The sequence below is a fragment of the Talpa europaea genome (assembly GCF_964194135.1).
Source record: "Talpa europaea genome assembly, chromosome: 1".
NCBI classification, from domain to species: Eukaryota; Metazoa; Chordata; class Mammalia; order Eulipotyphla; family Talpidae; genus Talpa; species Talpa europaea.
In genome coordinates, this window is record NC_140073.1 from 25,335,958 (window position 1) to 25,408,046 (window position 72,089).

Consider the following 72,089-nt stretch of genomic DNA (forward strand, 5'->3'; position numbering starts at 1 on the left):
ATGAACTGGACATAAGACCTGAAACAATAAAATATATAGAAGAAAATATAGGTAAAACAATATAAGACATATCTCTCAGAAACATCTTTAAAGACTCATCACCCAAAGCTGTGATAATGAAGGCAAAGATAAACATCTGGGATTACATCAAACTGAAAAGCTTCTGCACAGCAAAAGAGACATTAACCAAAACAGAGAGACACCCCACTGATTGGGAAAAAATCTTTGCACTCCTTTCAACTGATAAGGGACTGATCACAAAGATATACAAAGAACTCACATGGCTCAACAAAAACAAAATAAACAATCCAGTCAAGAAATGGACAGAAGAACTCAAAAGACATTTCTCCAAAGAGGAAATGCAAATGGCCAACAGGCATATGAAAAAATGTTCAACATCCCTTATAATCAGGGAAATGCAAATCAAAACCACACTGAGATACCACCTTACACCAGTAAGAATGGCATGTATCAAAAAAACAAGTAACAGCAAATGTTGGCGAGGATGCAGTGAAAAAGGAACTGTCCTACATTGCTGGTGGGAGTGCAAACTGGTCCAACCATTGTGGAAAGCTGTCTAGAGGTTCCTCAGTCTACTAAAAATGGAGCTACCATACTATCCAGCAATTCCACTCCTAGGGATCTACCCAAAGGACACAAACACAGTGAATCAAAAGAGCACCTGTATACCTATGTTTATTGCAGCACTATTGACAATAGGTAAAACCTGGAAACAACCCAAATGCCCAAAAAATAGATGATTGGATCAAGAAGATGTGGTATATATACACAATAGAATATTATTCAGCAATCAAAAAAGATAAACTCATGCCATTCGCAGCAACATGGATGGAGCTAGAAGGAATTATGCTCAATGAAATAAGCCAGAAGGAAAAAAGATAAATATCGGATGGTTTCACTTATAACAGGAATATAGAGGGACCAAATAAGACATCAGTGTAAAAAAAATAATAATAACAGTACAAAACACAAGAAAGCAAAAACAGACAATTATAAACCAGAGACATCCTGCAGGGGAGGAAGAGGGAGAGGGATCAGAGGGAGGGAGGGAGAAGCACAGGGGACTATAGTGATGGTGCACGGGTGCCTTGGGGAAGGAAATTCTATGGGGACTCAATCTGAGGGGGTGGGGTGAAGCAAATATTGTCTAAAAAAATGTAAAAAATGATAAATGTTAAAATAAAAAAAACAGTTTAAAAAGAAGTACTGTACCAAATATAAATAAATCAGAAAATGCCTTCAATATTTTTTCTAAGTGTACAAGTCAGTAAAGTATATTTCCTATCTTCCCAGTTATTCTAACAATTTTACTAATTTCATCACTACATAGTGTAGGTTAACATTTATCCAGATTCCTCTTGTTGCTTCCTCATCACTGACTTCCTGGTCCCCAAACTCAAACCACAAATTTTAAGTGTTTAGTAACTCCATTTTTAGGTACCAATTTTTGTATCAGTTAATTACTGGCTCAAAAAAATACATAATAAACTATTCTAAATGTTGGTGGCTTAAAGAGTAATTTTGGGAATTTTAGTTTTGCTTTAGATCAACTGATCTAAACTAGGCTCAGTGGGGATGGTTCTGAAATTACTTCACATGATTTTCATCTTCCTTCTAGGACCAGAAGACTAATCCATACATACAAATATCAGGGACATGGGTTTCCAAACAGAACTTTATAACATTTTCTTTTCTGCCACATCATACTCTTAATGTCACATTAGCCAAAGAAAGTCACATGGACAAGCTCAAAGACAAAGGGCAGGGAAATACATTCCTCCTTAATACTGAAAACTGCAAAGTCACATGGCAAAGAGTATAGACACAGAGTGGGTGAAGAATTAGTACCACTAATGCAATCTAACATAATAATTTCAGCAACAGAAATAAATTGAGTAATAATCACTGCAGATTGCAAGAGGTTGAAGAATAAATGGGTGGGAATTGGAGACAAGGAATTTCAATAACAAGCTTCATAGAATCATAGATTAGTAGAGTTAGAAGGAAATGTTTGTCATTTAGTAAACCATTTTTAAGATTTATTTCTTTTTATAAGAGCCTGTGTTACTTCTTGACTGGCTGAATTGACCAGAAACTTGCCACCATTCCTACTGATTAACCTTCATATTCTGAGAAACCTTTATTCCTTATGTATCTTTTGAAATTCATTATGAAACAAGTTAGGGGGCCTCCCCGGTGGCGCAGCGGTTGAGCGCTGGGTTGCGAAGCTGCCCACAGCTTCTGCAGCGCTGGTTCAATCCCTGGCTGCTCCCTGGCCACCAGAGGAGGGTCCCATGTGGCGCGCAGACCTCTCCTGCCGCCCGCTGCTCCCCTCAGCAGTGTACTTCCGTCCTTCTGCCTGCTCTGCTCCCCGCTCTGCTCTGTTGAATTCTCTCACCCTCCCGCGCTTCTGACTGTACCCAGTGCTTGTGTAAATAAATAAATAAATCTTAAAAAAAAAAAAAAAAACAAGTTAAGGGACAATGAAATATTTCTACTGGTATGTGTTTGTCACTACCTGGCATTAGTTCTTCCTTTTATAACAATGTAAAATAAGACCATTGCCTTATTTGTAGGATACCACTCCAAATGTTTGCTGTCAATCAAAAATCTTTCTACTCCCCACCAAGTTCTGTTGGTTATTTCTCAAATAACATAATATTGAATATATTTATCTATGTGGTTTGTTCATGGGGTACTACCATGACTAATATAATAGCAAAGTTAATTATCTAGTTTCATGAAAGATATTTTTTGCTTATTGGAACATGCTACTATTATAATAATTGTCACATTAGCAAGATGATCAGTTCATGAGCAATCTGTTGAAGATTGGTTAATTTGTTTTTGATGGTAAATCTGATAATAAATGAATGATTTTGCAAATAAATTATGAATCTTATTTGAAAGGAACTACTATTAGAACACATATTATCATTGCTAGTGATCTCAAAAAAGCATAAAGGTGCAATCATACATCCTGTAGTTGACATTAAATTAAGCATGGTTGCCTTTAGCACAGTATTACAGAAAGATATTTCAATTAACATTTAATTAACTTGAGAAATAGCTTATCAGAGAAAGAATAAATTTCCTAGGTGCAATTGTTAGCATTTGTACTAAGGAGCCAAAGCCATCAGAGGAAGAAAAGTCAAAAAGACAGATTAAACATAAGTACAGCATATAAATAGAACAATTTTTTTTTGAAATTTATATGGAAACACAAAAGACCCTGAATAGTCAAAGCAATCCTAACAAAAAAGAAGGGAGTTATCATACTTCCAGACTTCAAACTATACTACAAAGCCATTATAATTAAAACAACATGTATTGGGGAGAAGGGGACGGAGCAACATGGCGGGGAGGAGACGCTGCGAGTAAGATCTCCCATTAAAAAAAGTTAATAGGGAGGAAAAGCGGCAGGTCCCAGTGAGAACTGGGACACGGAAGATAAACGGGTGACTCCAGCAAACTACCCGAAGAAGAAAGTGGCCATAAAAGAGGACTAGAAGGGAGGGAAGTGCAGAACCCTGCTCCCCTCCCCCGCCCACAGAGGCGGCACTCTCTGACCAGCAGAGAGGAGGAAAACAACAAACCAAAACGGCCAACAAGAACAAAGGACGCAGCAAGCGGGACTGTGAGTGGAAAGGAACTATTGCAGCCACCACACCCCTGAACGGGAGCTGAGGCGAACCCTGCAGGATTCGCCGCAGGGGTGAGCGAAAGCCTCCGGGCGCCATTAGAGAAGAACAAAGACCCCGGGAGACGCGCACACAACCCGGGCTGCCGGTAAGCTTGCACGGAAAAGCGGCGCACTGGGCGCGCTTGAAAAGCAAATGCAGACCTGGATCGCGGCTGCCCAGGTCCCCGCGCCTGCGACCTAGGCTTGCGGGGAGACGCGCGGAGGTCCTCACTGAGGTGAAGATCCCTCCCTGAGTAAGCAGGAACCAGGCGCCCAGGCACGGGAGCGGTGCAAAAGGCGCCATTCCCGCGCCACTGAACTGGGCTACAGCCCGCGTCCTGGAACTGAGGGCTTTGAACTGAGACCTGGGGCACGAAAATTCGGGGTGTGGGTTCTCCACGACGGTGGGGCACAAGGCAGACACAGCACCCCAAAGCTGTTGAGGTGTACCCTACCATTCCCGCTCTGTTCCCTGTCCCACGGGATGGGGGGAGGCGAAAAACAGCCCCCCAAGGACTATAGGAGAGATCTCTGGCGCCACCTAGCGACCAGGAAAAAAAAGTCACTAACACCCCATAGAACAGGAAATTTCTTAAGACTGCCTGAAAAGGGCAAAAGGCTTCTGGAGGACCCAGTGGCCAGCCGGGAAGTTAGCCCACACCAGGCCCCTTCCGACCAGCAGTCTGAGCCCACAGAGGGAGCAGGCACCCACGTCCGGGGCAGACCGGGCGCGCAGAACAGTGTGCCTGAAACCGGAGGCGCAGGGACTGCATCCCGCTTCGCCATGTTAGAACAGGGACATTTCTTCAGTAAAAACTGCCTAAAACCAGCAGAAAGCTCCCCCAGAAGACAGAGATGGCTCCTGGAAGAGCCAGAGGGGAGCGGAGAAGTTCACCCAAGATGCCAGTCAGCCCGAGCAACACAGTGTCCCAACGCATACGACAAATTAGAAAACAGACAGTAGGGAGTAGAAGAACCACACGCAACCTAACAACTCCTCAGGAAAGAAGCACACCACAAAAAGAAAACCACTCCCCAGATTGCAATGACAGCAACTTGGAAGAACTTCTGAGCCTTCCAGAAAGAGAATTTAAAATTGCCATGATCAAAAAAGTGATAGATCAGAAGAAGGAAATTGAATCCCTAAAGAGGGAAGTAAAAGAAATGCAGGAGATCAAAGAATTAATGGAGGAACTAAAGAACTCTGGGAAAAGCAATGAAAGTAGAACAGGTGAAATGGAAGAGCGAATAAGTACTCTTGAAGACACAGAAATAAAAAGAACCAAAACAGAAAAGGAAAGAGAAGTACGAAGGAAAAAGAACGAAGAAAGACTTCGGGAACTATCTGACTCCATGAGGAAAGGAAATATAAGAGTTATAGGAATTCCAGAAGGAGAGGAGAGAGATGTAGGAACAGAGAAAATATTCATGGATATAATTGAAGAGAACTTCCCAAATGCGAAGAAGGAGCTGAAAATTGATATACAAGAAGCAAGAAGAACACCAAACTTCCACGACGAAAGGAAAAACACAGCAAGACACATAATAGTAAAGCTCCCAAGAATCCAGGACAAGGAAAAAATAATGAAGCTGACAAGAGGGAAGAAACAGATAACATTCAAAGGAAAACCAATCAGGCTGACATCAGACTTCTCTGAAGAAACACTACGGGCAAGGAGAGAGTGGAGGGACATAGTCAACAGACTCCAAGAAAACAGATGCCAACCAAGAATACTCTATCCCGCAAAGCTCTCTTTCCTACATGAAGAAAGAATATGGACCTTCCCAGACAAAGAGAAACTCCGGAATTTCATTACGACTAAACCCCCACTCCAAAAAATACTACAAGGAATCCTAAAGCCAGAACCTCAGAGGGACGAATAACAACGAAAAAAAAAAAAGTTATTAAAAGAATAAATAAATAAAATCAAAGGAAAGACAAACATAATGGCAAATACAGATGCTAACATATCAATATTAACTCTAAATGTAAATGGACTAAACTCTTCAATAAAAAGACACAGAGTTGCAGCCTGGATTAAGAAACAAAACCCAACCTTTTGCTGTCTCCAGAAAACACATTTAGCTACAAAAGATAAAAATAGGCTCAAAGTCAAAGGATGGAAAACAATCCTACAAGCAAATGGGCCAAAAAAGAAAGCAGGAACAGCTATACTTATATCAGATAAAACAGACTTCAAACTCAAAAAAATAAAAAGAGACCCCAATGGTCACTACATTATGATTAAGGGGACAATACTTCAAGAAGAAATAACACTCATTAACATATACTCACCAAACGAAAGAGCACCAAAATATATCAGACAACTGTTGTCCTCTCTGAAAACAGACATCAGAGAAAACACATACGTAGTGGGAGACTTCAACACACCACTATCAACAATGGATAGATCAACAAGACAAAAAATAAGTAAAGAAACTAAAGCTCTAAATAAGGACCTAGAGCATTTGGGCTTAACAGACATCTATAGAACACTAAACCCAAAAAAAACGGAACACATTTTTCTCAAGCGCACACAGATCATTCTCCAGGATCGATCACATACTGGGGCACAAGACAAACATCAACAGATACACCAAGATTGAAATCATACCAACCATCTTTTCTGACCACGAAGGCATCAAACTAGAAATAAATCATAAAAAGAAGGCAAGGAACTATCCTACCTCATGGAGATTAAAAGCCACACTACTAGAAGACCACTGGACTAACGAGGAGATCAAAGAAGAAATTAAAAAATTCTTTGAATTGAATGACAAGGAGGACACTAATATCCTAAATGTATGGGATGCAGCAAAAGCAGTAATAAGAGGAAAATATATAGCAATAGAAGCTCACATCAAAAAACAAGAAAGAACTCAAAGAAACAACCTAATCTCGAAGCTCAAAGATCTAGAAAAAGAACAACAAAAAAAACCCAAAACCAGTAGAAGAAAAGAAATAATAAAAACCAAAGCAGAAATAAATGAAATTGAAACTAAAAAAACAATCCAAAAGATCAATGAAACCGAGAGCTGGTTCTTTGAATAAATAAATAAAATAGACAAACCCCTAGCCAGGCTCACAAAAGAAAAAAGGGATAAAGCACAAATACACAGGATCATAAATGAAAGAGGAGAAATCACAACGGACACAGCAGAAATCAAAAGAATAATCGGTAACTACTATGAACAGTTATATGGAAACAAGTTCAACAATCTAGAGGAGATGGACAAATTCCTACAACTCTACAATCACCCAAAGCTATATAAAGAAGAAATAGAACACCTAAACAGACCAATTACACGCAGCAAAATTGAAATGGTAATCAAAAACCTCCCCAAAAACAAAAGCCCAGGACCTGATGGATTTACAAATGAATTCTACCAAACATTCAGAGACGAATTAGTGCCTATCCTTCACAAACTCTTCCAAAAAATTGAGAAGGAAGGGACAATACCAAACACGTTCTATGAAGCCAATATTACACTAATACCAAAACCGAATAAGGACAACACAAAAAAGGAAAACTATAGGCCAATCTCCCTAATGAACAGTGATGCAAAAATCCTCAATAAAATTTTAGCTATCAGAATCCAACAACGTATCCATAAGATAATTCACCACGACCAAGTTGGATTCATTCCAGGGGCACAAGGATGGTTTAACATCCGAAAATCAATCAACGTTATCCAACACATCAACAAAAAGAAATATAAAAACCATATGATAATATCAATAGATGATGAGAAAGCTTTCGACAAAGTGCAACACCCATTCATGATAAAAGCCCTTGAAATTCTTGGGATACAAGGAACATACCTCAACATCATAAAGGCCATCTATGACAAGCCAACAGCCAGTATCATTCTCAATGGTGAAAAGCTGAAAGCAATTCCATTAAGATCTGGAACAAGACAAGGATGTCCACTCTCACCACTGCTTTTCAATATAATACTGGAAGTCCTAGCCAGAGCAATAAGACAAGAGAAAGACATCCAAGGAATCCAAATAGGAAAAGAAGAAGTCAAACTATCACTATTTGCAGACGATATGATATTATACATAGAGAACACCAAAATCTCCACAGAAAGACTAATTCAACTCATCAATCAGTTCAGTAAAGTGGCAGGATACAAAATCAACACGCAAAAGTCAGTAGCCTTCCTATACACAAACAATAAATCTGAAGAAGAAGAAATAAAAAAAACCACCCTTTTTATTATCGAAACAAAAAAAATCAAATATTTGGGAATAAATCTAACAAAAGAGGTAAAGGACCTATACAAAGAAAACTATAAAACACTGTTAAAAGAAATAGAAGAAGACACAAAGAAATGGAAAGACATCCCCTGCTCATGGATTGGAAGAATAAACATTATTAAAATGGCCATCCTACCAAAAGCAATATACAGATTCAATGCTATTCCAATCAAAATCTCAATGTCATTCTTCAAAGAAATAGAACAATTATTGATGAAATTCATATGTAATCACCAAAAACCCCGAATAGCCAAAGCTCTACTGAAAAAAACAGAAGGAAATGGAGGCATCACACTCCCAGACTTCAAACTATACTACAAAGCCATAATCATCAAAACTGCATGGTATTGGAACAAGAACAGACATACAGACCAATGGAATCGAACAGAAAATCCAGAAATAAACCCACAGATTTATGGTCAACTAATCTTTGACAAAGGAGCAAAGACTATGCATTGGAGCAAAGAAAGTTTGTTCAATAAATGGTGCTGGGAAAACTGGGTCGCTACATGCAAAAGAATGAAGCTTGACCACTACCTCACACCATACACAAAAATCAACTCAAAATGGATTAAAGAACTAGACATAAGACCTGAAACCATAAAATACATAGGCAAAACACTACGTGATTTGCACATCAAAGACATCTTTACAGACACATCACCCAAAGCAGTGATAGTGAAGACAAAGATAAACAGCTGGGACTACATCAAATTAAAGAGCTTCTGCACAGCAAAAGAGACAATAACAAAAACAAAGAGAAACCCCACCAACTGGGAGAACATTTTTGCACCCAACACTAATGATAAAGGACTGATCACAAAAATCTGCAAAGAGCTGATGAGACTCAACAACAACAAAGAAAATAATCCAGTCAAAAAATGGGCAGAAGAGCTAAAAAGAAACTTCTCTGAAGAGGAAATGCAAATGGCCAACAGACATATGAAAAAATGTTCAACATCACTTGTAATCAGGGAAATGCAAATCAAAACTACCATGAGATACCATCTCACACCAGTGAGAATGGCACATATTAAAAAAAACTAGCAACAACAAATGTTGGCGAGGGTGTGGAGAAAAAGGAACTCTTCTGCACTGTTGGTGGGAGTGCAAACTGGTCCAACCACTATGGAGAGCTGTGTGGAGATTTCTGGACCTACTAAACATAGAGCTTCCATATGATCCAGCAATTCCACTCCTAGGTATTTACCCAAAGGACACACAAACATCAATTCCAAAGAGCACCTGCACCCCTATGTTTATAGCAGCACTGTTTACAATAGCTAAGCTTTGGAAACAACCCAAATGCCCAAAAATAGATGACTGGATCAAGAAGATGTGGTACATATATACCAGGGAATATTACTCAGCATTCAAAAAAGATAAACACATGCAATTTGCAGCAACATGGATGGCGCTGGAAGGGATCATGCTCAGCGAAATAAGCCAAAAAGAAAAAGAAAAATACCGGATGGTCTCACTCATAGCAGGAATCTAGAAAACTTAAATAAGGGACCAGGAAAATGAATATAAGAAAGTGAAAATCAAAATCAACAAAAAACTATGAACCAGAGACACTTTTTGGGGGGCGGGAGGGGAATGATTGGGGTCAGAATGGGGCGTTTGCAATTGTATGGGGGAATATAAAAATAAAATTTATTATTTAAAAAAAAATAAAAAAATAAACAATAAAAAAAAACATGTATTGGAATAAAAACAGACATATAGATCAATGGAATAGAACTCAGAGTCCAGAATTGAGCCTACATTTAAAGAGTCAAATAAAAGAAGTCAAGAGTGTATCATGGGGAAAGGAAAGTCCCATCAGCAATCCTGGACAATCATATGAAAATAATAAAATTAGGTTACTCTCTCACAACAGGTACAAACATTAATGCAAATTAGATTAAAAACTTGAATGTAAAACCTGAAACTATAAAATACATAGAAGAAAACATTGGCAAAGCACTCCACAGCATTGGCTTTAGTGATATCTTTGGGCACTCAACTACAGCATGAAGGGAAACAAAAGCAAATAAATAAATGAGACTGCATCAATCTAATAAAAGCTCTATTCATTGAAAGAAATTACCATTAAAATTTTAAAAATACCCTATTAAATGGGACAAAATATTTGCTTAGCATACAAGGTAATAATAACCATGATCTATAAAGAACTCTTACAACTCAACAACAATAAAACAAAACTATCAAAATGGGCAGATGAGCTAAATAGACATTTCTACAGGAAGACATTAAAGTGGCCAACAGGAACATGGAAAATACACATCATCACTTATGAGGAAGATGCAAGTCAAAACCACAATAAGATACTATCTCATACCTGTGAGAAAGATCTATATGAAAAAAGAACAGAAACAAGTGTTGACAACAACACTTGTGCAACAAAAGCAGCTCTCATATACTATTGATTTGAACATAAACTGATCTAGTACCTATGGAAAACTGCATAGAGGTTTCTCAAAATATTGAAAATAAATCTACCATACAAGCCAAAATTTCCTTTCCTAGGCATCTGAGAATACTAAAACAACAATTTGAAGAATTATATGCACTCCTATGTTCATTGCAGCACTATTTACAATAGCCAACTAATGGAAACAACCTAAGTACCCAAGGATGAGTAGATTAATAAAATATAGTGCACATACACAATGGAACATTACTCAGTTATTTAAAAAAATTAGAGGAAATTTTGCCATTTGTGACAGCATGGAGGCACTAGAAGAGATTATACTAAGCAAAATAAGCCATAAGGAGAAAAAACAAATACTGGTTTTCAGTCATAATTGGAATATAGAAAAATAAAACAAAGTAACAGACAAAAATAAACCAAAACAAACCCTAGAGTTCTGACTCCAGAATTGAGGCTACTAGAGATTAGGGTTGGGAAGCAGACAGGGGAGGGGACCCAATAAACTATAGTGGAAGATTATGGGTGCCTTATTGGTGGGGCTGGTACCTTACACCTGAAGAGGTGCTCTGTATCTCTGAATCATATGTAGTGTGGTAAACCAGCATTACTTACCTCAATAAAAATACAATACAGTGGAAATAAATAACTTTTTAAAGTATGGGGATATCAAAGCAAATCACAAACTGAAAATGAACCAGGGCTGTTTGACTGCTTCCTTATTATTCTTAATTATTAATTATTGTGATGGATAATTAATGATAATGAGTAATAATATTGATGAAATAAATACAAGAGGAACTTCAAATAAGGCTGATTTATAGGTTAGCAGGGATTAGAGATGAAGTTGGCGGGCAATACATTGTGCTCAGATTTGATGTTGACACTTGCTTTTATCTATATTATGGCTACCTATCTAGTTGGATATAAATATAAAAATCCAGCTGGGATTTACATTCAAAGAATATAGTATGGATATATAGAGGAGAAAGAGATGAAAACCAGATCCATTTTTTTTAAATATTATAAAAGAAAAAACTCACTCAAGAATGCTTACCAAAAAGCAAGCCTCTTTTCAGATTCCCATTAGTGTCTGCATGGGATTCAGCCAATGGAATATTTAATATTAATTTTACTTCTTAAGAGGTCTATGGATTTTTTTTCATAAGGAAATAGTACAAGTGTGAATACATTGGCTGCATTTGATACTTTTTTTTCCCTGCAGGAAGGTATCTAGTGCCAGTAAATGGCTTACATGAGTTGCCTTCATTTCTGAGAAACAGGGAAGATGCCTTAGCCCAGTGCCTTCATATTCTGGTGCTGCTTCATCTAGTGTCAAATCCAAATGACGCCTTATTATTAACACTGATCACGTTTGGGTTGCACTATTTATGCAAATTTATTCCATGGTCTGCTATTTGTCATCTTTTCAAAATAGATTATTTCTAGTGGACTGATAAGGTTAGAAAAGCAAAAGAAGAAAAAGTCAGTTATCACATATGTCTCAGGTCACATACAGAGAGGGTGAGGGATAGCTAGTACCCAGCAGTACAACACAGTGAATCCTCAGCATGAGTACACTTAGCATTTTATGAGTTTACTTTTCCTAAGTAACCTCAGAGATCCCTAACAAGGTATCTGTGATAATTTTTCCAGACATGTAAATTTAAAACATGGGTTGTATGAAGGTGATGAGAAATAAAGGAAGTCATTTATAATAGGGCCACCATGCTACTGCTTAGTATATGCTCTAGAGTGTATGTTTTATGGGACAAAGCAATGTGTTTGTGTATTTTAAACATGGACCACATAAATGTATGAAGATTTATTAATAGATTCATCTAGATACTATTTAAGTACTTATAATGGGTTTACTGGTTTGTTTAACTACCATGTATAAAAGTCACATGATCAGTGTTCATAATGACTGCTATCTAATGAATGTTTACTGCTCTAAATATATTTTATTCATAATAATTTATTTTATCATAATAGCCACTCAATATGGCAAGTGCTCATTATTCCCTCTATTTCAAGAATGAGGAAACTGAGACCCAGAAAAAATTTTCCCCAAATCACTCACCTAGAAAAATGCAAACCTGAGATTTGAATGAAGATTTATTGGTCTAGAAAACTGAAATCCAAAGGTCATCCTACTCCTTTTGGATCCTAATTCAAAAACTGCAAGTTTAGGTCACATGTGGTTTTTAACTCTGATTTGTCACTAGAGATAAAATTCCATACCACTGCTAATTTTGTTACCATCTGATGAGTGAACATATATTATTATGTGTCAGGTAATGTGCCAGACATTAAAAATTATCCCTAATCCTCTAATAAACAAACAAAAAGTGGGTATTTTAATGCTATTTTATAGAATATAATAGAATATAATGCAAGAAACTTGAAGTAAAGTAACAATCTAGGTCTGTCCAAAACACCCCATTCTGTGTATATCCCAGAAATTCTTAAAAATAATTTACTTGTCTAACGTAACTTGATGCAATATAATGGTTTTCTATCTTACTGATAGAAAACATCAGTGATTGATTCCATCATAAGCAATGGAGATATGAGTGTGAAAAAAATAAATAAAACCCAGACCCCTGTGGAGTTTATGTTGTAGGGGGAAGACAGATAACACCTAAATTATATAATATTCTAGAGATGACAAATATTATGGAAAAAGATAAAGAAGGGTAAAAAGAATTCTAGGATTGTGAGGGTATATTGCAATATTAATGGGATGGTCATAAAAGACTGCATTGAGAAGGAAGGGGGTAAACCATGTAGCAATGTTTCTGATTGAAAGAATGTCTGGTATGTTCAGGAGCAAAGAAGCTAGCAAATCTAGAATGAGATATAGGAATGAGGGTCTAGGTAAAAGATAAATTCAAAGAACTATGCTATAGACCAGATAAAGAGATGTAAAAAACATTCAAGATTTTGGATTTAAGGCCTCTCTGGTAGCCTAGAGGTTAAGTCTCAGCACTATCACTGTTACTGCCTGAGTTTGATACCCAGCCAGAGAGGTGACCCAAATGGTGCAGGAGACCTCTCCTGTCTCACCTGCTGCTCCCCTCAGCTGTGTATTTGAGTAGATCCACCTATTCTGCTCCCCTTTCTATCTCTGGTGAATCCTCTCACCCCCACACCCCTGAGCTAGACCCCAGTTCTCTGCAGAAAAAAAAAAGACTTTGGTTTTCAACATCTTTATATGGTGTACTTTATTTTTAAAAGACCATCATTTTAGCTACTGCGTTGACCTTGATGAACAGAAGCAAGAATGGGAAAAAAATCTATTGGAGAAACTAAACTAGCAATGAAACTAGAATGAGCTATGAGTAAAACCAGTGACACTGATAAGACATGGTCAGATTTAGGGCATATTTTGAAGATAAGCACAAATAATTTAACATATTAGATGCAGTATTTCAAACAAGGAGAGGTAGCAAGAATCACTCCAAGTAGATGGACTACTAACTAGGAGAGAAATAAACTAAGAGCTTGGTTTTTGATATAAGGTTGACAGGTCTGTTGTTCATCTGAATGGATGAATTGCAGTTTTGATTTATCAGTCCAGCAATCATGGGAGAAGTTGAGGAATAGGGATAGAAGTTTTGGAATCACCTGGTGACACTTACTAGGGAAGTACAGTTAGCTATAAAAGAGAAAGAGCCCAAAGACTGATACAAAAAAGTCCACATTAAGAAATATGGTAGGTAAATAGGTAACACAAGAGAGGGCCAGTGGCATGGGACAGAAACGAAGAGGAAAAAAACTGTTTTTCAGTGTATACGTAAGGCTTTGTTGGTAAGAAGGTTAAGTAATGAAATTATTCCAGGAAATTGGAGGTGGGGAGGAAAGGAATTTATTGTTGGGCATAGCAATTAGCTGCAAAAAAAAGTTTGAGTTAACTAGGTCTCAGGAAAGATAGAGAACTAGTCATCTCCAGAGAATCCACTAGGGTTTTCATTCTAAAACTCAACCTGTACAACTCCATTCCCAACTTTTCTTCAGATATTAAACTTCCAAAATCCTAAAATATAGTTGGCTCAATTTTATCAAGTATCTCTCACTTCGCCAGGGCTCACGGCCATATTGTACAGGGGTGGTTATAAGGAAAATGTGTCAGTTCCCAGAGAAGAGGACTGTACTTTTAGTGAAAGTTAACTGTAAAACCACTTGAAAGTATTATGTATTTTTGGATATCCAGATATGTGGTTTAGATACTTATATTAGTAAATTTTTTATGGTTCTTTGTATAGTAAGCTTTCCCATTACTGGTCCAAGGATAAATAACAAGCGCTCTGAAATAATGAGATTTCATTTTAATGCTTGCCTTTTGACAATTTTCATAGTGACAGGATAGGAACACATTAGAGAATTTTAGTGGCTTAAATACATTATTTTAATTAAGACATATAGCTTCTTAGGCCCCTCTTTCACTTATTTCTACCATTAAATATATTAATTCCATAGTTTGTTCAACTTCAACACAAAACTTCCTTGAGTACTCAAGGTCCATTGAAAATGAATAGGCAGTGTAAAATGGTGGAACATACTAGTTATAGAATCTAAAGCTTGAGTTTAATTCTCAGGTCTGCCACAACCATCAGTGAGGCTCTTCTGAAAATATTTAACATTTTCTCATTTCTACAAACAATATCAGATTTCCGAAATGGTAAATTGCTCCATCTTTATGCCAACTCCAGTTGAGTTGTGTTGAGAAGAGCTCTGCGGTCATATATAAGATCTGCTGGAAAGGAAACATTACCTCGATCAGTTAATGAGATCTGCTGTGCATGTTGGAAGGGAAAGACCTGGCAAAATCCTTTGCCAGTTACTTGCCATTAAGAAACTAGCTAGATGTTCATTCATTTAAAATGCATTTATTAAGTATGTGCCAGTACTTGGCAAATCACTGGGTAAGAAGATAGATAAAAACAGATTTATAAGGTGTGATCCCTTATTCTGATGACACTCATATTCTGTCAATATCAAATGTAGGGAGATTTGGAAGAGACTGATTCTAAATTTAATTAAGCTCCAAAATGGTCTGATTCCCTGATTTCTCTGGTGATATAAAATCTATATGTTTCAAAGAAATTCCTTAGCCCTGGACTTATATTCCGTTATCTTCCATTTAAGTATATATGGAGAGAAACCATGACAGTCTCAGCACTCTGTAGGCAGAAATGCCATGCACTATCACATGCAAAACTAACCAAGAGAAAATGGTTCTGTCGCTTCTGCCTTGTGGCTGCAAAGTGTCAGCTCTCAATGTCCACAGCACTGATGCCCAACACCAGACAATAATCCTGAAAATGCTGCCTTTCTACCCTGATGATGCCTGACCCCAAAGCTGACACTCTACAATGGATTTTGTACAACTTATCCTCCTATACCACTGGTTTCTTACAGTTTGAGCTGGCATTGTCTAAAGGATGGGGGAAGGCTCACAGATAAAGTCCCTGTGCATTAGCTATTTAAGAATAGTATCTTCAACATCCATGATGGACTTTCCTTACCTGGGAGAACCCCAAAATTTCCCTATCCTGTCCTCCCACTCAAACCATATTATCAGGTGCTCTAGCTCCATTTTTCTTCAATGAAAGTGTCATTTGTTCATATATCAATTTCATGTGAAATTACTAAGCACGAGTTAGGGCACCCAAATCCAACATTTCTTAGATACAAAAGAAAAGTGTGTAAATATATAATGTCTAAACTTTGATGTATAGCAACTTCATCAAGAAACAATATTACCTTAGGAATTCTCCTGAAAATCATCTAATTGGACTTCTAATAATGCTGATATATATAAACCAATACTAGAGAATGTTTTTTTTTTCAGACTTCAAAAATAAACAGCTGACAGAGTTGAAAGAAACTGGCTAGAGCTATTGACATACTTGTTATCTTACCAATTGGGAAGGAGTAAAAGCTATACAGGAAACTACTGATACCTTTGCCTACCAAAAATTTTACCTGTGAGGAGCTCCCTGGTGGCAAAAGGGTTTATGCACAACCTATGAAGCTGTCTGCAGTCACTGCAGCACAAGTTCGATTTCCAGCTAGCCAGGGAACAACCCACATGGCGCAGCAGACCTCTCCTGACTCACCCCACTGCTCCCCTCAGCAGTGTACTTCAGACAATCTGCCTGTTCTGTTCCTCACTCTGTCTCTGGTGAATCCTCTCACCCCTTCACACCTCTGGCCTGTACCCCAGCTCTTTTATGCATAAATTAATAAACCTTTAAAAAAAATTTACCTGTGAACTGAGCGGTATTTTATTTCCTCCTAAATAGCCTGGCATGGTTTCCCCTGTGAAGTCTTTCTTTCACTTTTCTACTCCATGAGCCCAATATTTCTTTTCTCTGCCTTCTATTTAGTTGGCAGGTAATTTCCAAACTTATCTTTCTAAAGCACAGCTCCAACACCAATCTTCTACACTGAATGAAGGAGTACCTGTGGCACCAAAAGAATTAAGTGCTAGCTTCCCAGACTGGTATATAATATCTTATATAATCTGTCCCTGAGCATCACCCCTACTCTTCATCCAGCCACTCCTCACCACTCTTCTCTCTTAATTGGAATGCCCTCTATATTACTTCCATTTATCTTCAGTCACCCCACATCCTATATGAAACGTCAACAGACTTCTGATATCCTCAACTGGATTTACTTTCTTCCACTTTCAAATCTTCATAGACATATATGCTTTAAAAATTATCATAATTAATATACATAATGTGTATGGATTTAGGTGTTCAGATTAATGAGTTTTGACTGACTCAATGGTTCTCTTGAACCACTATAATAATGTTTTAGATTGTCTTATTTTCTCTCTATTGCAATCTCCGCAAAAAGAAGAAAATGAGAAGAAAGGCATTTATCTCATTCCTGAAATATTCTCAGCCCCATGTTCACTGCCTCCTTTAATCCTCACCATAACTGCATAGGGAAGACACTGTCCTGTTATACCAATAAAAATTTAAAAAAAATTGGGACTCCATGCCATTATGTACCCTGCTTTGGGATACATATTACGTAGGGAAAGTAGAATTTTCACTTGGATACTCTTGGATCCAAAGTACATATATTTCTGTGTCATGCTATGTATCCCATGGAGATCCTACACTTCTTAGTAGGTCACTATTTTTTTAATTGAGGGATATTGTCTGCATTTTGAAAAATGTATTTAAGAATATCCAGTAAGATGCTTTGTGTTAGGTACTAAATGACAAGACAAAATATAGAGCAATCATATGTGATAGAGTTTTCACTGTCACTATCGGGTTGGATGGCAGGCAACAAGGTGGTGATCATTGGCTTTCCCAGAAAAGTAGTTGCTACCTGTTCTTCACCTGATAGCCTTGCATACTATTATTGGTTCTACTGTTTGTTACAGCTAGTTATCAGATTCCACTTATTGCATTTTCTATAATTCCAAATATTTCTTCAGTGCCATCTTTTCTAGACATTTCTGTCTAACATATTAGAGATAATATGAACTAGGTTATGGACATATCTATGTACAGTTTTCACTTGATTCTATATACTACCTCTGGGAGCTCAGATAAATCCCTGAACCCCTCTAAACCCATTTTCCTTATATCTAAAAGGAATATTACAAAATTTACTTTTTTATATTGTTGGAAGAATTCGTCCAAATCTGTGTGAGTTTTGTACCTAGCACAATGCTTGGCACATGATCAATAAATACTTCCTATGACTAATACTGTGATTCAGCAAAGCCAACTGTCTTATTCTGACGACCACTGCCTTAAAAATAGCATCTTTCCTTTTCAGTTAACAAAGAAAATCAGCTTACAGTGAAATACAGAAAAGAATTTAAACATACAATTGAGGACATACCAGCCTAGAGCTGGAAAGGGTCTTTCCAGAAGGAAGGATACTGCTAGAGAGAATTTTGGAGTAGTAAAGTATATGGGCTGTTGAGTCGCCATATGTTAGAATTTTGTTTTTAAAATTTCCAGTTGTAAGGTCAGGGCCAAGTCATTAACCTCTCTATGTTGAAGATCCTAATTTTCAAAATAAGGTTGATAATAATGGAGCCTACTCATAGGGTTACTTGAAAATAATGTGAAACCATATATATCACATGTATAGCCTATTGCCTGGCATACTGTGAATTCTCAATCATTGATTTCAATTTTTATAATGATAATGACCATTGTTTTAGTACAATTGGGGTTATGAGTAAAGGGTCTGCTTGAGCCAACAATTTAAATGACAACTGGGAAAGCATCTGTTTGGTTTCCCCTGGAGGACCTGCTTTCATGTTTCGGCCTCAGGAGCTAATCTTTCCTGCCAGAAATGCACAGAGCAAATGAATTACCAATCCCGTTAACAGGGAAAGTGGTTGTTTTCCACGGGGAGATAGTTGATCTCCCACTTGGAAAACCACAGTGGCTGGACAGCGCCACAGTTGAAGAAATAAAAAGCAGTATACTCCTCAAGTATTAGGGGTGACAAACAAGGACAGTACTGTGACCAGGCACTGAATAAATGCACATGAGGTCTAAGTGTGCTTACAATTAGCAAGAACCTCCAAAGAACTCACAAAGGGGCATCAGCAATAGAAATAGAGCCAAGCTTGGCTCACTGTTTCTGGAGTCTTGACTGCACCTGTCACATGAAACATGAAATTTAATGTTCAATAGATGAGAAAATAAACAAGATGATCTTGCACAAAATTAGAAGCAAAATAAAAAGAATGACATGATTCATATTGACAATGAGCAGAGCACCATCAGAAGAGCTGGTTGAGGAAAGCCTAGTAAAGGGATGATCTTCAAGTTGGAAACTAAATGACAAGCAATGACAGCTACGTGATGATCCAGAGAGTGGGTGCTCCAGGAAAAGAGTTAAGTAAGTCCCGGGACCTTAAGGTGAAAATGAAATTCCATATCCAAGAAAAAAAGATAGGACAATATGCCTGAAAAAGACTAAATGTAGTATGCTTTGAAAAGGAGTTCACAATTTTTTTATTGGGAAATGGGAAGTTATTGGAGCATTTCAGAAGGGAAGTAAAATCTTTTAATTTGCAAAAAAAAAATAGCATTATTAAGGATTAGGTTGCAATGGATTTTAATGAGGCAAGAGTGGAAATAAGAAGACTCGTTGGGAGGTTCTTCCAGGACTCTAGGCAAATAAGATAGCATCTTGGACAAAAGTTGTAAAAAGGCAGAGAAGCACTCTGTTTGGAGTTATATTTTGGAAACACAGAATTTATTGACATTTACTTGTAGGTATGGTAAGAAGGAAATCATAAAAGTATTTTGTTCAGGGTTTGAATGAGCAGATATTACCTTTTGCTAAAATTGAGAAGACTGGAGGAGAAAGAGGTATAAGTAGAGAGGAAAAGGAATAGTTTGGGCAATCCCAATGGAGATAAAAAGTAAATGGTTAAATATACTTATTTGTATTTAAGTAGACAGGCTAAAATAGAACATTTTTAAATTGAGAAGTCAACAGCCCACAGAGTGATCATTAAAACCACAAGGACAGATGAGATCATGTAGGAAAGAGTGTAAGTAGGCAAAAGCAGAAGAACTGATTGCTGAGCCAAAAGGAAAACCAATAGTTAAGGCTGAATAGAAGACGAGATGTCAAAGGTTTAGAGGGAAGATACCTCCAGAACCTGCTAGTAATGGCATCACAGTAACCAGAAAAATCATGCTTGCAGTAAAATGGCACAGTCACTCCTTGAAAACATGCTGAGAGGTCTTGTAAAGCAGCAGAAAAATGCCTTTGGATTTTGTGAAGTGGATTGACAGTTTTTCAAAGATGACTCAGTAAGGAGTGGGAAATGAAGAGGTGGAGAATGAAGCCCAACCAGAGAGCACTGTGGCAAATAACATGAGGAAGTAGAGCTATAAATAATCTACATATTTTGATGTGAAGAACAGAGAAATGGAGTAAGATCTCAAAGGAGACCTTTCAAAAGAGTTTTTTTTTAGTTTGACTGTGTGTTCAGATGGGAGATACATATACATACTGTTAGTGTTTGCTATTTATTTTGTGGTTACCTGTGCAAGGTGTTCTTCTAAATGCATTCCCTCATTTTATTTATAAATATTCACAAAAGCCCTATGAGGTAAGTACTATTATAATCTTCGTGTTATCAGTGAGAAGCCATGTGTTTCACCTGGTAGATCCCAGAACCAGTGTTTAAGTCAAGGCAGCCTGACGCCAGAGTTCACAAAGTTAATCTTGACTATGAATTTTCCTTCATCACGCCAGTCTGCTCCACCACAGATATTGTTATGCTGGTGAAAATCAGAAAATAGAGAATAATTGATATGAACATAGATAGATAAAGAGTAACATTGAAAAAACAGAGTATTTAATAAGGCAAGATGGAATGAGGGCTAGAGCAAAATGGAATAGATGAGGAACAGTTTAGGTCTCTAACCAAAGCGAAAGGAGAGAGTATGAGTAAGGATGCAGATAGTTCTACAGATTTGGTGGTAGAGATGGAGGCATTATCACATGCATATTTCTTTTTCAGCAATTTTGAAGTGAGATCTTCTAGATCTTTCTCAATAAAGTGAAGAGAAAGGAATGCTGGTGTTCTGATAACAGAGGAGAAAAACAAATGGCAGAGAAAAATGACTGTGCACAAAGTGAAACATAGTAGAATAAAGTGGCAGGGTTCAATGCCATTTTGAGATTGAGGACCATGAATTTGAAGTGAATCCTTGCCATTGTATGTTCTTCTCCAGACTTAGCAATCTGCTTGGGGACAAGCAAAAACTGTTGGATTTATCTGGGTGAGACTTAATGATGCTCAGAGGATGGAGGGGCATAAGAATAAGGAAGTTAGTAGTGTCACAAATTAAGTTCTCCTGAGGCAGATATTTATGGTGAGAGAGGTTTACTAGGAATCAACACCTGTGAAAGGAAGAGAAGCAATGTCAAGGTTTGGCAGAGAGGAGAGTTAGTCTGAAATGCAGTGAAAACAAAAGGTTGCTCAACTTCGTGGAAAGCATCAGAACAAACATTTGACATCAGTTTTCCCAGCATGACAACATCAGGTAGAAATGACTGGGTACCTTTGATATTCCTACTTTGCTCAGCGTGTACCTGTGGGATGCTCTGCAAAGGGTAGGACTTCAGGTGAGATAATTCTGCAGTTGGGGTAACTGAAGGTGCTGAGTGCTATATCCTGAGTGCTAGGCGATAAGTGCTGAGACTACCTAATGACAGTACTCACTCCACTGGGCAGCAAGACCTTCCATGAAGGAGTGTATGGACTACAGACATACAGTCCATCTCTGTATCTAGTGGAGAGCACATGGGTGGAAGTGTAATTATGATGATAGAGTAAGGCAAGTAAGGAGGGAAGCACGGCTTGGAAAGAATGAGTCCTTGTTATGTGGAATTTGGTGTGGAAGAAAAAGTATAAAGGTTTGATTTGGGCTGAGCAATCCCAATTTATATAATTTATGCCCATCCTCAACATTAGTTTGGAAACCATCCCAAAGATTGCAAAATCCAGAAAGAGTCTTAGATCCTCAGGCACACCTTTTCCTATTACAATCTTCCTTCATACACCCACTTGGTCTGTTATCCAAGCCCCACCATTATGTTTTAATGATTAGAATGCTCCCTATGTAAATATTTGGACTCTCCTCTGTTAAAAGATGTGAGAGTTATTTAAGTTTAAGTATGCCTAGCCTGGGATGATGAAAATGTGATCCCACAAAAAATTTAGGGGACAAATTAGATAACATCTTAAACCATCTTCCTTCCTGCTTATGTTTGTGATTATACTTTCATTGTTTTTAATGTGCCCAAGTTCAAGGGAATAGGAGAAAACATTATGTTTGAAGATGACTTACTTGAGAATTTGGACTCATATTTAGAGGACAGCACAAGTCCAAAAACAATTTTAAGAAAGCCTTATACTTCCTGACACATTATAATGGTGGGTGATAGAATAGGCACCATGCCATGTCTTCCTCTCCACCCCACAAAGGTATCACTCCCCCAGGAAATAAATGCAAAAATTCTTCGTTATAGACAAAGGATCTGTCACTTAATATGATTTCGGCCAACTCTACCCTCATCATCCTTTTAACTGGAAACGTTTGCATAACATATTGTGACTATTAATAAGAGATAAAATATGCTGTGCTGCCCTCTTTATTTTCTGGAAATTACATGGCTAAAAGCAATAGCTTTGGTTGCTAACAAAAGCCTGTTTCATCTTACTCTGCGATAGTTTTGCACACAGGAAAAAAAAATTATTGCAATGACAAATTTAACAGCCCAAGCTATTAGCGGCTAAGTTTAGACTAAGTCTTTACCCTAGTTACTATGTTTAGACTTGAAAATGAAAATATTATTTCAAGATGGAATGGAAATGCACACCCTGATTCTCACATGGGAAAGAAACAGTTGCTGAAAAGAGTTCGAATTTGTTATGAATACGCTGCAATTATTCTATTGAAAACATTGGCTGGAGGAGTACTTTTCTAAAGATAGGAACCAAAGAGGCTGAAATGACTTCAGTGAGATTCCTTCTCCCCCCATGCAGACTCCAACTACCCCTAACACACAAGAAACCAAATAGAAGACTATGAACTAAAGAAGTCACTTCTTCCTCTTGGAATTTGTTCCTTACTTTACACTGAGATGCTCTCTGGGTAAATGAAAGTTCCTTTCAGATCTGAAATACTACAATATTATTCCTATTTCACAAGTAGCAAGAGCCCAAACTCCTAATTCAATGTGCTTCTTTTCTCTGAGTAGCAATCTGGTGCACAGTGATAAATACTTGACAGTGATTGATTGATTGATTAAGAATATCAAATTTCTTCTATTTGGTTTCCTGTTACAATATTATTCCTATTTCAATAAAACTACCATCTCTAATATTTCTGTAACTCTAAAAGTAATACTCGCTATGCAGAATGAGCAAAGACTCTACCAGGCAAGAGGGATGGAAGTCCAGAGAGCATAAAACCAACATTTCAGAATTTTCCTTTGTGTCAGACATGATCCAAGGCACTTTGCAAACCCTTGATCTCCTATTATCCTCTCAAAAATCCCATGACATTGTATTCACTATCAGATTGTCAGAACACTGAACACAGAATTTACTAGAGCATTCAAACCCTGGCCAGTGTTATACTGATTTTATGATTCAAAACTTCCCTAAATGTTCTTTGTCACACACAACAAACTTTCTCCAACTTGCAGAGTCAATTAAGCCATGAGACCTTCATGGGAGAAATTCCTTTCTTTCTGTTTAAGTCTTCCCAGATATTTCCTTTTGAAATGAGACATTTCAAAATTTTAAATGCAGCTTATACTTCAGAGTCAGCCTGAGATGGAATTTCAATGTTGTAATATTTCTTTTAAATAATTGCACTTTCGTGTCCTGTCTCTAAAATGAAGAGAACAATATCGCCTGTAAGAATTTAATGAGCTCATCTGTGTCAAGTGTTTTCTCCCCTTCTCTATTTTCCTTTAGGACCAACATATTAAATGTCTAGCATGAATTCATTATTTGTGCAAAATATGTGTGCAAGGACAAGCTTCCTGTCCGTGAGGAGGTAAAATGATAGTTAGAGGAAACAGCTATGTAAACTAGAACACTAACTTGTTACAGGCTATGAGAAAGGCATGCTCACACAGTGCCCCCTGGGTGTTCCTTTCACTCCTGGCCTCCTTATAGTTAGGTTGATGTCATGTCTTACCTTCTCCTAACTTGTTGACCCTAGAGTTGAGCCGATTCTGGCCAATAGGCTGAAAACAGAAGTTGTCAGGGTGGCCCCCAGGAAAAGGAGAGAGTCCAGGCTTCCTGCCCCACCCAAGAAAGTGCAGAGCTGAGCAGGGAGAGAAGCAGCAGGAGAGGAGACCAGAGAAGGATGGAAGAAGGATGGAGAGCAAGAAAGAGAGCTGGAGGAGTTCCCTGGAGCAGAGAAACATAGGAAGAAGCTACAATTGCTTTTTGGTCGTGAGCTGTTGAAACAGATGCAGGTGAGAGACCCATGAGGAGGTTAACAATGGCAGCTTTTTTCTTGATTTTGGTCCCTTTGTCCCAGATGTGGTGTGCCACTTCTGCCTCTTTCCCATGGGTACCCAGCAGGAGGTGCCTTAGACTTACACCAGGCTTTCAGGCCTCAGTGGCCCTGCTTTGAGCCAACCCTGTCTGACTGGGCATTTACCACAAGGGGACGGGTAACTTTGGTGCTTGATTTAGAAACTTAATTCTTTGCCTCACACTAATTGTATTAAGGTTCCTTTCCATTAAAGGGTTTACACACTAGAGTGTGTTTTGTCTTGATGCAACAGATGGCAGAACCTACTTAGAGCAGGCAGGTTTGGGTGTTCTGGGGCACCCCTCACTCTGTCCTGTAACCATATGACTTTGTCAGTTTGATCAAAGGCATTTAGAAGTAGGTGTGAGTTTTCAACACCTCCTTATCTAGATCACCCTGAAAATCAGTTGTACATATGACACCATCATAAAACTGTAGGGTCCCTGAGTGACATAGTGGAGGAGTGCCCCCCAACAACTGCATTAGACATGCAAGAAAAAGAAATAAGCTTAGCTCTGTTCAGTTGCTGAGATTTAGGGTTATATGCCTAAATTCAGGTTTCATCAGGCAGTATCCTAACTAATCCCTTGATACTACCATAGAAACAGGCACAGGATACTTGGGGGGGGGGCAGAGATGAGGGTGTTTTACCAAGAGCATCTGCCTGGAGGATGCTTCTACTTCAGTGTTATCAGAAAAATAGTTTTGTTCACCAGGAAGCCCTAGAAGGTTGAGGAGTTAGGGCATATCATTCTAAGCAAAGGTAACAGCAGGAAGAAAAGCATTATCATGAATATGCATAAAAGAGAATTGCAAGTACTTATGTCCACAACAGGTAAGTCTGCATCCTGGTATTGTGACAGAAGAACCCCCAGTAACAATGGACTTCTCAGATGTTCGCACATCCATTTTTCCTGGGAGTGGGAAGTGGGAAGCAAAGAATTGATAGACATGGAATCCCAATGAAGACACTCTTCTACTTTATAGTTTTGTCTCAGTTTTATCCTAATTAATATCTATATGGAAAAATTCAGTTTCATCATAGGTATTTATTTATCTGTGCTGATTGCTATGTAAACTTTCAGCACCCCTTAGCCCCACTTCAAGTGGTTGTCAAGTTAAAGCTGCCAATTATCCCAAATGGTTTCCTAGTACGCCATGTCCATATTCCACTTGGGGCTCTCTTATTCCATAGAACTCTTTTAATATATGAGCTGAATTACATGAAGATAGATCAAGGACCTCAGAGGTGAAAGGCTAACCAGGGCATTAAATCCTGAACCACTTAACAGCTGCCCCATCACTTGGCAGAACTATATTTTAAAATAGTGTTTGAAATATATTTAAACTGAAATAAATAAAACATATTTTCCCGTAAATGATGCCAAGTCTTGCCAATTAAACTCAGATCTATCTAAAAAAAAAATCTTTAGCTCTCAACAAATGCTGGCTGCTTTTTCCCACTAAAAGCAATTCTGAGCATTCATGCTCGCACTTTTTCCCTGTATCATTATGCCGTGTTCCTCTTGTTAATATTTAAAGCTTCTGAAACTGTTTTACCCATATGCTTTTGGACTAGAATGCAGTACTTAAGTTTTCCATTTTTATGAATCCTTGTAAAAAATAATCTTATGTGATTCTTATTAAAGGAAGATATTACTAATACCCACAGGCATGAAATCTTCACTAAATAACAAGACTTTTGGAAAGTCATTTATCTTTATCATAATGTACTATGCACCGTTAAACTTGATTAATAATAATGATATAGCAATAATCACAAATTTTTAATGTGATATGCCAGGTGCTTTCCTCAAGACTTTACATGTACCACTTTCTTATATACTCACAACTACTTTACAACTAATTTTTACATGAGTGTAAGTTATCAAAGAAGCTTGCCCAAGATTTCAGAATTATTAAGCATGTGAGCTAAAATTTGTACCCACATCTGTCTAACATCAGTTGAAATCACTCTTATTCTGCCTTTAAGTTTTATAGTTGGTTTTCTTAACCACATATATTTGAAACCACAAACATAAACACATACACACACAAATTGTGTCTGTATGTGTGTGTAAACAATTAGGAATGCCCCATTATTTCATAATTGAATAAAAAGATGACTATTACATGAATCATAGATCCTATAACTTACGGAGTAAAATAATAAAGTAATAAAATCAGAAGAACTATCATCTCTGACAAGGGAGACAGATATATTGACATAAGAGATTTTAGGGACACTGAACCCAATACACTGAAGAAGATACATTTTCTCTATCTTGATAGAGTTGGTGTGGGTGGTGAGGAATCCAACTGGAATTTAATGTGTAGGGCTCAGAAATGATTGTGCATCTTTGTAAATTCTGGGACAGATCTAACCAAAGGAAATTTTCATGAGATGCTTTCACAAAAGCAGGCATAAAAAAGGTAGGCCCAATGAGAAATCCACAAGAGTCCCAGGAGAGAAACAAATCAGACTATAACACAGCTTCTTATCAAACAGTTTTTTGGATTTATCTCCAAACATGCCACCTTCTTAGACTCACTGCTCCAACATATTGAGAATGTGGATGAAAGTGGAGAAGGGGATATGGGTTCAGTGTCTAACAGTGTCTTGTTTCACTGCAAATTAGCACTATCTCTTTAATCATCCCTTTACAGCAACTCACAACTGAAATAAGCTTAATAAGAACACATACCTTACTCTCTCCCCTAGTCTGTCATTCTTCACTCTTGGAATAAAGATGTCAACCTTTAACAAGCATGTTCTGACTCCTAGAGACTTCTCTGGCTTCAGGATGTACCATTGTCTCTCTTACACTTTGTATTTTAGCACCTTGGATTTTGTCAAATCCTGAGAAGCTCCAAGCTCCAACTGCCTCAATTCTTTGAATAGTTCCTTTTACTGTGATACTCTACTCTTCATTCCCATACTACCCATTTCTACTTTACTTAGTTAACTTTTATTGATCCTTTGCCTCCTCGAGTAGCCTCTTCATTTCTTTAGAATCCTTTCCTTGATTGAAGTTTTATGATTATGCGCAAGCTCATGGGACTATATTTGAGCTGGTCCTCCACTACAGTGACTGCTTTTGTTCACTATTTTATACTCAACACGAAGATCATGCATAGAATGAATCGACATCTCAAAAGTATCTTGGTACCCAAGGAGCACTGCTTTAGGACTCTAGCCTGATACAGAGAATGGGAGACATTCCTGCCTTTTTCACAAGAGAAAGTCATGTAACCTTGTGATCACTCTCAGAAGCATGATCTTTGTCAGAGTTGTCAATGCCCTGCATCTCACACTGTAGAATTCTGCCAAGAGGTTCCTAAGAACATATGACCAGTGTAGAAACAGACAGTGATGGGGACCTAGGGAGGAGACAAGTGGGAATTAACAGTAGCACCACAAGCTAACCTATCATAGTTATGACTGAGAACTCCCAAAACATAGCTCTCTATGATTTGGGGAGACCTAAATTTCTAAAGTTGGAAGATTGAGGTTCATCTATTTAAAATTTCAAATGGAGGAGCACGTCAAATTCCCCACTAATCCAGACTACGCACATGGCCCTTTAAAGTAAGAAAGTCAGTCATTGATGATTCATGGCTAGAGATTAGAGTGTAGGTGCTGTCACTTTGCTCATAAATCACATTATTCTGGAAAACTAGATGATAAATGTTGCTTTGGGACTTCTACATTTAGCATTTGGTTTGATCTTTGCTTTACTATGTCTTAATTACTATTCTATATTTGTAGAAGTGTTTCATAATTTACCGAGTCTCAATATTTAGAATTATGTATTGCTGTTTATTTGGTTTATAGTCATAATTCTAATTCTTTCTATCTATTACTTGAAAACCTCATACTTAATATATTACCTTCATTTGCTTCCTAGGATAATTTTTACAATCAACAATTTCAAGTGTCTTTGGCTGTTGTTTGCTACCAAGGGGCAGAAAGTGGTGCTGGACCACCAGCATTCTCTTTGCTGAGCTAATGCAATGGGAAATCAAAATTTTTTTTCACTTCTTTGAGATCCTAAGCATTGCATTCCATTTCCTTTTCTCTTAAATTATTACCAACTCCTGTTCATTTTTCAAAAGTGTTTTTATGGGCTCTTCACTCCGTGCTGATCTTTCTCTCCATGTCCTTAATCCCAGCAACATCTGTTGGTCCTGAAAATCTTGCTGGCTAATATATCCAGAATGTTAATATAGTTCTAACATTCAGATACTGGGTGACTCATGACCAATCAATTTACTTTCAGCTCTTGTTCCTTTAGTTTGAAACTGACAAATTAAAAATGCATTACATGTGAATTCTGGAGACAGGGACAGCCTTCTGTTAGGTGCAGTGACATTTTCTTTAGTCTTATTTTTAGTGATGTTCTCAACCTTTCCTTCTTCCAGCCCACTCCCATTATACCCCATTTTTTGCCAAAGACCTTTGCATTTTCTCCTCATTCTTCTAAGTTATCTAATTAATACCATGATGTAGCTCTGAAATCTGTATTTTTTTTTTTGGTAGCTCTCACTCAGGAATACAGTATCTATAGGTTCCATACTGGGCATCCCTATCTGATGTTTCACAGCAATTCTGTCCACACCTTTAAAGTATATCTATTGGGCCTCCCTGGTGGCGCAGCAGTTGAGAGCTGGGTTGCGAAGCTGCCCGCAGCCTCTACAGCACCAGTTCAATCCCTGGCCACCAGGCGAGGGTCCCACATGGCACGCAGACATCTCCTGCCGCCCGCTGCTCCCCTCAGCAGTGTGTTTCATCAGTCTGCCTGTTCTGCTCCCCGCCCTGGCTCTGGTGAATTCTCTCACCCTCCTGTGCTTCTGACTGTACCCAGTGCTTGTATAAATAAATAAATAAATTTTAAATAAATAAATAAAGCTATATCTATCATTGGATGGCACCGTCAGCTCTGTCCCCACAGTCATTTCCTCCAGCCTATCTCCATCTCTCCCTTCTGTGACTCCAGTCTTTCATCCCCTCACTCTGAAATTTTTACCAAGTACTCAAAAGATTTCTTCCTATAACAGGCCTGGCCACCCCTTTTTCAATCCATTCTTACCAATGCTTCTGGGGAAAAAAATGCTAACATGGAATACATAGTTATACCATTTCTCTGCTTAAAATTCCTTAATAGTTCTATATCACATTTAGGAAATGAACATATTTTATAGTACTCAGGGCCTTTCCAAATCTCACCCTAATCTACTTTTCTAGGTTTACATCTTTCTAATTCTCTCCACTTAAGAAAACCCCCCACTGTTCTACAACTTTTACTTTTCTGAAAACTGTATATACTCACATTCCTTCTACATACATTTCCTTTTCCTGAAAAGTATCTTTCTATTAAAGTGAAAATAAAAAATAAATGAAGTAATCAACTAATACAGGCACTGCATAAATAAAAAACAAATAAGTGAAGACTCTTACCCTGATTTAATGTTATGCAGTTCTAAAATAATGCTGCACAATAACCCAACACAAATTAATAGCACAAAGAGGACTTCATATATTTCAATATGTGCTGAAATAAAAGAAACCTTTAGGTCCTCTTTAAATGATGCTACCTGAGAACAATTTTTTAACACTCTAATAAAGTTCAATCTGTTTGGGGTCACTTTGGTTCAGGACAATTTCATTCATGTGATAAAATCATCTTTTATTCTCCCTTTTGATACATTTATTAAAAGATAAGAATATCAGATTTATGATACATAGTTTCTCTAACACATTTTTGGTTTGAAAGGGATTTTACTTTTGTCCTCCGTATTACTGTGACCCTATAGTAAATATTTAAAGTTGTAAAGACTTTTACTTGTCTTTGGGAATAACAAATTTTGAAATGCTAATCATGTCCATTTCTGATGATCCTAAGATTTCTCATAGGGAGAGAGAAAACCTAAAACTGGCATTATTTTATTGTTCAAAATATTAAACCACCAATAAACACTGAACATACCAAAAACAAAATAGTTGTGATTTTAGAAATAGTATCTCAGTAACTTCTATTTTCAAGCATGCTTTCTTTGTCTACAATGAAAGGAAACTATTCTGTCATAGGATAAAAACGTAATCAATTAATGAGCTAATAACTTCCCAAACCACCTAGTTTTTCTGATGATATTGTATTGCCAATATGGATCAAAATCCCTTCCAAAGACTATGTCACCATACATCTTACATAGCAGTATATTCATAATCAAAAAACAGAATATGTAACAATTTTCTATAATTCACTTTCAATAAAATGAAATTGGATGGATATAAAAGAAGGTATCCCATAGTGGATTTGGAAGTGAAGAAAAATGGATTTGAATCAGAATTTTGTTCATTATTAGCTTTAAAACTTAATAAATTACTGACCTTCCCTGATTTCCATCTATGAAATTAAGATAATACTACATAAGCCACCCTTAAAATGTTTTCTATCTTTAAGGATTATTTGAAACTTTGTATATAAGGGACATAGAATAACACCTGGTATGCACCAAATGGTGGCAGCAATTTCAAAATGAAAATTATTCATTCATGCATTCATTCATTCATTCATTCATTCATTTATATATATGATTTTTAATTGAGGTAGTATTTGTACACCCTCATCAGGTACTACCACTATATTGCACACACCAAGAATTCACTCAAAGTCCACAACCATAATCAGAGAGAGAATTTTTTCAGGCATCAGCTGTGTTGGAATGTTACTATCATCCATTTTACTATTATAACATTCCTTTATAAATTATCACAGGGACAGTAATAAAATAGCCAAGGGCATAAGTCATTTCTAAAATGAAAAATGTTCTGTCCAAATAAACCCAGAAAACACAAAATAACTAGAAATTTATAATTTCAAAGTCATTCATTTTTCCCTACCTCTAAGAACTTAGCCAAGGGGGGAATATTAACTTTATTTGTACCACATTTGCTCAAATAATGATACTATCCTATCTCAACTTTTAGGTTGCACATTAAGAGGAGTAGATTACATATAAATCTGAATTAAAGCCAAGGGCTTTTTTTTTTTTTTATGCCTCCAGTGATTTTTCTGTGTACCCAGAAAGTATAATTTCATTAAGGATGGAAATGAAGTTTCTTGATGCCCCTGCTTCAAAAATGTTTTTTCAGAGCACAAATAATGAAAAGCAAGGGAGAAATAAGTATGAACATAAGAAGAAGAAAAGAGCAAGGTAGGCCAGAGAGAGAAATAATGTCTTCTACTCTCAATAGTTTCTTCTACTCTATGACCAGAAGAATTGTCACTTGTGTAAAATAACAAGGAAGTTTAGAGTCATCACACAGAGGGGATAAAAGCTGAGTTTGGAACTGTCCTCTACTTTAAACATTATCACATTTCTCAACTAGATGAATGTTAACACTGAATGCCTGTAATGGAAATGCATTTTACAAACAAACTAAATTCTACTTAAAATAAATAAATAAATAACAGTGCATCAATGCTAGGTTCAGTTATTTGAAACTTATACTGAACGTTTTCAGGGGGTTTGGGAAAGCTGCTTTAGACACAGGGAGGGGGAAATGACCTAGCAAAAAAAATCAACTTTTGGTCTGTAAATATCTTAACCAGCTTGTGAGTAATTCATGGTAAAGTAGTATCTCCTAGTTTTGCCAGCCATGTAAGTGAGTGACATTGACTGTCACCTATTCTCGATGTGATGTGTAATCACCTAAGATGTTTTTCACTCCCAATAGCCCTGTGGTATTTCCTGTTACAGTGTTTGAAATTCCACTATTTGGAGAGTTGTTTTTAGCAGAGAGAGATTATATGTCCTCAAATCTATCCTTAACAAATTTTTAATGTTACTTTTCTTCACCATACACAAAAATCAACTCATTATGGACTAAAGATTTAAAAACCTGAAATGATAAAACTCCTTAAAAAATTAGGTAATTTTCTTGATATTGGTCTTGGCAATAATATCAAAGTCAAATTAAAAAATTGGTAGAGGGCTTGAATAGATATTGTTCATGAAAGAAGACACACAAATAGCCAACAGAAAAGGGACTCTATATCACTAATTATCAGGGAAATGCAAATCAAAATCACAATGGTAGATTGACTATCATCAAAAAGAAAAGAGATAGGGCCTCCCCAGTGGCGCAGCAGTTGAGCACTGGGTTGCGAAGCTGCCCGCAGCCTCTGCAGTGCTGGTTCGACCCCCGGCTGCTCCAAAGCCATCAGAGGAGGGTCCCACATGGCGTGCAGACCTCTCCTGCCGCCCGCTGCTCCCCTCAGCAGTGTACTTCGGTCCTTCTGCCTGCTCTGCTCCCTGCTCTGGCTCTGGTGAATTCTCTCACCACCCCCCCCCCCCCGTGCTTCTGACTGTACCCAGTGCTTGTATAAATAAATAAATAAATAAATAAATCTTTAAAAAAAAGCAATAACAAGTGTAGGGCAGGTTCACACTGTTGATGGAAAAATAAATGGTGCAATCATTTGAAAAACTGTATGGATCCTGGATATTAGCCCCATTTTGGACATATGATGTGCAAATATTTTCTCCAATTTGATAGAGTGTTCATTTGAATAATTTCATTCACTGTGCAGAATCTTTTTAGTGTCATGTAGTTCATTTGTAAATTTTTGGTCTTAACGTGTTTTTTTTTAACTAAATACTTTATTTTATGTAAATCATTCTTGTGAAGACCAGAAGAAAGCTTGTGGATAACTTTAGTGAACATATAAATTTTTCATACCACATCTAGATCATCCTTATATACATTTTTTATTTGCTTTCCTACATTAAATCCAGGTGGAAAAAATGTGGAACTCAAATGATGGCCCTATAAGACACTAGATTTCCACCTTTTTTTCTCCCCTTGTCATTGGAGTTGAGTCCACAAACGCCAAGGCATGACGCTGAAGTATCAGTATTAGCTTATATATATCCTATTACATATATATCTTTATATATATCCTATTTTTATATATATATTATACATCCTATTTTTCTATTTTTTAAAGATTTATTTATTCATACAAACACTGGGTACAGTCAGAAGCGCGGGAGGATGAGAGAATTTACCAGAGCCAGAGCGGGGAGCAGAGCAGGCAGAAGGACCGAAGTACACTGCTGAGGGGAGCAGCGGGCGGCAGGAGAGGTCTGCACCCCTTGCGGGACCCTCCTCCAGTGGCCGGGGAGCAGCCAGGGATCGAACTGCTGTGCCACCGGGGAGGCCCTATATCCTATTTTTCTACCTTTTAATTTTCAAATATCTTTTCTTACCTTCAGATAATTTGCTTCTCATTCTAATTCATTATTTTTTTTCAATTATCCCTAAACCACTTACTCTACTTTTCAATTTCAAATTTTTTCTTAATGTTTGATACTTTTAATTGAAATCTTTTTCCTTGTAATGTGTTCTTGTATGTTTTTAATCATTATTTAATATTACTAAATAATCATTTATTTATTTTTTTTCAAATACAGCATTTTTTTTATTTTTTTTTTATAAATTTTGTTATAGTCCCCATACAATTGCAGCCCCCCCATTCTGACCCCAATCCCTCCCCTCCCGCCCCCGCCCCCCTAAAAGTGTCTCTGGTTCATAGTTTTTTGTTGATTTTGATTTTCACTTTCTTATATTCATTTTCCTGGTCCCTTACTTAAGTTTTCTAGATTCCTGCTATGAGTGAGACCATCCGGTATTTTTCTTTTTCTTTTTGGCTTATTTCGCTGAGCATGATCCCTTCCAGCGCCATCCATGTTGCTGCAAATTGCATGTGTTTATCTTTTTTGAATGCTGAGTAATATTCCATGGTATACATGGACCACATCTTCTTGATCCAGTCATCTATTTTTGGGCATTTGGGTTGTTTCCAAAGCTTAGCTATTGTAAACAGTGCTGCTATAAACATAGGGGTGCAGGTGTTCTTTGGAATTGATGTTTCTGTGTCCTTTGGGTAAATACCTAGGAGTGGAATTGCTGGATCATATGGAAGCTCTATGTTTAGTAGGTCCAGAAATCTCCACACAGCTTTCCACAGTGGTTGGACCAGTTTGCACTCCCACCAACAGTGCAGAAGAGTTCCTTTTTCTCCACACCCTCGCCAACATTTGTTGTTGCTAGTTTTTTTAATATGTGCCATTCTCACTGGTGTGAGATGGTATCTCATGGTAGTTTTGATTTGCATTTCCCTGATTACAAGTGATGTTGAACATTTTTTCATATGCCTGTTGGCCATTTGCATTTCCTCTTCAGAGAAGTTTCTTTTTAGCTCTTCTGCCCATTTTTTGACTGGATTATTTTCTTTGTTGTTGTTGAGTCTCATCAGCTCTTTGCAGATTTTTGTGATCAGTCCTTTATCATTAGTGTTGGGTGCAAAAATGTTCTCCCAGTCGGTGGGGTTTCTCTTTGTTTTTGTTATTGTCTCTTTTGCTGTGCAGAAGCTCTTTAATTAGATGTAGTCCCAGCTGTTTATCTTTGTCTTCACTATCACTGCTTTGGGTGATGTGTCTGTAAAGATGTCTTTGATGTGCAAATCACGTAGTGTTTTGCCTATATTTCCTTCTATATATTTTATGGTTTCAGGTCTTATGTCTAGTTCTTTAATCCATTTTGAGTTGATTTTTGTGTATGGTGTAAGGTAGTAGTCAAGCTTCATTCTTTTGCATGTAGCGACCCAGTTTTCCCAGCACCATTTATTGAACAAACTTTCTTTGCTCCAATGCATATTCTTTGCTCCTTTGTCAAAGATTAGTTGACCATAAATCTGTGGGTTTATTTCTGGATTTTCTATTCGATTCCATTGGTCTGTATGTCTGTTCTTGTTCCAATACCATGCAGTTTTGATGATTATGGCTTTGTAGTATAGTTTGAAGTCTGGGAGTGTGATGCCTCCATTCCCTTCTTTTTTTTTCAGGAGAGCTTTGGCTATTCGGGGTTTTTGGTGATTCCATATGAATTTCATCAATAATTGTTCTATTTCTTTGAAGAATGACATTGAAATTTTGATTGGAATAGCATTGAATCTGTATATTGCTTTTGTTTTTTTTTTTTTTTGTTTTTTTTTTTTTTTTTTAATAAATTTTATTGTTATATTCCCCATACAATTGCAGCCCCCCATTCTGACCCCAATCCCTCCCCTCCCGCCCCCGCCCCCCTAAAAGTGTCTCTGGTTCATAGTTTTTTGTTGATTTTGATTTTCACTTTCTTATAGTTATTCATTTTCCTGGTCCATTATTTAAGTTTTCTAGATTCCTGCTATGAGTGAGACCATCCGGTATTTTTCTTTTTCTTTTTGGCTTATTTCGCTGAGCATGATCCCTTCCAGCGCCATCCATGTTGCAGCAAATTGCATGTGTTTATCTTTTTTGAATGCTGAGTAATATTCCATGGTATATATGTACCACATCTTCTTGATCCAGTCATCTATTTTTGGGCATTTGGGTTGTTTCCAAAGCTTAGCTATTGTAAACAGTGCTGCTATAAACATAGGGGTGCAGGTGTTCTTTGGAATTGATGTTTCTGTGTCCTTTGGGTACATACCTAGGAGTGGAATTGCTGGGTCATATGGAAGCTCTATGTTTAGTAGGTCCAGAAATCTCCACACAGCTTTCCACAGTGGTTGGACCAGTTTGCACTCCCACCAACAGTGCAGAAGAGTTCCTTTTTCTCCACACCCTCGCCAACATTTGTTGTTGCTAGTTTTTTTAATATGTGCCATTCTCACTGGTGTAAGATGGTATCTCATGGTAGTTTTGATTTGCATTTCCCTGATGACAAGTGATGTTGAACATTTTTTCATATGCCTGTTGGCCATTTGCATTTCCTCTTCAGAGAAGTTTCTTTTAAGCTCTTCTGCCCATTTTTTGACTGGATTATTTTCTTTGTTGTTGTTGAGTCTCATCAGCTCTTTGCAGATTTTTGTGATCAGTCCTTTATCATTAGTGTTGGGTGCAAAAATGTTCTCCCAGTTGGTGGGGTTTCTCTTTGTTTTTGTTATTGTCTCTTTTGCTGTGCAAAAGCTCTTTAATTTGATGTAGTCCCAGCTGTTTATCTTTGCCTTCACTATCACTGCTTTGGGTGATGTGTCTGTAAAGATGTCTTTGATGTGCAAATCACGTAGTGTTTCGCCTATATTTCCTTCTATATATTTTATGGTTTCAGGTCTTATGTCTAGTTCTTTAATCCATTTTGAGTTGATTTTTGTGTATGGTGTGAGGTGGTGGTCAAGCTTCATTCTTTTGCATGTAGCGACCCAGTTTTCCCAGCACCATTTATTGAACAAACTTTCTTTGCTCCAATGCATAGTCTTTGCTCCTTTGTCAAAGATTAGTTGACCATAAATCTGTGGGTTTATTTCTGGATTTTCTATTCGATTCCATTGGTCTGTATGTCTGTTCTTGTTCCAATACCATGCAGTTTTGATGATTATGGCTTTGTAGTATAGTTTGAAGTCTGGGAGTGTGATGCCTCCATTCCCTTCTTTTTTTTTCAGGAGAGCTTTGGCTATTCGGGGTTTTTTGTGATTCCATATGAATTTCATCAATAATTGTTCTATTTCTTTGAAGAATGACATTGAAATTTTGATTGGAATAGCATTGAATCTGTATATTGCTTTTGGAAGGATGGCCATTTTAATAATGTTTATTCTTCCAATCCATGAGCAGGGGATGTCTCTCCATTTCTTTGTGTCTTCTTCTATTTCTTTTAACAGTGTTTTATAGTTTTCTTTGTATAGGTCCTTTACCTCTTTTGTTAGATTTATTCCCAAATATTTGATTTTTTTTGTCTCAATAACAAAAGGGATGGTCTTTTTGATTTCTTCTTCTTCAGATTTATTGTTTGTGTATAGGAAGGCTACTGACTTTTGCGTGTTGATTTTGTATCCTGCCACTTTACTGAACTGATTGATGAGTTGAATTAGCTTTTCTGTGGAGTTTTTGGGGTTCTCTATGTATAATATCATATCGTCTGCAAATAGTGATAGTTTGACTTCTTCTTTTCCTATTTGGATTCCTTGGATGTCTTTCTCTTGTCTTATTGCCCTGGCTAGGACTTCCAGTATTATATTGAAAAGCAATGGTGAGAGTGGACATCCTTGTCTTGTTCCAGATCTTAATGGAATTGCTTTCAGCTTTTCACCATTGAGAATGATACTGGCTGTTGGCTTGTCATAGATGGCCTTTATGATGTTGAGGTATGTTCCTTGTATCCCAAGAACTTCAAGGGCTTTTATCATGAATGGGTGTTGTACTTTGTCGAAAGCTTTCTCAGCATCTATTGATATTATCATATGGTTTTTATATTTCTTTTTGTTGATGTGTTGGATAACGTTGATTGATTTTCGGATGTTAAACCATCCTTGTGCCCCTGGAATGAATCCAACTTGGTCGTGGTGAATTATCTTATGGATACATTGTTGGATTCTGATAGCTAAAATTTTATTGAGGATTTTTGCATCAGTGTTCATTAGGGAGATTGGCCTGTAGTTTTCCTTTTTTGTGTTGTCCTTGTTCGGTTTTGGTATTAGTGTAATATTGGCTTCATAGAACGTGTTTGGTATTGTCCCTTCCTTCTCAATTTTTTGGAAGAGTTTGTGAAGGATAGGCACTAATTCGTCTCTGAATGTTTGGTAGAATTCATTTGTAAATCCATCAGGTCCTGGGCTTTTGTTTTTGGGGAGGTTTTTGATTACCATTTCAATTTCGCTAATTGTAATTGGTCTGTTTAGGTGTTCTATTTCTTCTTTATCTAGCTTTGGGTGATTGTAGAGTTGTAGGAATTTGTCCATCTCCTCTAGATTGTTAAACTTGTTTCCATATAACTGTTCATAGTAGTTACTGATTATTCTTTTGATTTCTGCTGTGTCCGTTGTGATTTCTCCTCTTTCATTGATGATCCTGTTTATTTGTGCTTTCTCCCTTTTTTCCTTTGTGAGCCTGGCTAGGGGTTTGTCTATTTTATTGATTTTTTCAAAGAACCAGCTCTTGGTTTCATTGATCTTTTGGATTGTTTTTTTAGTTTCAATTTCATTTATTTCTGCTTTGGTTTTTATTATTTCTTTTCTTCTACTGGTTTTGGGGTTTTCTTGTTGTTCTTTTTCTAGATCTTTGAGCTTCGAGATTAGGTTGTTTCTTTGCGTTCTTTCTTGTTTCTTGATGTGAGCTTCTATTGCTATATATTTTCCTCTTATTACTGCTTTTGCTGCATCCCATACATTTAGGATATTGGTGTCCTCCTTGTCATTCAATTCAAAAAATTTTTTAATTTCTTCTTTGATCTCCTCATTAGTCCAATGGTCTTCCAGTAGTGTGGTTTTTAATCTCCATGAGGTAGGAAAGTTCCTTGCCTTCTTTTTATGGTTTATTTCTAGTTTGATGCCTTCATGGTCAGAAAAGATGGTTGATATGATTTCAATCTTGGTGTATCTGTTGATGTTTGTCTTGTGCCCCAGTATGTGATCGATCCTGGAGAATGATCCGTGTGCGCTTGAGAAAAATGTGTACTCCGTTTTTTTGGGGTTTAGTGTTCTATAGATGTCTGTTAAGCCCAATTGCTCTAGGTCTTTATTTAGAGCTTTGGTTTCTTTACTTATTTCTTGTCTTGTTGATCTATCCATTGTTGATAGTGGTGTGTTGAAGTCTCCCACTACGTATGTGTTTTCTCTGATGTCTGTTTTCAGAGAGGACAACAGTTGTCTGATATATTTTGGTGCTCCTTCGTTTGGTGAGTATATGTTAATTAGTGTTATTTCTTCTTGAAGTATTGTCCCCTTGATCATAATGTAGTGACCATTGGGGTCTCTTTTTATCTTTTTGAGTTTGAAATCTGTTTTATCTGATATAAGTATAGCTGTTCCTGCTTTCTTTTTTGGCCCATTTGCTTGTAGGATTGTTTTCCATCCTTTGACTTTGAGCCTATTTTTATCTTTTGTAGCTAAATGTGTTTCCTGGAGACAGCAAAAGGTTGGGTTTTGTTTCTTAATCCAGGCTGCAACTCTGTGTCTTTTTATTGAAGAGTTTAGTCCATTTACATTTAGAGTTAATATTGATATGTTAACATCTGTATTTGCCATTGTGTTTGTCTTTCCTTTGATTTTATTTATTTATTCTTTTAATAACTTTTTTTTTTTTTTTGGCCTTCTTTCATTGTTATTCGTCGCTCTGAGGTTCTGGCTTTAGGACTCCTTGTAGTATTTTTTGGAGTGGGGGTTTAGTTGCAATGAAATTCCGGAGTTTCTGTTTGTCTGGGAAGGTCCATATTCTTTCTTCAAAGAGGAAGGAGAGCTTTGCGGGATAGAGTATTCTTGGTTGGCATCTGTTTTCTTGGAGTCTGTTGACTATGTCCCTCCACTCTCTCCTTGCCCGTAGTGTTTCTTCGGAGAAGTCTGATGTCAGCCTGATTGGTTTTCCTTTGAATGTTATCTGTTTCTTCCCTCTTGCCAGCTTCATTATTTTTTCCTTGTCCTGGATTCTTGGGAGCTTTACTATTATGTGTCTTGCTGTATTTTTCCTTTCGTCGTGGAAGTTTGGTGTTCTTCTTGCTTCTTGTATATCAATTTTCAGCTCCTTCTTCACATTTGGGAAGTTCTCTTCAATTATCTCTTTGAATATTTTCTCTGTTCCTACATCTCTCTCCTCTCCTTCTGGTATTCCTATAACTCTTATATTTCCTTTCCTCATGGAGTCAGATAGTTCCCGAAGTCTTTCTTCGTTCTTTTTCCTTCGTACTTCTCTTTCCTTCTCTGTTTTGGTTCTTTTTATTTCTGTGTCTTCAAGATTACTTATTCGTTCTTCCATTTCATCTATTCTGCTTTCATTGCTTTTCCCAGAATTCTTTAGTTCTTCCATTAATTCTTTGATCTCCTGCATTTCTTTTACTTCCCTCTTTAGGGACTCAATTTCTTTCTTCTGACCATTGTTTTCCCTCTCTAGGGACTCAATTGCATTCTTCTGATCGTTGATTATTTTTCCCTTATCATTGTTTTCCTTTATGACTTCTGTCAGTTTTTTAATCACGGCAATTTTAAATTCTCTTTCTGGAAGGCTCAGAAATTCTTCCAAGTTATTGTCGTTGCAATCTGGGGGCTGGCTTTCTTTTTGTGGTGTGCTTTTTCTCTGGAGAGTTGCTAGGTTGCGTGTGGTTCTTCTCCTCCCTACTGTCTGTTTTCTAATTTGCCGTATGCGTTGGGACACTGTGTTGTTGGGACTTGCCGGCATCTTGGGTGGGCTTCTCTGTTCCCCTCTGGTTCTTCCAGGAGTCATCTGTCAGTTTCAAGCAGCCTTTACTGGAGAAAGGTCCCTGTTCTAAAATGCCGATGTGGGGACACACTCCCCTGTGCGCCTGGTCTGCCCCGGCGGTGGGTTCCTGCTCCCCTCTGGGCTTGGACTGCAGGCCAGAGGGGGTCTGGCGTGGGCGAACTTCCCCCGCTCACCTCTGGCTCCTGGGGAAGCCTTCTGCAGGTAGTCTTTACTGAAGAAATGTCCCTGTTCTAAAATGGTGATGTGGGACACATTCCCTGCGCTTCTGGTCTCAGGCACTCTATTCTGCGCGCCTGGTCTGCCCCGGCTGTGGGTGCTCGCTCTCCCTGTGGGCTCAGACTACTTGTTCAGAAGGGGCCCGGTGTGGGCTAACTCCCCAGCTGGCCACTAGCTCCTTCAGTAGCCTGTGCTGGGGTCAAGTCGCTAGGTGGCACCAGAGATCTCTCCTAGAGCCCTTGGGGAGCTGATTTTCCACCCCGTGGGACAGGGAGCAGAGCGGGGATGGTAGGGTACACCTCAACGGCTTTAGGGTGCTGTGTCTGTCTTGTGCCCCACCGTCGTGGGGAACCCACGCCCCTAATTTCGTGCCCCGGGTCTCAGTTCCAAAGCCCTCAGTTCCAGGACGCGGGCTGTAGCCCAGATCAGTGGCGCGGGAATGGCGCCTTTTGAATCCCGCTCCCCTGCCTGGGCGCCTTGTTCCTGCTCACTCAGGGAGGGCCTCCGCCCGGGTCTCAGTTCCACAGCCCTCAGTTCCAGGACGCGGGCTGTAGCCCAGATCAGTGGCGCGGGAATGGCGCCTTTTGAATCCCGCTCCCCTGCCTGGGCGCCTTGTTCCTGCTCACTCAGGGAGGGCCTCCGCCGTCTCCCCGCAAGCCTAGGTCGCAGGCGCGGGGACCTGGGCAGCTGCAATCCGAGCACCGCTTTCGCGCAAGCTTACCGGGCGGCCGGGGCTGTGTGCTGGTGCTGGTCTCCTCCTGGGGGGTGGGGCTCTCTTTTTAATGGCGCGTGGAGCTCACCTCCGCGGCGGATCCTGCAGGGTTCGCCTCAGCTCCCGTTCACGGGGTGTGGTGGCTGCAATAGTTCCTTTCCACTCACAGTCCCACTTGCTGTGTCCATTTTTCTTGTTGGGCGTTTTGGTTTGTTGTTTTCCTCCTCTCTGCCGGTCGGAGAGTGCCACCTCTGTGGGCGGGGGAGGGGAGCAGGGTTCTGCGCTTCCCTCCCTTCTCGTCCTCTTTTATGGCAACTTTCTTCTTCGGGCAGTTTGCTGGAGTCGTCCGTTTATCTTCCGTGTCCCAGTTCTCACTGGGACCTGCCGCTTTTCCTCCCTATTAACTTTTTTTAATGGGAGATCTTACTCGCAGCGTCTCCTTGCCGCCATGTTGCTCCGCCCCTCCTGTATATTGCTTTTGGAAGGATGGCCATTTTAATAATGTTTATTCTTCCAATCCATGAGCAGGGGATGTCTCTCCATTTCTTTGTGTCTTCTTCTATTTCTTTTAACAGTGTTTTATAGTTTTCTTTGTATAGGTCCTTTACCTCTTTTGCTAGATTTATTCCCAAATATTTGATTTTTTTTTGTTTCGATAACAAAAGGGATGGTTTTTTTGATTTCTTCTTCTTCAGATTTATTGTTTGTGTATAGGAAGGCTACTGACTTTTGCGTGTTGATTTTGTATCCTGCCACTTTACTGAACTGATTGATGAGTTGAATTAGCTTTTCTGTGGAGTTTTTGGGGTTCTCTATGTATAATATCATATCGTCTGCAAATAGTGATAGTTTGACTTCTTCTTTTCCTATTTGGATTCCTTGGATGTCTTTCTCTTGTCTTATTGCCCTGGCTAGGACTTCCAGTATTATATTGAAAAGCAGTGGTGAGAGTGGACATCCTTGTCTTGTTCCAGATCTTAATGGAATTGCTTTCACCTTTTCACCATTGAGAATTATACTGGCTGTTGGCTTGTCATAGATGGCCTTTATGATGTTGAGGTATGTTCCTTGTATCCCAAGAATATCAAGGGCTTTTATCATGAATGGGTGTTGCACTTTGTCGAAAGCTTTCTCAGCATCTATTGATATTATCATATGGTTTTTATATTTCTTTTTGTTGATGTGTTGGATAACGTTGATTGATTTTCGGATGTTAAACCATCCTTGTGTCCCTGGAATGAATCCTACTTGGTCGTGGTGAATTATCTTATGGATACATTGTTGGATTCTGATAGCTAAAATTTTATTGAGGATTTTTGCATCAGTGTTCATTAGGGAGATTGGCCTGTAGTTTTCCTTTTTTGTGTTGTCCTTGTTCGGTTTTGGTATTAGTGTAATGTTGGCTTCATAAAACATGTTTGGTATTGTCCCTTCCTTCTCAATTTTTTGGAAGAGTTTGTGAAGGATAGGCACTAATTCGTCTCTGAATGTTTGGTAGAATTCATTTGTAAATCCATCAGGTCCTGGGCTTTTGTTTTTGGGGAGGTTTTTGATTACCATTTCAATTTCGCTGCTTGTAATTGGTCTGTTTAGGTGTTCTATTTCTTCTTTATCTAGCTTTGGGTGATTGTAGAGTTGTAGGAATTTGTCCATCTCCTCTAGATTGTTCAACTTGTTTCCATATAACTGTTCATAGTAGTTACTGATTATTCTTTTGATTTCTGCTGTGTCCGTTGTGATTTCTCCTCTTTCATTGATGATCCTGTTTATTTGTGCTTTCTCCCTTTTTTCCTTTGTGAGCCTGGCTAGGGGTTTGTCTATTTTATTGATTTTTTCAAAGAACCAGCTCTTGGTTTCATTGATCTTTTGGATTGTTTTTTTAGTTTCAATTTCATTTATTTCTGCTTTGGTTTTTATTATTTCTTTTCTTCTACTGGTTTTGGGGGTTTTTTGTTGTTCTTTTTCTAGATCTTTGAGCTTCGAGATTAGGTTGTTTCTTTGCGTTCTTTCTTGTTTCTTGATGTGAGCTTCTATTGCTATATATTTTCCTCTTATTACTGCTTTTGCTGCATCCCATACATTTAGGATATTGGTGTCCTCCTTGTCGTTCAATTCAAAAAATTTTTTAATTTCTTCTTTGATCTCCTCATTAGTCCAATGGTCTTCCAGTAGTGTGGTTTTTAATCTCCATGAGGTAGGAAAGTTCCTTGCCTTCTTTTTATGGTTTATTTCTAGTTTGATGCCTTCATGGTCAGAAAAGATGGTTGATATGATTTCAATCTTGGTGTATCTGTTGATGTTTGTCTTGTGCCCCAGTATGTGATCGATCCTGGAGAATGATCCGTGTGCGCTTGAGAAAAATGTGTTCCGTTTTTTTGGGGTTTAGTGTTCTATAGATGTCTGTTAAGCCCAATTGCTCTAGGTCCTTATTTAGAGCTTTGGTTTCTTTACTTATTTTTTTGTCTTGTTGAACTATCCATTGTTGATAGTGGTGTGTTGAAGTCTCCCACTACGTATGTGTTTTCTCTGATGTCTGTTTTCAGAGAGGACAACAGTTGTCTGATATATTTTGGTGCTCCTTCATTTGGTGCGTATATGTTAATGAGTGTTATTTCTTCTTGAAGTATTGTCCCCTTGATCATAATGTAGTGACCATTGGGGTCTCTTTTTATCTTTTTGAGTTTGAAATCTGTTTTATCTGATATAAGTATAGCTGTTCCTGCTTTCTTTTTTGGTCCATTTGCTTGTAGGATTGTTTTCCATCCTTTAACTTTGAGCCTATTTTTATCTTTTGTAGCTAAATGTGTTTCCTGGAGACAGCAAAAGGTTGGGTTTTGTTTCTTAATCCAGGCTGCAACTCTGTGTCTTTTTATTGAGGAATTTAGTCCATTTACATTTAGAGTTAATATTGATATGTTAACATCTATATTTGCCATTGTGTTTGTCTTTCCTTTGATTTTATTTATTTATTCTTTTAATAACTTTTTTTTTTTTTGGCCTTCTTTCATTGTTATTCGTCCCTCTGAGGTTCTGGCTTTAGGACTCCTTGTAGTATTTTTTGGAGTGGGGGTTTAGTTGCAATGAAATTCCGGAGTTTCTGTTTGTCTGGGAAGTTCCATATTCTTTCTTCAAAGAGGAAGGAGAGCTTTACGGGATAGAGTATTCTTGGTTGGCATCTGTTTTCTTGGAGTCTGTTGACTATGTCCCTCCACTCTCTCCTTGCCCGTAGTGTTTCTTCGGAGAAGTCTGATGTCAGCCTGATTGGTTTTCCTTTGAATGTTATCTGTTTCTTCCCTCTTGCCAGCTTCATTATTTTTTCCTTGTCCTGGATTCTTGGGAGCTTTACTATTATGTGTCTTGCTGTATTTTTCCTTTCGTCGTGGAAGTTTGGTGTTCTTCTTAAATAATCATTTATTTAGTAATATATTCCATCTACATTTCATCTATATTTTTTTCAGTGTGTTTTTCTATTAATCTAATTTTCAAGAAGCTACATGACCTCCATTTTCCTTGACTTCTGACTCTCACTCAAACTAAACTGTTTATTGAACATTTCAATTTTCCAACTGAGAGGTTATCTTCATTTCATCAGAGTTTTTTAAAGTGTGTTACTTCCAAAGTTCTACATGTGGAAGTATTCTTCCAGAGTGGTTTTTATTTCTAATATAACATAATTTCTAATTATCATTATCCAATTCTGTTTTTATGTACATTTCTGAGCATAGAGGGTTTAAAAACATTTTCATAGTGAAAATTTTAATCACATATATATATGAATACAGATTCAAGTTTTCAGTGTTTGGGATAACCCTTAGGCCCACAATTGAATCCCTGGGGGCCATAGTTAATGCTGGATTATGAGCACCATGGTGGTGTATCCTATACCTCTAAGTCATACCTGGTGCTGTGAACCAATGTTACCTCAATTTAAAAAAGAAAAAAACAAAGCTAGATAATGATAATTTCTTGTTAATCCTATGTGCCATGGCAGATTACTGCTAGTCTACTTTTTCATGAGGTTACAGCCTAGTCCAGGATCTATTTCTTTACCTCATTCAGACTCAAGACCCTGTTTTATGTTGGCTGTGAGATATCCAAGATCTGTGATACCCGATAAGTACTTCTGAATTATTTTGTATATAGTACCCAGTCCTGTAAGTGAAATATTTATACATAGTAGTGATAGAAAATCATCTAATAAAGGGCAAACAAGTCTAAGAAAATCTTCAAAAAATTTGTTATTTGTGAAGTACTCAGAGAACAAAATAAGTACTGATAAGCTGTAGCCCTGTGATCTATATTCTTTATTTAACCCTAATGACTACATTTTTTTTCAAATTTATTTTTATTTTATTTATTTTTATATTAATTTTTTGCTCAATAAATGGTTCTGGGAAAACTCAGCCACCACATGCAAAAAAAAAAAAATGAAACTAGAACTGGACCACCACATGCAAAAAAAATGAAACCAGACCACTACCTTTCACCATGCACAAAAATCAACTCAAAATGGATAAAAAGAACTGGACATAAGACCTGAAACCATAAAATATATAATATAAAATATAGGTAAAAAACTACAAGACATACATCACAGTAACATCTTTAAAGACCCTGATGACTACTTTAATGGAGAAGGGAAAGGAAGAAGAAAATAGAGAGTATTGGAGGGAGAGAGGAAGACAGCTTTCATTGAGGAGGTACATAATTGCCTTAGTTATGTTTATTTTACCTATATTATTGGATTTAATCTTCATAACAATTCAATTTTATAAAATCATTATTCCTATATGATATAGAATTAATTATTAAATCTGATTTCCATTTCCATACTCTGCATGGAAACTGCCCAAATTTGAATTCTGGAACTACAATTTATTTGCTTTGTGACTACTAGCAAATTAATGAACCTCATTGTATCTTAACTAGGAATAATGGTAGTAGTTATTTCAAAGGGTCACGGTGAAGATTAAAAAATTTAATAAATGCAAAGAACTTAGAGCAGCAAAGGGTTTACAAATGACTCTCAATGAGTTAGCTCTAAAAGCACTGACGTTTTAAAAAATTAGTCCAAAAAAAAAAAAAGTTGGCAGGTGGCTACACTTGAACTTGTACATCTACTTCTAAAAGCAGAGTCCTTTGACATTCTCCCACCACAATATACTACATTTTTAATGAACATTCATTGGACTTTAATATCAGGTAACTAACCAGATAAAATTAAACAAAATGGGATCTAAAAGAAATGGAAAGATATCCCATGCTCACAAATTGGGAGAATAAATACAAAAATGACCACATTGCCTAAAGTAACATAGATCCAACACAATACCGACCTAAATCCTAAAGGCTTTTATCAAGGAAATATGATAATTATAAAATTTGTATGGAACCACAAAATGCCCTGAATAGCTAAATCAATTCTGAGAGAAAAAAAGGAAAAACACAAGTATCATACTTGTTAACTATACTACATAGCAACAGTATTTAAAACAGTATGGTATTAGAACAAAAGCAGAAACACAGATCAATTGAATGGAATAGAAAGTCCAGAGATAATCCCCCACAAGTACGAACAATTTAAAAAGAAAATTAAAAAAAATTAAAAATTGTTGTCGCCCAAAATATGTAAAAAGATAGAACAGGTCAAATGAATTTGAGTGTCCTGGTCTAAATAAATTGTGTTCCAGAGCAGAAAATGTGTAAATGAATCATTTCAATGTGATTGGAGCCATTCACGAGAATGAAAAGATTGGATTAAGGAAAACATTTCCCTGAACTCTAATAATAGTGAGTGTTAAGTACTACATCACCAATTAATCCAATACTCAACCCTGAAGCACATCATCAAAAGAACATGTAAATTTCAGTATGCATGCTGTATAAAACACAAAGATGAAAATGGGTAAATCCTTTAACAAATCTGTTTTATTCCCAAGAGTTTAAAAATCAAGGAAGTATAGCAGAAAGGCCCAGAAAATGTCAAATCTTACTCTAGTATGCTATGCTTCAAAGCTTGTAAAGTTGCTAAATGCTCTGTTTGTCTAGGACAGAAAAAGGAAATACTGTTTCTATCAAAGCAATTAAATGTGTTAAACAAATTTAGTTTGATTCATTGAATCTTAAAAATGGACAGAGATATGATCTCCCAATGAAATATAAAAGGTATGACAAATGTAAATGTAACAACAACTTTTTCTAACATCTAAATTCAAATGCTGTCAATTCAAATAGCCTGAAAAGAAAATACCCCTTTTAGCCCTTGCTGCTACTATTTGAATATTGTGTTAATTTCGCTATTCCCTGATTTCATTGCATGGATGATTATATGATAGCAAACGAAGTGTATCACATGTGCTTATCAACATTTTCTGTTAGATGACATCTATATATTTTAAAACTATGAAATGAGGATTTGCTGAAGACAAATTAGAGTAATTTATCACATTACCATGTATTATCAGACAAGAAAGAACATGACTGCAATGAAAGACAAGATGGAATCTGGTCATAAATTTGCAATTTAGGTGAAAATCTGATACCTGCTGAGCAACATTTGGATTTCGAACATGACTCAGCATCAGTTTCTTCCTTTAATTGGACAACATTATGAAGTTTTAAAAAACTGGCTAAGATAGCTTTGAAGAAAACACATTGCCACTAGGAGCTTGGTTGTCTTTACATCTAAAATATATTAGCCCAGGAATATAATCATTTCTTCCCTTCATAAATTTAGTGAATTGTTAAATCCTCTCCCATGTTTATCTTTTCTTTAGTGATTTTTAGAATTACTTCCTTTCCTTTTCATCCACCAAGCATGTGCCTAGGATTTTGCAAAGTACTTTCTCACCAGAATAATCAAGCTATAAATACATGTAAGCCTTTCAATGTCCTCATAAATCATTACAGCCACTGCCATATTAATAACATAAAAAGTCATCTATCCTCCTAATATCATATAGAGTATGTAATTTTTATCCTAGAGCGTGAGCAGTGATTTAAGTCTTTTAGAGATATGTACAAATGATCTTCTTTATTGGGTATTAAACTCACTGGAACTAGGACATTTTCATCTTAAATATCCTTGCGAAGTCTTACTTTAGTACACTGTGGCTATTCAAAGACTTAGGAAGTAAATATAGCGTGATATGATATATCCTATTGCCAAAGAATTTCAGTAACAGAATTGGGATTAGACATATGGGGCAATTAGAAGACAAAAATAGCATTAAAGCATTCCATTTGTTACAACAGAATACATTTGAGAGTTTGGTAAAGGAAATCCTCATAGGGATATCTGTCCCTTAATGAAGTAGAAAGATGTGGTTGAGAAAGACAACAGAGATACAACAATATAAACAATAGAGAAAACAACACACTAAGTGTTTCTCCTCATGGGTTCATTCAAGTTTTTACTGGAGAACAGTGAAAAGTTGAGTTTATTTTATGGAGGACCTTGAAATTCAAAAAACTGTAGACCAAGAATTTCTACAAATAGATGCTGGCCAAAGTCACTGGAATATTTAAAAATATATAATAGATATTTAAATACAAATGGATTAAACACTATTATTAAAAGGCCAAGATTTTAATAAGATAAAAAAATAATCTGAAGAAGCATACATAACAATATATTACAGAAAGATGAAAAATAATGACAAAATATGTTTTAGGCCAACAAAATAAATTAAGGTTTGAATTATTTTAAATAACTAGACTCTAAGGCAAAGTACTTAGAATTTAAGGTTAAAAAGAAAATAAAAATTTTAGATGGATCAATTCTAGTTTTAAATATGAACCTATAAATTCATGAGCTTTTTACAAGGTTAAAAAAACCTAATAACATTTAAAATTGCATACCAAAATAATTGAAATGCAAGGAGAAAATAATAAAAGAGAATTTAACTAATTCCCTCATAAAGGAAGTGCCAGAGCAAAAGCAATCCACAGTCTCTGAAGCACAAGTTCGATCCCAGCCGGCCAGGTAGAAACCCACATGGCACAGCAGACATCTCCTCTCACACCTGCTGCTCCCCTCAGCAGTGTATTTCAGTCCGTCTGCCTGTTCTGTTCCCCAGTCTGTCTCTGGTGAATTCCCTCACCACCCCCACATCTCTGCCCTGTGCCCCAGTTCTTGTGTGCATAAATGGATGAGTCTTTAAATAAAAAAATAAATGGTTATGTGGTTATGTCTGTTCTGAGAATGTACAAATTAGATTTCCATTTTGTATTTAATTTTAAATTCAGATGGAATCACAAAGGATCCCAAATAGCAAAAGAAATTTTAAGAAAGAACAACAAAGCTGGCAACTTCATACTCCCTGCCTTTAAAACAAATGACAAAGCTACAATAATGAAAAATGATATGGTACTGTCATAAAAAAATTACAGATCAACAAACAAGAGTCCAGAACTATGAACAAAAGACATGAGCTAGAAGTCACAGGTTTTAACCAGTAGACTCTATCTGCACCCTGTTGCCTGTCCACATTCCCACCAACAGTATAATAAGTTTCCTTTTCTCCACACCCTCATCGGCACTTGTTGTTTATAGCTTAATATTAAAGTAAGTAGTATTATTATAAAAATGATCTTGCTGAATCTAAGCTTGATTCAGGATACAGTTCACCCTGTCATCCATCGACTGGTAGAGCTCAGACGTCCCTATAACTTAATGTGTTGTGATAATTTAGAATAAAAACGCTAGTGCATCACCGCAGGGACTGATCTAGAAAGAATCCCTATTTCTTTGGGAAACTCAGCATAGAACTAGTAGTGCAAAAAAGTTTGAAATGATCACAGAGCTTTTTAATGTTTTGAGGGTTTTACTTTGTAGAGACATGTGGTATGAACCCATTATTATTATTATTATTATTATTATTATTATTATTAATCATGACTATTTTTAAAGCATCTTTCTTTAAAGGGTATCTTTCTGACAAAGTGAAAGACCAGTCCAAGAGCAGCCACATGCCTTCTCCAGAAGTTTCAATAACAAAAGACCAGAGTGGAATATCATAAAATTCTTTCTGAACACCTATATACCTTGTGAGGGAGAAAAAAAAAAACAAACACTAAGATTTGAGGTGAGGTTTGAATCAGGTGTAGAACTATTAGTGGAATGGGGTTCCTGACTAATGCAACATTAACCATTAAATTATTAATATATTCAATTGTAACCATAGGCTCCTATAGATAAGGAACTTTAATGAATTCCCTTATGTAAAACGAAAGATTACATTGTACAGGTAATTAAAAGAAATATATATTTTCTGTTCTCAGGTGATGGCAAAAGGCATTTGATAAAAATTAAACATGTGTTCCTAGTTAAAACTCTTAGGAAGCAAAGAATACTAATAAATATCATAAAACAATACTTAACCTGTTACTTAACTAAACACTGAAATCATTCCAACTGACATTAAGTACAAGACAATGATGTGAACAATATCTATTGTTATTTAGCATTTTCATGGACGTTCTACCCAAATCTAATAAAATGCTCAAAGGAAAAGGTTAAAAAAATTATTATTTGAAGAATATAGGATTAGGTACCTGAAAATTCTAAGAAAATAAACTGAAATTTTCTAGATCACTAAGAATTGAGTAAGAACATTTTAAAACAAATATATCTTTATATAAAATAAAACAAGATAAACAGGAAATATGAAAGAAAAAATTGAGTTACCATTGTTATTAAAGAAATCTAAATATACCACAGAGAAGAAATACATAAGAATGCCACACAAGGCTATAAAACTTTCCAAGTTCTGTATGAGAACTTTTAAATATGGAAATTTTTTTCACATATTTCTATAATGGGGAGACCAAATATTGCCAGGAGTAAAAATGGAATTTTTAGCTATTTTTAACATGTCAGTATTTGCCAATTATTTTTTAAGTAGGTAAAATACTTTTATAATCAAAAACAGTAATAAGTGAACTGAAGGAAATAGGAGTGAATGAGACACAGTGTGATGCATTATGTTCTTTGCTGTAAATGAATTATGAACAGAAACAGTGATGGAGGAAAATCATATAGAGGTGTATGTGGGGTAGAACTTCAGGGAAAGAGACCAGAGTACACAAGAACAACAAAAGACAGCTGTGTGTCAAGGACAAAGAAAGAGAAAAGGGCATAAGGAAATAGCAGAAAAATCCTTGAGAAAGAATTGAAAGATTTTAAAATAGAATAGAGTGGCTGAAAGGCAGAAGAGTCTCAGACAACCAGTAGTAGTAGTTCTTGAGGGAATGGAGTATGGAGGTTGAGAGAACAGATAACAGAAACAAGGAAGAAAAGCAGAGTATGAATTCCGGTTTGTACTGAGAGTGTTTCAGAAACAGTAAAGTGTAGCCGCCAAGTTCAGGACATTAGCCATGCTGTTCATGAACCTGATCAAGCTGGATATTAGAATAGCAGTTGGAATAAAAGTATTATGCAGCCAGCCAAAAAACCTTCAAAGTAAAAGAGAAATAGCAAGGTAGTGGCTGGATAGTAGTGATAATGAGAAATGAAGGGTCATACAGTCAAAATTATAAGTTTCAGGAGAGAAAAGAAGGAATTGTAGTCTGTGAGATAAATGTGAGGGTTATTCCTTAAGTCTGTCATTTCAAAGACTATTATAGCATTTTTCTATAAAATGGACTTCATAAAAATACATTATGATTCTGGTTTTAAAAATAGAGTCTCCACATGACCCTAAATAATTGTGCATCTAAAAATAATTCTGTTTTATAATTCTATTAGATTGGAAACTCCTTGAAGGACAAGGGGAATTTGATTTGGACTTCACAAATTCTATATTCTATACTTCTTGGTTTTCCTCCAAGTCTCAGTGCAGAAAACCTGTCCATGTTAGACTCAATAATGTCTTTGAATCATTCACAGCAGATCCAAAGTTATTTAGCACAGGTGTTTCTGAAGTTGAGATACATTTGGGGAGTTTAAAGTACCTATGGTTCTCACACTCATTTCTCCTGGCGTGATTCTGAGCTAATGTTAGTACACAGAAACATGAAATGTGCCATATTTCTGGGTGACTCATTAGCTGCTAGGAATTTATTATAGGAGAGCCAATGCTTTCCAACATGTCTATATTTATTTTGTAGTTTCTATATTTTTATGTCTTCATTTAAAGAAAATGCCAGAGAATTTGGAAGCATACATGAAAATCATATGAATGGTTTGATGTTTTATATACCACATATTATTTTAATATACTCCTATCATTGAAAGTAGAAATACCCTTGTCTGTGTTCTTAAACTATAAACCTAACTTCACACTTAACATAAGACTTTAACTATTTATATCTACATCTAATTTGTTCACTATACTGAAAGATCTTTGGCACAGAATCTGTATTTCATTCATTTCTATATTATATTTTACTGAAATAGTGTCTCCCTATAGTAAGCGCTCACTAAATATTTCTTAAAACTAAGAGAATGAATTAATCAAGTTGATAATTTAAAATATTGCATTCTTAGGAAGCAATTACAAGCAATTCAGAAAGAGCCTCCAAGATAAACTATATTCATTATCCAATTTACTGAAATGTAGGAGTTTGATTAAAGAGTTTTCTGGTTTCCTCATCATTTTACTTTCTAAATAGCATTTGTTTTGAATCATTGTTTAGATGTTCTTTTTGTGTACCAGTTCTTTCCTTCACTCTTGGAGAAAGAACAATACATACAAACACATAAAAATACAAAATATTTATTTACTTAAATATTTTATGAGTTTTGTAGACTCTCATAATTCACTTTTCTGTGCATCCCTTTCAGTTGTAAAGGATGTGAAATAGAGATACAAACTGTGAAGGAAAGAGTGATTCCATACTATGTGAGCCAAGGATGTTATGGGAGTCAATGAAGCCTAATGCAACTATCCTTTATGACATATTACCCAAAAATGAAAAATATAGACTGTGATTTTATATACTTATCAAATACCAAGAATATACTTTGTTGTTATTCATAGTGCTCTGATTAATAGTGCTCTGTCCATATAAACAGAAAGGAGGATTTGATGCTGAAATTCAGTTTGGTTCAAGAAATGCTCGTGCAGCACCCATATGGGTTCTGTGCAGTGTCTTGGCCTGCAAAGTTGCAGACCCTCTTGGAGCTTAAAGTCCATTGGCAGAATCAGGCATGTAGATAATTACAATAAAAACTAGTAAATATAGCACAAAATGTTCTATCTGTGACTATGCATTAGTTGTTTAACAACTATGATCCTCAATATCCTCATTTGCAAAATAAGGGAAATGATACAACCTATTTCAAATTATCCTTATGAGTATAGAGTAAGATAATATATATAAATCTCTTAATATGGTGCCTAGCATACTAAGCATACAACAATGCTATTTGTTACTAGTAATTCTTTTATATGACTCATGGAGAGGTATCATCAACAAGCTAATTAGCTCTATTTGTAGGATTAGGGATTGGGGTTGAATCAAACAGGGAATAATTTATGAATACATGATACACATTTATAAAAGATAAAAAGACCACAAAGACCTAGATACAGACATTTGTTTTTCCATGTATAGGTATGAGGTTCCATAAAGTCTCAGATTCTATTTTCTGACTTATGCAATGAGAATTACCTCCTAGGGCAGTAATGAGGATGAAGAAAAATGAAGTATCTGAAAGTACTACCAGCAATATCAAACATTCACAAAAGGAAGGAAGGGGCCAGGGAGGTAGGAAAGAAGGCTGCTGGAGTATTTTATCAGTCATCTATCACTGTGTAACAAGTTGGTCTAGAACTTAGTGATTTAAAACATCTATTATAGTATTTCAAAGATTAGGGGAGTCAAGAATCCAGGCACTGTGCAACAGGGTTCTCAAGTTGAAGTTCTCTTGCAAGCCTGTAATTAAGATGTTGGCTGAATCTGCAGTTCTCAAGACCCAACTGCAGAAGGATCCACTTCCAAGTTCACTCTCATGGTTACTGGCAAGATTCGATTCTTCACTAGATGTTGGACTGAAAACCTCTGCTTCTTGATGGCACTTGGCTGTCAGCTCCCCTTCGTTCCTTGCCAAGTGGGCTTCTCCATAGGAAAACTCACAACATGATGACTTGCTTCAACAGAAAGAAGAGCCAGAGAAAGAGAGTAAGAGGGAACAAGATGGAAGTCACAGATTTTTAACACCATCTCAAAAATGGTATCTCACCACTTATGCTGTATTCTATCCATTCAGAAGTCATTAAATCCAGCCCTCATACACAGGGAGGAAACTGTATAAAGATTGACTATCAGGAGACAGGGATCACTGGAGGCCATTGTAAAAGTTGCTTACCACAGATGTTCACACTGATGGTTGACATTTATAACTACAGCAGTTAGGAGCGTCAGTTACGCTGCCATACTGTCTGGATTCAAATCCTGGCTCTATCGCTTAATAACTTTTCATTCAGTAAAGTTATTTCATCTCTCTACAACTCTGTAAAGAATAGAAGAAAATAATTCCTACATTAGGAATTAGTTAAAACATATTAAGTACTTAACCCATGCACTATAGAAAACAAATTCAGTAAATATTAGCTTTTGTTGTCTCATCATTGTTGTTACAACTGCTGAAAATAGAGGCAGAAATGCGCCAAGTCAAAGAATAACAGAAAATAAAGGAGAAAAATGCCTTAGGTGAGTCTGTTCTTGAAATCCATCTTCCCGAGGCCTCTTGGGAAGACACGTTTTCTGGATCAGGCTGGCAGTTTGAAACAGCTCTGAAATTTCGGGAATGCTTTATGTCCTGCTGTGACAGAAAGTCACAAGGAGGCAAGAAGGCAAAACTTCCCTACTGCCTAGTAATGAGATGGCCATGTGATCACAGGAGACCTTTCCTGGTGATTCCTCTAGAAGAAGTTCAAGTTTAATTACATATATTAAATCAAATCAAAATATTGCATCCTCCCAATACCTTCCCTCAGAACAGGAAATCTAGAAATATGAGAGAAGCAGTTGCAGTTTTTTATAAATGGTAAAAGCTGTTAATTTTGCAGTGAATTTTATACATGTTTTATCACAGCAGAGAAATTGTGTTATTTTCAGCTCCTCTTTTTATTGCTAGTAAGCCTCACAGAATTACAACCAGTAAAATATTCCCCTTTTCTCTTGGGTGGTAATGAATTTCCCAGTGGAAAGGGAATAGTTTCATGTTCTCACTACATAATAATTCAAATATTTGGGCATGTTGTAGCATAACATTTTTAATTGTCCAATCAAGTTGTCTTTTAGGCTTAAAATCCAGATATAAATTTTCTCTATGCTAACAGGGAATTATAGCTCTTAAAAGATTCATCAAATAAAATAGCCACATTGCTCTCATTTTAAAATGAGGTGAGGTCAGAGGTCTAAGAAACTTGACCAATTTGCTCAGTCTTTAGACTACCACAAAGTAATAGTGCATGTACTCATGATAATGTTATTGCTGGGTCAGGCACCCTGCCAGATCCTTCGCATTTCTACCTCACTTAACTCTCACACCAATGGTTAATATTATTCTCTTTACAGATAACAAAAAGGGGTTGAGGAATTCATTCATTCATTACTTTAACATTTTTGAGCACCTTCTAAATGTAATGAGTTTAGGATAGTCAGACAACAGACTTAATTTCTAATCTCAAGGAGTTTGTTTTAATGTGTGTGTGTGGAGGGGCTGGGGGGAGTAATTAAACAAAGTAATATATTAATTCAAATTCTGATAAGTAAAGAAAGTCATTAGAGCTCTGATTAAGACTCAAAGGGGTGGGGGTCAACCTCAAACAGGTCCCTTTGAAATATTTATAGTTTAGTGAAACCTGGAAGGATGAGCATTAGTCTGTTTGGAGAAGAGCTTAATGGGTGTTCCAAGAGGGGACAGAGCATATCAGACAGGAAAGAACCTGACTGTTCAATGAACTGGATGAAATCCACTAAGGGCTGTGTAACTGGATCAGGTCACACAAGCCCAGGGGTCACACTCTGTACAGCTGCCTCTGATGTCCTTACTCTTTCCTTTTCTGTGCTTGTAAGTGTACTAGGTCTTCTGAAAAGGGGATAAAAGGACTATAATGCTAACCTTGGAATGCTCATGAAAATCTACCATCTAAAAATCTTGAGACAACAGTAATCCTAACAGCCACCTCCACCTCTAAACTTGATCACGAGAAGGAAGGCAAAGAGACACGGATGTGGTTTCTTCATGAACACTAATTCCTAAGATAAAAGGGAGCAATCTGAGCAAAGGGTTTTTGCCTACACATCTCCAAGAAAGACTACCTGCGAGCTGAAAAGAACGATGGAACTACATCCTACTCTCTCTCCCCCAGGCACCTCCAGTCAGGTGGTACACTGCATCCCAAATCCATGGCTGAAGCAATTATTTGTTACCATTTTTTGTGCTCTTGTGTCGGTTCTAGCCACAAGAATAACAAGAAGTCTCACCATTGAGGAAGAGAGTGAATGACTATCACCTATGAAATGCCAAGTAAGGTTGAAGGCCCTGTGTTACTATTCTCTCATTTTTGTCCTCAGAGCAAAAGATATTGGTGTTTTCCAAAAGTAAGATGTTTACTCAAACTCACACAAATTAAATTTTAAATGTATGCTTAATTTACTTCAGATCATAGTTTTTGTATTTTCTCATTTTCTGAGAAGTACATTCTCTGAGGTAAAATACTGGGATACATGGCGGAGTTCAGAATATGGGTAAAGAAAGATTTCATCACGTTTGACAAAACACAGATAGCCACAGTATAGTCATCCTACTGCTGGCTGCTTAAGACGAACAGGTAAGTGACTGACCCATTATTTTCTGCCTACTAGGTTGACAACTGGATGCATTTTTAGATATCGTGATCATTGGTGGGTGATTATATCTGGGCAACCATAGATAAAATATAGAAAAAACCTGTGTTATAACTTAGCATTTAAATAAAGACTCCCTAAATTCCTATCTGCAAGCAAAGGCAGATACAACAAATCTCTTAGGACAGCCTCTGGTGTAGGCAAACAATCTGGCACCACATGCAAACACCCCCATACATCCCACATTTGTGTGCTGAGTCAAAATGCTATAAGAATATAAATTCCTGCCCGGCAGACTCCAGGGCTTCGTGCTTGCTGTCTGAGATCATTTTGTGAGGTGCTATCCTAATTCTCCTTCTCTACACTAATGGGCAGATTGCCTTACAAGTACAAATCATTATCAAAATAAACCAGGGATTTGACAGTACCTTTCATCAGCAATTTCCAATGCACTTGCTTGATGCTAAGGTAAAATGAATCAACCTGTTCCTAAAAGCAGGTGAGTTACAAGTTAACTTCTGGAAAAGGCAAGTGTAAATGAGGCTCCCTGTCCTCTGAACTGAGGGAGAAAAAAATATTTTAATACAGAAAGGTGTTACTTTTCTCCACTCCCCCAAGCAGTTCTTAAAATTTAGATTACTTTTTTTTCTTCTTTTAGCCTTCTTGTTCATTTTAAAAAATGCCAGAATATGCGTGTAAGATTTAAATACCCCCTTAAAAAGTTAGTTAAGCCATTGCATTATAAGAACGCATAAGAGACTTTGCAAGTAAAGAAAAACCTATTTGAGCCCCATAATGTGTCAGGCACTGTGCTATGAAATTTACATAAGCTTGGATGTAAAGTGGAATGTTTACTGTTGTCTGAATATTTTGGTTAAAATTTACATTTACAGACAAATGAAAGATAAATCCTTCTGCAGTGTATTACCTTGCTAACTCATAGAAGGTGAAATGGAGAGAGGTTGCCAGCCAGTGGAGAGAGTGCACACTTCTCCCTTGTGGGAGAAAGGAGGTAGGTGGTTCTCTAATGTCCGCCAGCCAAGAGAATTGAGCACCAAGAAATTAACTCATAGATGATCTAGAATATTTGAAAGTGGAAAAGATGGACATCTCCCATCAAGACTAGATGTTCTGATGACCTAGAAAAACCCACAGGCCCTGCACAGTTCTGTTAGGATAACACAGTGTGGTAGAAACATTATAGGATTTTGACATGCATTTTCTTGAGTTTTGTCCTAAACCAAGATTAGTACCAGTTTTCCATCAGAAAATTCCTAAAGTGAGAGGATGACAGAGATGCCTTAGAATGCAATTCAAGAGGATGGGGTAGCAATAGAATGATTTTTCATGTCCACATATCATGAAAAGATGAAAGAAATTCCCTGGGCTAGTTTCTGCAAAATATAACCACTTTGAGCCATGGTATCGAGATTACCCAAAGCCAAGAGCTACTAAATATATATTGGAGTGAAAGCACTAGACTTAGACACATCAGTGGATTTGAAAAGCCAGCTATAAAACACATCACCTATATAGCAATCGCCCATGCAGAAGCCACAAATGGGCATGCAACCAACCCACATGTGTGCCTTAAAAATCATGAGCATTTGAACATTTGCCAGAATAGACAGAGCCAGGATAAGCCAATGTGGAACTTCAAACAGGTCAAGATAAATAAAAAGAACATTGATCCTTCCCTCTTTTCTTTCCTAACCCCAGATGAGTTGAAGGATGGAAAGAGAAGGGGAGGTGTGATATGAAGCAGAAAAGAAATATTGAGCAATAGGGCCTGCCTGGTGGCATAAGGGGTTAAGTCACAGCACTATGAAGCTATCTGCAGCCACTGCAGCAGGGCACAAGTTAGGTCCCGGGTGGGCCAGGGAGCTAAACCACATAGAACACAGACCTCTACTGTCTTGCTCATTGCTCCCCTCAGAAGTGTATATCAGTCAATCCACATGTTCTGTTCCCTACTCTGACTCTGGTGAATCTTCTCATGCCCCAACCCACACACCTCTGGCCTGTACCCCAGCCCTTGTTTGCATAAAGGTTTATTTAAACCTTTAAATAAAAAAAAAGAAAGAAATATTGAGTAATACTAAGAGAAGCCATTCTATCTGGAATGGAATTGAGCCTGAAGTTTAGAAGTAGATTTAACTCTAGATTATAACTTTGGAATACCTAAAACTAAATCTTTATTACCAAAATGGATTTTGTTCTTATTACAGTGATCTATAGCTGCAAAATCTTCCCTTTGTTGGGGCAGGAGGAGGGTGTAGCAGTGTTTGAAGGTTGTAATAAAATATATTCCAGATTGAACCACACTTATTTAGCCTATTCAAAAATCATTTAGTCACATGCTACTTTAGTTTTACAACTTCCTTACTGAATATAATTGAAAGTAATATAGCAATTAATTCATGGTCATAAGTTTTGTCAGTGATCACCCTTGGATTCACACTGAGATGCATCTGCTAACCAAATCTCTTTTCAAAAATCTTTTCCCATTATCTCTTCCCAAATCCATAAAAGGGGATATGATATAAGTACTGGAATATCTATAGCTTAGATCTACATAGGCAAGAGATTTGGAGAAGCAAGAAAAATCATAATTTATGTATCACATTCACATATTAAGAGTTTATTCTATCCTATAATTTTTTCAATAAAAAGAATGGCATTTTGACAGATGACCTGGCAATGGGGACAGGAATAAAGAAAGATCAGATGTAGCAGGAGGTGGGTAGGTGGGGGGGAACATTCCAGAAGAACAAACATCAAGAGAGAAAGAGACGCAGGGCTCCCTCTCAACTTGCTTTTCATCCTAACTAAAATGCCTTCCCTCACTGGCTTCACTCATCACATCCAAAGTTACATGTACTGTGAAGATGACCTCACAACCAAAATTAGGATTCTCCCTCAGACTTAATGATTCATAGTACTTTTCTTTAGCCAAGTGTTTTTCTTTGGTGTTATGTCCTTTCTCTATCTTTACTCCAGATCCTGTTTAAGCAGTAGTGACTATGTGTTATATTCATCTTTGAATATCCTGTGTCTAGCAGAGGTTTTGTTGAATATGAGAATGAATGGATAGGGATAGGGTGATGAGAGGGTGAAGATATGGATTTTAGATGACTCATGCAATCAAATTCACCTATGAGAAGCAAAATCTCCTTTAAGAAATAATCCAAAGGGCCTCCCTGGTGGCACAAGGGGTTACGATGCCACCTATGAAACTATCTGCAGCCTCTGCAGCACAAATTCAATCCCCAGCCAGGGAGCTACCCACATGGCGCAGCCGGCCTCTCCTGTCTCGCCCACTGCTCCCCTCAGCTGTGTGTTTCAGTCAGTCTGGCTATTCTGTTCCCCACTCTGTCTCTGCTGAGTCCTCTTACCCTCTGCATCTCTGGCCTGTACCCCAGCTCTTGTATGCATAAATAAATAAATCTTTCAACAAATAAATAAATCTGCAGGTAGAATTAAAGTTGTTTATAAACTAACCTTAGATTAAGAGTATCCTAAATTATCCAGGTATACCAAGTGTAATCATATGAGTCCTTTCAAGTAGCAGAAGGTGATAAAAAAAAAGTAGGTCAGAGCCAGAGAGAGATTAGAAAATGTTCTTCAACTGACTTTGAAGATTTAGGGAGGGTCTGAGTCACGCTATTCAATGAGCCTCTTAGAAACTGAAAAGAGCAAAGAAACAAACTGTCCCCTAGAGCTTCCAGAAGTATAACCCTAAGTACACTTTTTTTTTAGCTCAATGAGTCCCATTTCAGACTCTGAACTCCAGAACTAAAAGATAATAAATATGTATTATTTTAAGTCACTAAATTTGTGGTAATTTGTTATAGCAGCAATAAGAAACTAATACAGACATTAAAGTCCACACAATATAATTTAATGGTAAAATTTGATAGAAACCTAAGTACAGGAAAAAAGTTATCTCCTATATTACTAATTGATTTACAAAGTTAATCATGTAAAAGAAATCGAAGCTTTCAAGTATGTTTGTACCTCTTGTGGCTCTTGTGTGTGTGTGTGTGTTTCCTTCATCAACAGTTAGCCATTCCCTCTCCAGAATCCTCATTTTTTTTTTCCTTATCTGTGCTGCTGAATCAGAACTTGAGAACCTAACTATGCTGATTCCAAATAATCATGTCCTTTTCCTTGCCATCAATAGTCACTATTCAGTTGCTTTGAATTAATTCTTTATCTCCAAATCAAAACCCATATTTCAGCTGAACTTCAAAATCATTTTCCAGGAGACTCAGCCTTTTTAGTTGTTCTACTCCAGAATTCCTTAAATAACTGTAATTCACTGTGTATGTAGAGAATGACAAAGGTTGTCCCTAAAGTAGGTAATATTTTATTAGCATGTGTATGAAACAAAATTTATTGACCTATTCATTTTCCATCCTGTCCAAAGAAACTGGAGGAAAAACAGTAAAGGGTATCTTATTACAAAGCACAGGGAGGTGCGGCCAAAGAGAACCCCAGAAAATCTAAAGGGTCTGCATTACTTCTGCAACAATGTCTAAGCACTTGATCAATGTTTCTATTTTTTCTGATTACCTGAAAACAGGACTATGCCAAAACAAAGAGGTTATCCTGACAATAACACACACTGACTTCTCTTTCTTCTATTCAATATCTCAATGATACCATTTGAAGCCCTCTATGATATTTCTTGTTGTCATTATAGCCCTCCGAGGACATTTGCTCTTCCTCTAGATAGCAACCTGTAACATTCTGTCGTGCATCGGGTTGGTCTGTATGCCTTCTGGGAAACCTTATTGATCATTTAGGTTTGACAAACTATCATCTCCTGAGTTGGGTTGAATCAAAAGGTTGGCAGGAAATGACCTGAGCAGAAACATGTTGTCCCATTCCTGCCTCTCACCTCCCACACATGCCCACACTTTTTTATTCCCTCATAACAACTAGAATGTGAAAGTTAGAACTCTCTCTCCATCTCTTTCCACCAATGAAAGATTCATCAAATTTAAAATGTTAGTATCTTCTATAACCAAGTGCCCACATTCACTTTATGTGCAATAATGGTAACCCTCAGAGACCACTGATTCTAGAGTTTGTGGAAAGAGAACAATTTGGTGATAGCTGAATATATGAGAAATTTTCTCCAACATGCCTCTGACCTTTACATTGTGACAGGCATTCTGGAGGTAATAAAAGCCCTAGTCTCTATTGACAGAAAAAGCATCTACAAGTGACAATTTTTATCACATAGTAAATTGTCCAAATGCAGCTAAGCTAGTAGCACTTTTGTCAAGTAGAAATCTCGCAATTGAGCTTAAGCTGCCAATAAAATCCTTAAAAATAAAGTAAAAACAGCAAAGCAATCCTCGGTACATATTTAGCTTCATGCCATTTCCTTTGAAGTTCAAATACCAAAAGTTGGTTTATACCAAAACAAATTATTCCTCTGTCATGAGAGGAAGATCTATGACACAAATTCCATTTCCTTCATAAAGGTCTCTGTGAGTTTCCATTGTAAGAAGTCGGTATAATACCACTCTACCTATATTTCCCAGGTTACACCTTATACTCTGGTTATTCATCTGCATGGCTTATCTCCCCCATGAAACTTCATTTTTTTTTTTTTTTTTGGAATAGGGATTGAACAAGGTGGTAGTGATGAGAAAACAAGTTTTGTTTGTTTTTCCAAACTTGGAGAGACTCAGATTCAAGACTGTTGAGCTAATTATGAGACACCTAACCTTTGGAAAATATGGTGTCTTCTGAGCTGACTTTATTTTATTTCTGGAATGGGTCATTTTACTGACTATTGGGGAAAATACTCTGATTATTAGCCATTGGATGATTTGCATATCTTGCCTCAACTTTTTTTTTTTAAGTTGTATGTATAATCTATAAAATAATGGCTTTATTTCATCTGTTGCTTCTGGACATGAAGGAGGACTCAATTATACTGTTTATATACTATAATTTAATGTCAATTAAAAGCTGGGTGCCTTAGTATGGTGGAGATTTTGCTGGTGGTCATTAGATGCCAAGTCTCCTAAGAGAATCTCAGAGGAGCTGTATGGAGAAAAGTGTTTCTGGATTAGCAGCAGACAGCCCAGTCACACACCATCAGCCCTATAGTACTGGTAGCTAAAATTAGAGAAGGCCAAATATTGTTACAGTGAGAGAAGTGGTTGTTATTGTTATTTTAATAATATATAGTTTGTCCACACTGAGCATTTTGAACTGGACCAGGGTAAATCTTAACTTAGTACTGATAGCTTAATTGACTATTAAGTGACTATTAAGTCACTCTCTCAATAAGGAGAGAGGTCTTTACCTTTATTACCTCAATGACTTAAGCAGTTCCCAAAAAGACCTTCCTGGTATTATTATCATGTAGATATGATAATATCTAAGAATATTTAAGAATATCTTAATATTTAAGAATATCTATTCGAAGGACTTTCTTATGAAGTTGTTGAACTAGTATCTGATTTATAAACTGTTAAGTGCAAGATGAACTTAATGACCATTAATCCCTCCCTGTGTCCCTCTTCTTAAAGTGCTTCATGCTTAGTAGCATTTCATTATATGTTGGATAAATAAATGAGCAGACATACAAATGATGTTTACCTTTTTCCTTAGGAAGCAGGCATTTTTACACACCACAGAGCATTCATCGTTTGACCTAATTACCCAAATTATCACTTCCTTGACCTCCCTGTCTATGCTGTTCTCCATTTTAGAGTTGTCATGGCAACCTGCATTTTCCCTTTCTAGCATTTTGTACAAACATAATTAATTACTTTGTTGGATTATCAGTTTAATAATTGTCTTTCTTACAGATAGTTTTTACTCTAAGTGCAATAATTATGATTATCTTGATATGACTAATAAGGTTCCACTATATTGTTAAATATTTATGGAATGAATAAATACATACACAATGTGATCCTCTGCAGAGTAGTGATAAAATATGTGTACACTGTTTTCTACATTTGTGTTAGGACTTTATTTATTACCTTTAAAGTCCAGTGAATATATTTGTAATTAACAAGATCTTCTGTCACACCTGTATGAAGTCTAAGTAGGAGAAAAATTAACTTCCAGTATGACATATACATCTTGATGAACGCATCCAGAACTATTGTCTTCAAAGCTTGACTTCCCATTATACATCCAATTTTATAGCCACACTAGACTACTTATTCCTTTTTTTAACTTTGTGAGCTACTTCACATTCTTTGTGAAATGAAAATAAGTGAAAAAACAAGTGCAGTTATTTAGACAGGTCATTTTTATGCTTATTAGGTCATTCTCTGCTTTACTCCCCTCCTTCTATACTAACCTCTAAGGTCTAGCTCAAATATTCCCTTCTCTATTATCTTTTCCAGCCCACACTACCCCTGAAAAACCAAGCAGAATGAATCACTCACTTTTCCTTGTTTCCATTGGTTTCTCTGTTTTATTACATCATGTTATATTCATATTCTCTCTCTCTCTCTCTCTCTCTCTCTCTCTCTCTCTCAGGATCCTACAGATAAAGGAAAAGGAGAAATTCATGATCAAAACACGTTCCTTTCTCCCTTTGAGAGAGAGAGGGAGGGGGGCAAGCTCATGAGAGAGGGAGCCCATGAAAGGAACATGTTATATCCATCACCACAGAACATGCAGTCTCTAGCAGAGTGGTTGTCATACAGTGATACTCAGTACATTACTGGGCACCATCATTCATCTGGCACTAAAGCCAAAAACTTGTTTTGATCATTAATTCCTCCCTTTCCTTTATCTGTAGGATCGTCAGCTAGACCTTTTGTCTTTCCATCCATCTGTTGTATCCTGGTCAAAGTCATCCTTGTCTCACGTCAATTGTCTCCTCATTGGTGTCATTGTGTGAACTCCTATCACCCATCCCTTCCAAACCATTCTCTACACAGTAGTCAACCACTTCCCTGTGTAAAATGTATTTATTTCACTTAAAGTAAAACACTTTCCATATTCTGATTGTTATATTCTGACCTAACACCACCAGTGCTTGTCAACATCTGGTGTTACTGGCCTTCTGTGAGCTTCTAGCATGTCAAATTTTATACATAATGACTTTTCTCCTTTTAGTTCATTCTGCCAGAACCACTCTTTACACACTTATTTGCATCTTTGGAGTCTTCTCATCTGTCACCCAAAAACTAAAGGTTATGTGAGAAAGGTCTTCCTCTTCAAGGACATGAATGATGGGGCAAGTCAGACAAAGTTTTAGTCTCAGGTCTGCAAATGCCTCACTCGAACCCCTGGACAGTTCTGTGATGTGTCAGTCCTTTAGTTCTTCATCTATAATATAAATATATACTAATGGAAATATGATAAATCTTTTAATTTACTCAAAATGCTTAGAAATTCACTAGCATTGACTCCAATAAAGTACAACTAGGTATTTTTAAAGGTACCTGGCCTATTATAAGCAGTCAATAATTGTAAACTATTATTATTTACCGCCATATACTTTATATATTCTTTATATATAACATTTATCACAGCCTCTAATTATTTGTTTTGATTATTGTTAGTAATCAGCACATCCTATGAGTATTATTCTCTTTACTGAATTGGTCAAACTAAACAGAACATCTCCTTCTTTGTGCTTCTACTGGGCATGCCCAAACTTTATTTGTGGTTCTAATGAGACATGATGTTTATTTCATCCATTAGACACTTTGCAGTCTTATGCAACACAGGGGCTTCATAAGCAATTGAGAAATAAATGAATAAGTGAATGAACCCTGATATAAGGAACAAATATTCTAACATGGGCCTCTATTTTAGTGATATGAGGTTGAGTAGCAATATTACCATAAATGTAATGGCTTTAACCAGAGCATATTTACTATCTCACCTTTTCCGTGCCAACCAAACCAATTCCAATTATATGTAATGTAATCATGTATATAGAATCATATGTATCCTTTTGCCATATTCCATATGCTAGAAGCAAATGATGTTCACATGCTCTCAAGAGGTGAGGATTATACAAGGGTATGAACACTAGGAAGCAGAAATCACGGGGGTTGAGGGTAACTAGCCCAGAGACTGTCGCCAAGGACACAGCCTCCCTAAGAAAGACAAAGCATGAGAGAGAGAAGACTAGTCTGGGGTCTGAATAATCCAACACAATGTACTTCAACCAGGTCAAACAAAAGTAAGTTTACCAAGGCATGTAGTGCTCAGTGTTCATATTTCTGTAGATAATCAGGCATACAGTTTTAATTTCTTAGGATGATGGGGGGAAAATCATCATTATAAAATCGCTGCCTTCATAAAATTTCTATTGATTTATAATTATTTTATATTTATATCACTTTTGCATTTATACTTTGTATTTCCATTTACAATTTAAATTGTTTTATTAATTTAGTTAAAGAATGACTTTCCTAGTTCCAGGAATAGAGTTACAGGCAGGTACTATTTTGCCCTATTTGAGTTTTTTATAGAAAGCATAGAGCAGGTTCATATCCAAAATAAGTAATTATTTGACTCCTACTTAAGGAATCCAGAAGACTGTTATTCAGAAGTGGCCTGGCATTTTAGAATGGATCATCCAGACACAAGAAATTCACAATCCCTCACAAATATAATTACGTGCTAGCTTTAATCATACCTTTCAAACAAAGATTTTAGCCCAAATGCAAACCTCTGTGTGATAATCGAGTTGAAGTTTTTACATAAACATCCAGAATTTTCATATAATTCAGGAGAGAGTCTAATGATCAAAGAAAGCTAACTTTTGATAAGAAGAGATATTTTCTTAGGAGAAAGGATTTTAGATTCAGGTCTTCTAAAAAAAGATACTTGTCCCCAGGAAACCTCTTATCAAAGCAAGCACCAAGTTAAACAGCCCTCCAGGTATTGCTAAAAATAGAAACAAAAACAACAACTAGTCCCTAAATAGCTACCTGCAGTTCAAAGTATAAGTTGAGGGTAAACAACACCAGAGAAAGTATGTGTGTGTATATATTTATGTATGTGTGTTAAGGATAATTTAATGGTCTCAATTCCATCTAGATATACTATGTTAAAACTAATGAATTTCTTCAGGGGTACCCAACCAATTTAAAAGTCCAAACACTTCTCCCCATGGTTGCCTGGCTATTGGAATGATATTTATACTATAAAGAATGGTTGAAACATAAAAATATGTAATTAAAAATACATTGGATTTAGGGCATCCCCTGGTGGTGCAGCAGTTGAGCGTTCGATCCCCAGGCACCAGCAAGGGTCCCACATGGAGCGACAGACCTCTCCTGCCGCACCCGCTGCTCCCCTCAACAGTGTGTTTTCTAGGTCTGCCTGTTCTGTTTCCCATTCTGGCTCTGGTGAATTCTCTCACCCTCCCGCGCTTCTGACTGTGCCCAGTGCTTGTATAAATAAATACATAAATCTTTAAAAAAAAAATACATTGGACTCAGAATAAAGAACCCTGATTTGACTTCTAATGTTTCCACAAATTAGCCTTCTGATTTAATCAAGTTCCTCCTCTGAAAAGTAGAGAAAGGACTGATGTTAAAAAAATCTCAAATCTCAAAGGCCATTTTCTGCTCCAAACAGCAATTGAAACATTTATAACCAGAAGTAATTTTGAAAACACTCAAACATCATCTTTTAAAATAAGTGAATATTTATGAGACTTCAAAAGGTATCCCACACACGCATTTTAAACTTCCTTATTTGATGAATTCCATGACTCACACTAGCAGTAATATGGTAATACAAAATCTTTTTATTTATCTATTTACTTTTACTTTTGTTCAACTAAATTTTCTTCCCCTGCTGCTGGCCAACCTTTTCAAACAAAGTACCCTACACAGAGCTTTCCTTATAACCAGCTCATAAACTCTTGGGCATCTAATTTCTTGGAGCATATCTGATATGGGATTATCATGTTTAGTTTTCCTCCACCCAAAGTAACTGAGTGAAGAATCATCTGCAATGGCCATGGGAGTGGGTGCTTTCTTGGCTTCTTCTTTGTGAATTATAAAAAGGGGGTACACGCAACATCCACTTTAGGAATAATGGTGCACAAAAGATTTATCATGAATGCACTGAAAACCATTTTATTTAATCCCTTAAAAAAGAAAACAGTCTTTTTTATGAACTTGTCATCTGCTTCAGAATCCAAAGCCAAATAATAGAACTTGACACTAAGCCAGAGAAAATTAGTCCTACTAATTGAATGGCCTTTGGCATACAGAAGAACAACAACACTTGATGCTCAATTTACAAATGAGAAAATTATATGTAGCACCTGTGAAGACATACAACCTAGTTTTTTCCTATTCTAAGGTTAGAGTGTATATTCCTAAACAAAAGAAATTACTAATTGATGCACAGTAAATTGCTGTTACTCCAAATAAATTGCATGACTAGCAAATGAAACTTAAAAATACTGAAATGATCATGGTTTGCCCTTAAGACAAATACAGATTAAGGCTTTTGTGAACATAAGTCCCATTTATACCAAGGAAGATTAAGTACATGAGCTCTAAATATAGATAGTTCATTATTAGTAATATGTTTATATAGTTTGTGATCAAACATCTCACTTTTCACTTCCTCCGAGAATACTTCTTTTTACCCCCAAATATTCCCAAGTTTGAGTGCTTAGCTAAGCTGAGGGATAATTGCCTTTTGTTCTCATAAGCGGTCATCTGAGCACATTTCTCAGAAAAACACTCTATGAAAAGTAGCTCAAATTTGACTCAACCTAAAAATTCAAGTAATGTTTATTCTTTTCCGTAAAGTTGTTATCATAGTTTTCCTTTACCCCTAGAATACTTAGGGTCAAATGTCTGTTCTTTGGAGTCCTTTGTTCTATTTAGATGAGTACTGTATCTTAACAAGACATTTTTCTGGCAATAAAATTGATAATTAACAAAGATGATATCTTACAGTAGCCTTGTTTAGCAAGTGTGTGGGTGGAAAGAGGGAAAGATGAAAGGGTAACAAGAGTTCTGTCCAATTTTTCTGTCTTTTAAATTTATGCTACTCAAGATTTTTCAAAGTAACATGAAGCAAGTTTCCTTTCATCTAAAACTTAGATGGTTAGCTGAATGATGCCCCCTTCTCAAAGATATGCATGTCTTAATCCCCAGAAATTATGAATGTGTTACCTTATGAGGTCAAAGGAATATTGCAGATGTGATCAAGAATCTTGTTATGGGAAGATTATCTAGGACTAGCTAGGTAGACCAGATATAATTATAAGGATCTTATAACAAGGAGGTAGGAAGTTCAGAGTGAAAGCCATGTGACAATGAGAACAAAGATCTGAAGTTAAAGGGAAGGATTGTAAACTAAGGATGGTAAATTGCCTCTAGAGCTGGAAAAGACAAGGAAACAGGTTCTCCCTTAGAATCTCCAGAAGGACCCAGCCCACAGATACCTCTTCTTTATCTACTAAAACTGCACACTTCTACCTTCAGAACTGTGAGAGAAAAATAAATTTGTGTTTATCTAAACCACATTTGTGGTAATTTTTACACTTGCAATAAAGAAATTAATATTTCATTTTCCCTATAAAGTGTGCTGAACCAAAACTTCTCAGTTGAAAATAAAATTACAAATAAACTACTTAGAATGGTATCAGGATCCAATTTTTAATTAAAATTTGAATATAAACAAAAGTGGCATTGAATAAATAGTAGATAGGAAGTACATCAGAAAATAACTATAGATTGTAAAAACTCAAAGCAGTATCCTGTAGAATGTATATTTTAGATTCAAAATCATTGTGTTCTATGCCTTGCTTGATTTCTTAGTTGCTGGATTTGCACTGTGAAAGTTATTTGCCTTCTGTAAGCCTCCATTTTTATAGAAGAGCTATGTCTATTAAGGTTTCTGATTTTGAGAATTATCTACCTTTTGTACTTGACCCCACTTTAAGGAAATTTATCCATAATTGCAGAAATTTTTTAAATAATCCTTTTTGAATAAACCTTTTCAAACTCAAGGAATCTGTGAAATGATCACTATTGATTCCCAAGGGTATCAAGTGTTCAAAGTTCTTATTTCAAGAAAATGAAGATCCTGTAAAGACTGATAGTTTGATTAGTTGACCACTTCTAGCCTTTCCAGACCATTGAATCTAAAGATAAAATACTCCAGAGAAACAGTTTTAAAAACAGAACTTCACTAAAAATATTGTTTCAAGGATAAAAATGATTTTCACTGAAAAAAATACTTCATCGTGGATTAATTCCAACTCGTCCTATCAGGAAATATGTTTATTATAACACAAGTCAAAGGTTTTGCTTTAGTACAAGATGTAAAAGGAAAAATACAACTACCCTTAAAAGGTCTTAATAGACTATTTTATCATTTTTATTTTTATCTTCATAAGAACTGAGAGAATATTTCTAAAGAAAGACATAAAATGTTTCCCATTCTATCCAAAGCATTTGCATTTTCAGAGTGGCGCTTTATTTAGCCCACTGTGTTCGTATTAATTTTCAGTGCTGTGAGTAAGCATGTCAGTGTATATTAACACCTGATCTATAAAGGGAACGCTGAGGCCTTACTCAAAGTATTAGTCACTGCACCTTGGGAATGCTATTGGCTTCAATGCGGAAGGATGCACGTGCTTTGATTCTTAATGAAACATGCCTACTACCAGATTCATCACCAAGAACACTGAAACTTCAATAACTTTTTCCAAGCTCAAATGGATTTTCTCAGCATCTTCATTTTGTTAACTAAAAGTCTGTGATACATGAAACACCATTTCCATCTAGAATACTGAAAAGAGAATTAGATAATATGCAGGAGAGAGGCTCTTATGAAAGGTTTTTGTGTTTAATACTTTTTTCTGAGATCTTTAAATCTGTTTTTCCCTAAGGTTCAGTTTTCACAAATCAGAACTTAAAACCGCAGTTCAGTTAATGTGCCTCTTTCACCTTCTAGATTTTTAGTTGTTGAATGTAAATACTGTACTTCGGATATGTATCCCAAACACTAAAAACAGAAGCACCATAAAAGTCATTTAACATTGGGCCTGCAGCCCCTGCAGCAGCAGTTCAATCCCCGGCCACCAGCAAGGATCCCACATGGCACACAGACCTCTCCTGCCGTGCCCTCTGCTCCCCTCAGCAGTGTATTTCGTCAGTCTGCCTGTTCTGTTCCCTACTCTCAGAGAATTCACCAGAGTGAATTCTCCCACCCTCCCATGCTTCTGACTACCCAGTGCTTGTATAAATAAATAAATAAAATCTTAAAAAAAAAGTCATTTAACATCATTAAATGAAAAGAAGCCAGGAACCAAAGAAAAATTCCTTCCTGAAGTACCTGCTATCTATTAGAAATCAGTTTATATTTTTCCTACTAAATAATTGTTCATCTCAGGTCAAGTGAACTTTTAGTATATCATATGCGGGTCAAGTGAACTTTTATAGAGAAAATATTATATATTAGGATTACAGATTTTAGTCATCACCATGCTTGTCTTCTTAAATGGCTGTGACATTGACTACACTGAATGCTACAGATTTATTAGTTCATAAATTTCTCCAACAAACATTGAACATATGTCAAGTATTATACTAGGTATTGAGCATATAAAGAAAAAGCATGGTCTACTCATTACA